Source organism: Megalops cyprinoides, chromosome 12, assembly GCF_013368585.1.
Source record: "Megalops cyprinoides isolate fMegCyp1 chromosome 12, fMegCyp1.pri, whole genome shotgun sequence".
In the NCBI taxonomy this organism is placed as follows: Eukaryota; Metazoa; Chordata; class Actinopteri; order Elopiformes; family Megalopidae; genus Megalops; species Megalops cyprinoides.
The window spans coordinates 30,528,566-30,596,883 of NC_050594.1; the positions used below are offsets into that span (position 1 = coordinate 30,528,566).

Here is a 68,318-nt window from a genome sequence, read left to right on the forward strand (position 1 = left end):
ATAGTGAGACTCGAGCATTAGACTCAACATAGCTGGCTGAAAGTGATGCCCTCCACTGGTGTGTCCTACATTTGTAACCTCTGTTTAAAGCAGGAGACAGGCAAGCCGTCATTCATGGGTCAAAGACTGTAGCATTTTTCTGCAGCAAAACCAGTGAGACCCAAATGTTTTGTGTTTGAGCCCTCTATAATACGAAGCTTAGTGTACAAAGTTATCATTCAAAAGACTCAATTTGAAGAAATCTTCATTACTATTGGGTGTGTTTGAAATATTTGCAACCCCCCCCCCCCCCCCCCAAATTGTCAGATACAGCATTTTACAGTGTCTTAACTCGCAAACACAAAGGCTTAATGTGGCCACTACTTGTCCGCTTCATAATGTCAAGTCCATGTGATAAAGTTAACGACACACTTTTATCAATCAGCATGCTTTTCAAATGTTTACATTAAGATGTGTGCTATGAAAAAAAATCTCTGCACTTTGCTGTGATTTGTGTTTCTGAAAAAGAAAAAAAAATGGGAAAAAAAGAGAGGGAAAAGAGCTGAAGCGGATGTCAGAGCTTGACTGCCGTGAGATAAAGGCAGATTTATGAAAGAGTTGTCACTGCCCGCAGGAAACTGCAGAATCGCATTTTCCACGAGCGTGCTAAAAACCCACCGCACTTGTCGCACATGAAAGGGAAAAAGTCTCGAGTGCCCTCCCGTGCTCTTCTTTGTTTCCGAGCATCGGGGCTGCGTTGGCAGCAGGACTGTCAGTGCTTTGTTGCCTGTGTGATGAGACGCCCGTGTCCGTGCGTTCTGCTGACCCCGGGCCTGCTGCTGCGGTGTCGGTTACGTGCTTGTGTACAGTCAGCGCAAGAAACCACAGAACGCACTTTTCCAGCGTGCCGTTTCTCGACAACGGTCACGAGGAGCGGCGGCCTGGCCCTTGTTTGTTTTTGGTTCAGTCATGGGACGTCTGCGTATGGGAATGATGCGTAATACCCCTGAGGTATTACGCATCGTGTTCTCCATGGGTTAAGCATGATACGGATTTAGGACTTTAATGGAGGTTTAAGGGGTCTAGGTTTCAGACTGCGATGGGAGTGTGCCCTGTTCCTTTTTGTTGTCTCCTGGATATTTTTTCCCAGCCTCTCGTATGCACCGTGTTTATACTAGTGTATCCCTCCATCCATCCAAACACCAGGAGAACAATGTGACTGCAGCCTCTGGGCTGCCACTCTTTTCCCCACCCGGAAGCAGTCAGGGAAGTGAAACCTGCTCCATATGTTCCATTCAACAGACAATAATCTGACTCAATGGAAACATGACGGCAGGGAAGCCCCCTGGAAAGAGATATCTCTGTGAAAACAGTGAATGACTGTTGCAGTACTCCCAGAACTTTTAGGGCTGAATTATGTCTCATTCATTCATAAAAGGCTCTTTGACAGATGATGGACACTACAGAGAGTCTGTCCCAGAGGTCCATGATTTCATGCCATAGATGATAGAGATATCTGATAGCTTATTATCTTCTATATCAGAGTGCTTGGTTTAGGTAAGACAGGAGAGATATTGGGCCAGACACAGAGCTAAGGAAGTGTTCACTGAAGCTTGTTCAGGAACGAGTCAGTAGATATGTATTTTCATGGAAATCAAAGTGTGAAGCTTGAGCTTGATCTGGGTATAGTGGCACTTTGCGTTAGCTTGGAGGGATTGCACTTGGCCACAGGCTAAGGCTGTTGACCCTCGGTTTGGGCATCATCAACAGGAAAAACAATGGGGGATATGGGGTGGAGGAAGGATGCCATGAACAGCTGATGCAGAGAGGTGGTAAATGGGATTTTCTGAGTCATGGATAGGACTGCTTTATATAGGATTGGTTAATTGCATAGGGATTGTCTGAAAGTTGCGCTCCCCTCACTTTTTTAGGCACCGTTGAGGCCTTTTGAGCCAAGCTTGTGTCATTGGATTTGCGTTTTAACTTTTCCCTTGCTAGGGCACATGCTTTTCTTTAGGGAAAGTGACTGCTGGACTGGCATGGTCTCTGATAGAAGGATAACACTCTGTCCTGAGGTGTCTGGGTGGTGAAAAACGGTCGATCGAGCTGTTACTAATGGAAACAGGGTGGTGGGAAATGACTTCTGCGATGATGTACAGACTGGTGTTTTGGGCAGTCCTTGAGAGCCCTGCTGCGTAAGGGGGATGATGTATGGGACCTGCAGGAGATCTGGCTCAGGGTTTGCTCAGTCACTGAGGTGAAAGCTTCAGCCTGTTATTCTTAGATGATCTCTGTCCCCACTCTGTGAGTGTGAGCAACACTCCATCATGCCCAGAACATGAGACATGATGAGAACTGCAGAGGACCTTCTGTACCTTCACCCAGCTGAATGGTTAAGCAACCCATGCTAGGTATCTTTATATTTCACAAGTTAAAAAAAAAAAACAAAGACTCCTTATGCTTTTATCAGTTGTATTTCCTCAATGGCAACAGTACTAATAATGACCATATTTGAATAGCTGTGTAAACTGCAGTCAGCTAATTAATCTTCTTACCAGTTAAACTTTCTCATACATTCCCTGTGATTTATTAGCTGGGGTGATGAATGACACAGATTCCATGAGTACCTACCCAGTACATTAAGGCCCCGTCCTCCAGTAATTTATTTATCTTACCGAGGAGAAGCTGCACTAGTTAAATCCTGCTTCCCTTTTCCTGACCTCTCTGTTCAGAGGTGGGATTTATTAGGTAAGTCAGGCATGTGTGTTTTATACCCAGAGAGGAAATGGTCTCAGCCCAGATAGACCTTGCAATAGTCATTGACTTCTCAGGGCGTGCAGCTTATATCAATTCTGCCTACAAAGGTGTTACTGCACATAGGAGGTCCAAGGCCAGTGACTGACTAAATTAATAACATTTTCAAAGATGTAACTGTCCAACAAGTTAAGCTCATGTGCTTTGAAACACTTTAAAGATGTTATCTTGGCTTTGAAGGGAAGATTAACGCTCTCTTTGTAAGTATGTATGTACCGTAAGCACGTCTTGTGTCCAGATTTACGGCCTTTTGTTTCCAGCTGCCATGTACTGTGCGTACGTGATACTGGTGGAAAGTGCAAGATGCCATCATGTGGGAATTACACCCAAAAATTAAAAAGTGGACGTGTTGTTTTTTTACCTCAAAAACCTCTGGCTTGACCCTCAGGAGTTAGAGTGGCATGATTAATACAAGTATGCCCCAACCCTGCCTTTCACATGGGAGTGCAGTTTTCCTGTGAGAGACTGCTGCTTCAGGCGTTAAGCCAAAATAGCTCCATTGCTTGAAATATTGACATGGGCAAATGTGTGTGTGTGTGTGCGTGCGTGCGTGCGTGCGTGTCTGTGTGTGTGTATGTATGTTTGTGTGTGTGTGTGTATGTCTGTGTGTGTGTATGTGCGTGCGTGCGTGCGTGTGTGTGTGTGTGTGTGTGTGTGAGAGAGAGTGAGAGAGAGAGAGAGAGAGAGAGAGAGAAGGAAAGAAAGAGAGAGAGACCTATAGAGAGAGGACCTCTGAGTGATGTCGGCAGCACACACACTTTTTCTGTAGGGTTTTATCCCTGAATGGTCATCCCTTCAACATTTTTCTGTGCAGATTTTCAAAATAAGGGATGCAGCTTGCTTCTGCGCAATATCCTGTTTATTGTTCCACTGGCAGCCACAAGATCAACTCAAGGTGAACTTATCAGTCACAGCGAAAAAGCAATTTTTCGTGCATTCAGTATTGCTGCAGTTTGAAGTTGCCCATAACTTAGTAAAGAGTCAACGGAATGTCAAGGCAATATTGCAGACTGCTTTTGAACACTCACATATGAGATAAATGTCTTTGAAATACTTGTAATGTAATGTAAATGAAATACTTATCATGTAAATGCAAGAGGACGTGACATTACACAATAATCTTCATCATTATTCATTTGCTGATCTTGTATTGTATTGTTGTCTTGCTAAAGGGTACAAAGAGACTACGCTACCTATAACTGTCTGATTGTGTTTAGTTCCTGAACTTCTACCCCTTGCTGCTGCCAGTCTCTCACTTACAGGACCATTGCAGAGGCACTCATGTTGAGTTTACGTGGTTCTTCTTCATGATTTATCCTCTTATAATTATTTATTTTTGTTATTTTACATGCATCTTTTAAAAGGGAGGATATTTTTAGGTTTCAGATGAATACCTAATCCAGCACAAAAGATTGGAGTAGGACTGAATATTATAAAAATATAAAAGTTTCAGAAGTGTCTGAGTACTTGCTGTCAGAAGGTTTACATTGTAAAAATGGACTTCCGTGACTGTTAAACACTACCGAACCATTGTGAAGTCTGATGAATCGCCATCCAGTTGGTATCTTACCACCATTGTCACAGTTTTTATGACTATGAGGTCTTTGTTGGTAATTCTGGGCACCAGCCAATATTTCAATTCAATTCACTCTTTTTCATTATGAATGTGACAGAGTTTTTCATTATGAATGTGACAATAAACAATTACCTAATGTAAAGGAAGGGGTAATGTAAATACCCCCCATAATTCTGCAGAGCATAACGCATGTGTTGCTTTTAAAAACGATTGCTGCACTTTATGTGTTTCAGCATTTGTTTTCATTTTGCAATGATCACATTAATTATAATCATTATTTTGTAGAAAGCAGTGAAATGACCAGCACTTAGATTATGCATGGCCCATAGCAATACGTGGGTCGTGTGTCAGGCCTGAGGCACAAGATTCAGTTTCGACAGGCTGAATTCGAAGTATTCTACAGACTCCAAACACTTCCGAGAAAGGGAGGCGCTGCTTATTAGCCTGAGGATTAACCGAAGCTGGAAAGATACATCCATGTCATCTGCAAGCATTGCTCAAACCCATTTATTATTCCAGCTATCCTTCCATCAGCCTTTTTATTTGTTTAGCATTTGCACTTGAAAGTAGCATCTGCTGAGGAGGGCACGTGAGAGACCCGTCTCTGTTTACTACAGGGGATTTAAGAATGCAGGAGGGCTAATATTTCACGTTTTGTCTGTGTCGCTTCCAGGCGGCGCGCACACTGCACATTGGTTTCCTCTCCCCTCTTGCTTGCGAACTTCAGTCCCTTTCCTGATGTCTGCAGCTTTGTTGGGGGGGGGTGGTTGGGGGGGGACGTGGAAAGCCTTGGACAGAGAACAGCAGAGGCATTTTTTTTTTTCCTGAGTTGTTTTGATTTTGAACAGGCGATACTAACAATAACACAGCTGTTATCAGACATTAAAAAAAAAGACACCAGAGTTACTCTGCGCCCATTTCGTCCTCGAGATAAAGTGAGGTGTCAAAACAGCCAGGGGGTTTGGATCCCGCGGCCAGCGGCCCTCATTGGCCAGAGTGCCGTTGTCGTTGCTATTTTTCACTCTCTGCCTCTTGAAGTGGGTCCTTCAGCACCTCGAACTGCTGCGGCTCAGAGTGCAGGCGCCCTGCTCTCCCCGTGCCCCTTCTGCCATGTACCCCAGCCCCCCCCCAACATTTGCATTTGAATGAATGCCACCTTTGTGGTGGTGCAGCACACAGCTTCCCATCCAAGGCATCTCACAAACACATGACGCCTTTGGCCCGAAGCTCGTGGCGCGGGCGAGAGGTGAGAGGAGATGCCAGCCGAAACAACTTGCCCCCCTCCCCAATGTAAGGTGACTGTTCGGGCGCACCAATGGCCCGGGGAAAGCGCATCCACTTCCATGAACGGGACGGCTGTGTTGATGTACCGCACCATATATTGCAGAGCGGTGTGGTGATGTCACCCGGTGGTTGCTGGAACAAACAGGCGTAAATGGGTGGCCTGTGAGCCTCGGGACAAACTTTGCATGATATGCTGGCGCTGATAAGGAACTGGGAGTTGTGCATTGCCGGCCCTCTCACGGTAATTACAAACACAGTGCGGAGAAGGGCTTACATAATTTTGCAAGGGTTCCGTTCCAGTTATACATAGCAGCACTCAGGGCTGTCTCTGGCCTTGTCAGCCTGACCCTACTATGGCTGGGGTTTGTAACTAGTGAAATAAGAAAAATAGAAAAGAAAAAAAAACTGATTTTGCAGGACTAACAGTGAGAGCATGCTGATAGGTGCTATTGATCTTGATCTGCCTGCAGCACAGTACTGTGTCAGGGCCCCTCCTCCACGCAGCTGTCTGTGTGCAGCTGATCCAGCAGGCCAGTCCAGCTCGCTGTTTCAGCTTCCCCCCCCTGTACAGTCTGTGCCACAGCGCAGTCCCACTCCAGCCTGCCCTCTGGACTCTGGGAAACTGACACGACCTGCATGATTTTCCTGTAGAAAGTGCCCGCTTGCATCACAGCGCATCACTGCTTACGCGCAGAGCGTGGCACCGGGGTCCGTTTGGGCTGTGTTTTTCGGAAGGCGGGAATGGGGCCTGCCAGCCAGCTGTGGCCTGCGGTGGCAGCGCTGATGCAAGCAGCACTCCGTAATGCGCACGCGGTGATGCTGCTGCCCTGGAGACGATGGCATGGCCACCTGGTGGTCAAAATGTCCCTCACCCTCACTTGGGGTCAGAGGTCTTAGACACATCAAATCATAACTGAATAAATTTGCACTGAGAGAAAAAAAAAAACAAAGAAAGAAAGTGTGGGCTAGCATAAGAACGAGAACACCTTGAATTACAAAAAGTGAGCTACAAAATTCACTTGACTGAGCTCAGGGCAGTGTGTTCTTCCTCAGAAGAGGGCGACATCCTTTTTTAGAACTGTGAGCTGAGAATGCCAGCAACCACTGACACGTCTTTTCATTAACCTCAGCTCCCCCAAGTCCACCACCCAAACCCCCTCCCCAAACTAATTTGCTTAGGAGCAATTTTATGTTTCCATAGAGACATCGCTCGTGGCAACAAGTGTCTGTTGGTTGCAGTAGCCCACCCCGCCCCCCCTTCTCTCCCGCCCTCCTCCACCCCCCCCCCTTCCTTGGCCTTACCCGAGCCTGGGAGCGGAATTCTGGGAACATTTTTCCATGTGAAACGCTGAGGTCCAGTCAAGGGGTGTGACGCCACTGCATTGTTCCAGCAGCAAAAAAAGGAACCGCTCGTGATGAGGCCAATTCCTGTTGGGTCCAAAAAAACAGCCACTTTCTCACACTGGCTTCCTTCCTCGCTGGACAGCAGAAAACAATCCCAGACTGGCCTGGCCGAGGCGGGGGAGAGAGGGAGAAGCTGGGGACGGGGAGAGAGAGCGAGGGGACGGAGGGGAAACAGTGCCCTTCTATCAGTCTATACAGACTGTTTATCGGCCCCCGAAAACAAACAAAACAAAACAAAAAAAAAAAAAAAAAACCAGCCGACGCAATCTAAGGCATGCACCTGATACCCCCTGCACAAAGGGAGCGGTGAATTAGCATTCTATCAGGAGGCCCAGGCCTTGCCGGTGCCTGTTTGCCCATTAGGGCCACGCGCCGCCTCGTTGGCGAGCAGCAAGACGCTCTTATCATCAAAGGCATGGGAGGCACGGTGGGGCGCGTCTTATTTCGCACAATTAAACGAAGCCTTCCTTGTCACCCACGAAAAGTGTCAGAGTGGGATGTTTGGACACGTCTGAGAGGGTGGGGCACCGCCAGACCCCCCTCCCTTCTTCAGAGAGCGACACTTGGATTTCCTCTGCTCCGCTCTACCAGTCTACTCTTTCCCCAGCTGCTAAAAACATGTTCCCTTTCAACTGTCAAACAAAAACACGTCCTTGGACCATCTATGCATGAAATTAGAGTTACCTCACACAATTTAGGCTGAAGCAGTACTGTTACGTGATTGTTTTGGGTGTTTTAAGTGGTATCGCACCACTGCTGGATGCTCTACTTATTTCAGTCAGTTGGAGCAGCACTGTATTGTGTATTGGACTGTACTTAGTCTGTACTTAGTCTGTTGGCTTAGACGTGGCAGTTTGTCCTTGTTGAGGTATATACAGCTTTGGCAGGTCAAACAGCATACTGTTAGGATTTTATTTTCATCGAGTCAAAGTCAAGGCAAATGATGTAATAATAAGGGGTTTGTACATCTGAGCTCCGAATTTGAGTGGAGTTTTATGAATTTGACTGTTCTTCAGGTCAGGGGTGTGATGAATGTCCACAGCCTGCATACGTGCGCATGACTGCGCAGGCTCATCTGACCTCCCCAGGGGGCAAAACACTCTGATTGTCCTATTGTTTTTCTACGTGATGCGTTTGTCACGTATGGACACTCTGACACACGCCTGCCCCCACCACAGCCCACCTGAAGGTTTCCTACCTTCCAAATATAGAGTTCACGTTGCTTCAGCTGTTTGCGGTCAAGGGGATGTTTCTTAGAAAGGCAAGACTTGAGAGTCCTGATTGACAGTTTTAGAGGTTAGGAGAGATTACCAAATTCTCAAAAGTGACAAAAAAAAAAGATTCAAACTTGTCATTAACACCAGCAACACCATCAATCCATTCGATTTTCAGATCGCGTCACTTGCTTCACACCCTTGTTTGGAGAAGGACGACGGCAGGATGGGCTACAAGTGCTGGGATTCACATCGCGGCCAAGGACTCTGTGCCTTTAATGCAGACAGAAGGGGGTTGTCTGGGAAGTGCTCATTTTAGAGAGAGAGAGAGAGAGAGAGAGAGGGGGAGAGAGACGGAGCTGGATCTGAGCGAATGTACGGAGCTCAGGAAGCACCTGCCTGCGTGGCCCGCCGCGCGTTTATCTGACCCCGCTCACATCAGGTGGTTTCCTTGTTTACGTTAGCCACGGCTCCCACTGGCCTGGCCTCCATTGGCCCGGAGCGGGCACTCCTTTTTCCACCTCGTTCATTGATCTTGAGAGAGTTTTTGCACTTCCCCGCTACTCTTTTCCCAGCACATCAGCTTCGGGGGGATCCGTTTGATCCCGCCCCCGACAACCCCCCCCCCCCCCCCCCCCCACCCGCTGCGCTTTCTTCTGCGGGCTGACGTGTGTCCGCGTGTCACTCGCAGCGCCTCATGGCTGTCAGCGCGGGCCTCCGCGGGCTCCCTCGGCCCTCTCCTCTCAAGGTAAACAGGGGGAGCCTTGAGGGAATCTTCCCTCTCCTTCCCTCTCCTTCCCTCTCCTTCCCCTTTCCCACGTCTGTGCTGGTGAAAACAACTTGGGCATTAATCACAGTGAGTGGGAAAATTGCCACCAAGTGTGAGAACTTGTGTACGAGTCCCCACGCTAAGCCCGCGTGTGGCATGCCGGACAAGGATGTTTTCTTACAATAAAGGAATGATGCAGTGAACCTGAGTCCCGCAGCAGCTACACCGAGTATCCAGAAGCTGCCACCAATGTGCCGATAGCTTAACCATTTTGTGTGTACGGTTACACCGGTGTGATTAGCCCTTTCGCGCATACGGTCAAACTGGTGTGATTAGAACACTAGATTGGAAAAAATCTCTCTGACATTAGCTTTGAGAAAACAGTGATGTAACGTTACAAAGTATAGCAAATGCGGCGGTGAAAGCTATGAGAAGCTTAATAACGCTAATGAAAACATAATGAACCATGTAATGTAACACGCGCACTACATAGCATTAAATAAGTCACGTGCGAAAGGGTTAAGGTCTGCTCAGGCAGGTTGACTGAATCCAGTGCTCTTGCTTATTTAAGGGCCTCGGATGTGGCAATGGAGAGAAATGGTGGCTTCAAGTGCATCCACATAGCAGCAGGAATTTCAATATGTGTGGCCTCTAGAACTAGACACCCTCCGACTGTGAATGGGTTGATACTAGTTACCTTGGCTTCCTTCATAAGATACAGAAGTTTTACTGAAGTTCCAATTGAAGATTCAGGAGGAGAATTTTCACAAAATCCTTATAGAATTAACCAGACTTAGACAAACTAGTTCCAACCACAAGGATAAACCATTCACTTTCTTCCTGTGTCAGCTGTTCACCCTCCTCACCCCTCTCTCCTTTTTCTTTTTCCTATTTATGATGTCTAAATGGGGGGGGGGGGGGGGGCAAAAACCTTGGCCCACAGCCAGGTGCGATCCTTCGTCGGACTCCAAGCAAAATAAAAGTACTGCTACACTCACTTCAGTTGCAACCTTAATGCTTTCATGCTTGTATTGAAACTCATATCTGTTGAACTTAAAAATGTATGTCATGGAAGACTTGCTGCGGTAACACCTAAGTTAGCTGGTGGCTGCTATTAGGAGCATCAGATCTGAGCTGCATTTTTCTTTAAACAGCAAGGACAATTTGCCTAAAATCATTCTCTGTAGCACCATTCAAAGGTACTGTAATTACATATGTGCCAAATGTAGCAATTCACTTACCTTTGTGCTGTCAGACATTATCCCTGGAGCAGGTTTAATTATGACTAATTACTGGAGGCGTTCCACATAAAGATTGCAGGTGCTCCATATGCAGGTGCTGCTTTTAATTGCTCACTTGAGGATAAAGAAGATTAGGATCCCGACATGGTCAACTGCATGTCACATTGAGGATGAACTGCACTGGGGGCCCAACAGGTCGTGAGCTCAGAGCCTCTGCACTGAAGATTTCATTAAAAGCACAATAGTCTTTACATACAAGGAAAATGGGACAACTGCCTGAAAATAGCAGGCCCTTGAGTTTAGTTTGGGTTGTATTTCTACCCAGTTTTGTATGACTGGCGAATAAATGGATTATGTTCACAGGGATCTCAAAGCACTTTGTAATGAGGTGCTGCATGGTAGCCATTTACTACACATCAGCTTAAATAGCAAAATGAGGGATTTATTTAGCAAATGAAACTGCGGGATAATTACATGCAAAGAGGGAGCTGGACTGGGAATTTTTTTCACTAGAGTTAATGTTGCTGAAATCGGTGCTAAATTCAACATCTTGGGTAAAAACCAGATGCACGTTTCTCGTTTTTCACACGTTTGAGCAAGATCTCAGTAAGATGCTGGTTTATGCGTAGACGCAGGTGCTGCTCTGACACAGCAGCAGTCCTCTGGAGTCCTCCCACATCTGAGCGCATCGATCCTCCCGGGGGGAGGGAGGTCTGCGGGGGGACGGGGTATCCTCGCCAGCCCCCCCCCCCGTGGCGCTCCCTGCCATCCCGACACGAATCCGCCCGGGCGGGCTGATCTGGCATGCGGACCCGTGCCTGTGCTCCTTATCTTCAGCTCTGGAGCGCAGGCCACTGCAAACACGCGTATTGTAACAAAGGACAAAGCGAAGACTTTTTGTCAACAGGCTTTCCTTGTGATGAAGCTCCAGGCCGCTCGTTGCGGGCTTTGTAAATACAGACCCCGCTGATTGGAAATGCGTTGCACGCACTGTCACAAACAGCCCAGCTCAGCTCCCCCCACATTTCCCTTCCCCCTTCCCCACGCTCCTCTCCAGCTTCCTCTATCTAGGGCGGTCAGTGCCCCTGCAGTGGCCCGGCTTTCCTCACTATCTTGTTATCTCAGCAAGTGTTTCCTGAAAGCCCCTCGCTCCTCTTTTCCAAACGTTTTAAAACTTGCCCCGTATTACGTCTGTGGGGTATTGTTCTCTGTCAGTTTGAGCGGCGCAAATTGGCTGGAAACGATTTGTCAGATATGAGAAGGGGAACAAAACAAAAGCAACAACAGAGCCCTTGAGTATCCCTGCCATTAAATCGCACCACTCAGATATGTTAATGGGACACTCTTTCTAATTGCTGCAATTTGGGCCGCTAAGAAAAACATTATGCCGAACCTAAAGATCGGGTAATTGGTTGGTATTTTCTCATTTTATGCCTCCCTGAGAATGTTTGACACCATTTGTTGCAGTAAATGCTATGTGCTCTAATGGTCTTTATAGAATATGCCTTTGCCCATTTGAATGTCCCCAGAGACACTTGGTTTAACTGCTACTCTGTGGTGCCTGTTATTCATACCCTATCATACACCATTCAGACAACCCAAATACTGAACGCTAATCACATCTATACATTGGTGTTATGAATTCATTCAGATTAAATGAGGTTGACGTGGTCAGTGTGTGCTGATCATGGGTAATTCAAGCAGTGTAATTGGCTCTGTGTCAGTCTTTAAGGTAATTTTCCCATTTTATTTTATTATTTGATCATTTTTGCAATGTACAAGGTGACACTGGAGCTAAAGATACAGCACTGCTACAATATGGAGGGGTATTGTGTCTCAGGTCATATCCTTCTTTTACTTACTACAAAATATTTATGAACGAAATCACACTAGATCGTTAGATAAACCCTCTATTATTTCAATTATTCACATCCTCAAGAATCTTTCTGAGACCAAAGGTTATAAACACTACATTACATATTTGTTCAGTAACTTGGATTGTAGGGGTCAATGGAAGGGCGCAAGTCCTGAAAAAGTACTTGTACATACAATGAAATCTGACAGTTTCAGTTCCGTTATGATGAACTGACACTGACCTAATGGTTTAGCATCTTGATAGATGTGGCTTTGAGTCTCAGACGTGACGCTGCTGTTGAACCCTTGAGCAAGGAACTTATTGTGGATTGCTTCATAAAATAAACAGCTGAATGAATGGACAATGTGTAATCTGTAAGCGATGGAAGTTGCTGTGGATAAGGTTGTCTGATAAGCAACTAGATGATGCCACAGAAAGCAGCACGCGCGAGTTATGCCATGAAGAGGGCTTCTCTGTGTGGTGTTACGCAGTCCGACTGATGCACATTCCTCCTTCTGCATGCCCCCTCACCCTAGACTCAGGGGTCTGATGTCACGGGCAATGTTCCCATGCATGGGGGGGGGGGGGGGGGGGGGGCTCTCCTGGGAAGACCAGAGTGACACAGAACAGAACGTGGTAAGAGAAAGTGGTTACTACATCTTCTGTACCGTAGAGCCCAAGGACTGATGACCAAAACATGCAATAAACCATGCCCAGGACAGGCAAACCTCATGAGAACCTGCAGGACCAGGGTTTCTGTTACCTCCAGAGCATTTCATGACCCAGAGGTTTCCAGAAAAGGTCCCAGTGTCCCACAGCCACTGGAGCAGCATGGTCGCCGCCTTCCCCTCGGTGCTCTAGATAAATCCATCATTATTTTTTTCCACCCATGTAATATTCATAGTCCACAGCTGGGTAATTCCAAAGGAAAACCCTTCACTGGCCCATTGGGAAACTCTTCTGAATTCTCATCTCAGATCTTTGTGACTGGGGGTGGAGGCCGGGAAACTGATTCTACTTTCATTATTGTCTTCCATATTGAATCACTGCTATAACAGCAATTATGAAACTTCACCAATTCCGATTACTGCTTGAGATGGATGCATGCCATTTGTCGGTGGGATTCATCTGGCGTTCCCTGGTGATGGTCTGAAATGGCCTGAAATGTGACATCAGGGCTCTCCTCTCCCCCTACGTATCAGCAGTCATTCACGACAAGGAAAGGACGAACTCAGTCTCCTGCAATTCAAGCCATTCGTCTACTGAAAAGCACAAGCTATACAAAGCCAGTATATTACTCAAAATTGTCAGTGGAGGGATTATCAAGGGGATAAAGGGGGTTTCTTCTACAGCGCTGCCCTAAGTGTGCATTATATAGTGGCCAGTCAGCATATTCCATTCTCCTAACCTTGCTGTGATGAGGAAAATTAACAATACGGTTGCTGCAAACTACAGAAGTGTCATAAGAAAGCTAGGTGTCCACTGAATTAGACATGAGCTTGTTCACACTCTGTAAACACTAGATGTTCACACTTTATGTGGGACAGATAGAGCAGACCATGGCTTCTTTTCACAAAGCATGGAAAATATCAGACGCCAGCATAGTTTTCAAAAGTTGGAAGGCCATTGATGCTCAGTTTTGAATTTGACAGTGAGCCAAAGCATCTTTAAGCATGGTCATTTTCCAAAATTGCTTTGATAGTTAAACATTCCAGAGACTTGGAAAAAACTGTAGCCCTGCCTGCTGATTGTCGGGAACATGCCAAGAGAAATGGCCCCGAATCAGAAAAAACAATGTTCAAAAAGAGGAAAAAAAGGGGCCTGTATCGTTGCAAACCGAGGAGGAAACCAAAAACACAGAATTAAGTTCCTTTCTGTCAAGAAAGTGAATTGTTTCTCGGCTGCAGTTGTTTATGTAAAGCTAGGCATGTGTTTGCTTTACATTATATCACAATGTTTCTGCTTAGGTGTGGCCAAGCGCTGGAATAATATATATGGTTTTCCCCAAAAGAATTTTGCATATTTTCAAAAGTGTACATTTATTTATCAAAGCATCGCTTGGTTGCGTGAGAATTGTGCCCAAACAAATGCACTCCTGCGTCGTATTCTAACCTCAAACCCATCTCTGGAACAATGGAACCATCCGTTTGTGTGCCTTTTTTCAGCCTGAATCAATAACGATCTGCCAAAATTTCCACGGCATTCTGGAAATAAAGAACAATTTCCCTGCCCAGGTCTACAGGTGCAGGGTGTTTTTTGAGGCTGTCATCTGATTGTTTCCCTGAGATGAATTATCACAACCTGGAAGCTGCTGAATGCTAAATCAGGCTGGCCTCCGCTGGACTTGGCCACGCTGCGGCTAATTCCACCCCTGCTGACCGTTTTGTTGTAGCGCGGCATATTGTATCAGGCCAGTCTCGCGGTGCCAATCACTCCCCTCCTGTGGGTGGCCAGCTGCTGCTGGGGTGCAGCTCTGTCCAAGCCAGCCCCTCCTTGGACACAGAGAGTTTGTCTTTCCTCCTCCCCCCGCCAGCACCTCTGCCATCATTCCCTGCACCTGCTTGCCATGGGGATGCAGGTGGGGGGCGTGATCAATTATATATAATTACTCGATTGGTCCAAATCTCTGATTTGCATGCAACTCGCCTGCCCAACGGGGCATCCTGAGTGGGAAGTTCTAGAATCACTGAAGCCTCTGTTAGGTTTACAATAAAATTGTCAGTTTTGTTAAGATTCTGAAACATCCAGCTCCTTTATGCCGCCTTTATATAAGCAGAACTGTTCTAGTTATTCTGTATAAATTCTGTATCTTGGGTTTGGGTTTGACAAAGCCAGTTTAATTGCACTCACACAGACGGGCAGTGTTGTAGACCAAAAGTGCCTGGGCTGGCTGTGTACATGCATGCTGCGGGTCTGGGCTGGATTAAACACCAGTATCTGTGGTCTGTGGGCCGAGTCCTGGGTGGAACGTAGGGCTTAGACTCTTCCCTCAGAGCCAGACAGAAAAGATGGACCTCTCTGTGTTCAACTGCAGCCGTCCCTCACTGCCTCCAGACCGCTGGTCATCCAGTGTGAAATTACAACTGGTCTGCTGTTCAGGATGAAACCAGCTTAACCAGCATTAAAAATAATTCTGTCATGATGGGACTCCTGCCACCCTGCCTCTGATGCTTGGAGGAATGGAGGTTGGTGAGGCAATAGTTTATAGTAAAGAAGCAAGTAATAAGCATTCATGAGATCTGGAAAGCTTCTCTTTAAAATTAAAATTACCCTACGAAGAATGGAAGCACCTACCGCCACAGAAGTCTGCAGTCACCTCTTTACTATGTACAAGGTCAGAGCACATGCTGTGCTGTATCTGGATCTGACCTCAGCAGTGGCCGCCCAAAGGCAAGAACATGGAGCTGAGCTGACAGATCCTCAGCCTGACCATCAACATGGCGCGCTGGAGTGTGCCAAAGCCCTACAGACAGCCCCCACCCCTCCAACAGTGGGTTCATTCCCCTCCGCCTGGGCCACGCGTCCAGCATGTGCCGTTACCATGACATCCTGCAATTTTCAGCTTTTTAGGCAAAATGGCTGGAATACAAGGTTTTTTTTTTTGGTGTTTGGTGCCCAACGATCTGGCTAGCTTCTCCATCCTCTTGGTGCAGGTGTGCCTGGAGAAAAAAAATAACGAATAGATTTAAATGAAGTGTGGATGGGGAGCCTGGCTGTGACTGCCGCTGGTCATACAGGTGTGGGGTAAGGACCACAGTAAAGCTGCAATCCTGGCCAGCACCTGGAGAGCATGTGCATGTTAACAGAGATTCACAGACAAAATTAAAGGTAAAACAAATGAAAATGAAAATGAAAGGGAAACTATTGTTTTTCCTTTTGTGAACAATCCCCCTTGGACATAACAGCAAACTAGCATATTAAAAGACTCTTTGATATGTGCATTTCCAGAAGATGCATTTTCTATTATTATCCTTTTTTTTTTTTAAGGAATAAGGAACATGGCAATTAAAAAGGATTTGGTGGGCAGTTTCCCCAGCACCTGCTTCTAGTACCTCATACACTATATCCACTTTATCCTACTCTGCTCTATCTGTGTAGAGTTCCTCCTGAAGTTGGGTTCGTCCACCACATGGGTGTTTCTCTGCTTTGCTCATTAGCATCTAATCGGAAATTACCTTTTAGAGCTAAAAAAAAACTACGCCCTTGTTGCCTCCCGAGGCCCCTCCAGCCTGACCGTGCATGTGCAGTGTGTGCATGACGTAAAGCGGTGTAAACCCGGCCATTTCCTCCTACTGAAAGGAACAGCAGAGAGAAGGAACTGGAACTATTTAAAAGCAAAATCACAAAGACAAATTTAGCGCCGGGGGAAGGAGAGATTCCTAAAGCTTGATTTCCGGCCCGTGGATGGTTCCAGGGTGTTATCTGAGAACACTTCCTATGTCTTTTATGGGAAGTGTGCCGTCACTGATTGCTGAGCAGGGCGCATGGCAGGGAGCGCCCTATCATTAGGGGTGTCGTTAGGGGAGCGATGCTGCAGAGCGCGGGGACATAGGAGCCGGGGTACACCGTGCGGATGTACCCCAGCTAGAGCAGACGGCCGAGCAGCTGCCAGGTCAACAGCACACACCAAAGCCTCATACAAGAAGCACCTGAATTAAACGCTGTCTGGAAAGACTGTGAACACAGATGTGATTTGTTTGGTTTTCATTGCTTGTTGTTTTCATCCTCATGTTGTTTCCTTCTCATGGTGTTAGGTAGAAAGGTTGAAGAGCAAGGAATTTGCTTTTTTTTAATTTAGAAAATCAAAATAATACAACTGCTGTAGATTTAAATGTGGATTATAGGTGGAATACAGACTGTAAAATTACAGACTGCAAATTTACAGTTAAATACCAAATAAATTGACCTTGCAGCTAAACTGAAGCAAAATTACAAGTAACCAACAGGAATTTATTTTTTTGGGCAGGTTTTGAAAGGATCAGAGCTGGTTGGAAGGTTTTGGCTAAGTGCGTCATCATCAAGGGCGTGAATATTTCAATATAAGCACAACACAGAGCGTAACAACTACCCTACGTGTAACCTTCAGGTAGCGCCTCATTTAAAAAGCAGTTGTATTTTGGGCCACTCCCACAGAGTATGATCTCATCTCATCCCTAACCCTCCTGGAAGTTCTGTCAGCATTCGTTTGCTGACATCACTCAGCTGAATCATTGACTGTAAACATTAACAGTAGTAAAGCACAACTTGCGTCCCACTCACTCCCCTGGTGTCCTTGTTGACCTTGAATCTTTCTCTGCAGAAAAGGTGTCTTCTTTCTTCCAAAGGCTGGAACATTTACCTGTTAACACTCATGAGGTTTCCAGATGAAGTGCTTTGTTTTTTCCATTGTTTTGCCCAGGTAGCATATGGGGACACTGTGACATCCAAGAAGGACTAGGGGTACTATTGAGACATTGGTTATTCTTTATTCTGCAGATGTCCGTATCTAGCTTGACTCAGAGAACAAGGTGTCATCCTATAATTGCATCATAGATTCAAGTGTTTCAATTTAAATAATAACTTTGCAATAAAGTTGCCTTCTTACATTAACAAGGTTAATGACGTAAGTCTCAATCCCACAGGGAATCAACAGATTATTCAGAGACTTCAATGTTTTTGCCCCTGTCCCTCAACCTATTTTGTTAAACAAACTTGTAGCCATATAGCTGGATAAAGGTTACATAATTCACCCTAGATACTGGCATCTGCTGAACCAATAAATAAATATTGTTCTAAGTGGAGTGCCAGTGCACAAAATGATGTTAGTTTCTGATTTCTGTCTTCGCGCTTCATAATGATGAAGGCATATGAGGTAAACCCACCACGTCTTTTTTATGTCAACAGACTTGGCCTGACAGATTTTTTTTCTCTGTGTCTGGCCACATAAGTTCATAATGCATGACTGTAGTGAGACTCTAACGGACACTCTACAGTGTTCCCTCTGTGCTGTGTGTGTAGAAGGTAACTAGTACATGTATGCAAGTACATCTTAACACAGAGGTCAGATGCTTACTCATAGAATAGGTGCGCTCATGTACTTATTTACTTATTATCTAATCAGCATAACACCAGTTTGAGATATGTCTAGGGAAAGGTGGGATCAGTTTTAATCTGATAAAAACTCTTCTGCAGGACTGAATTGTCCTTTTTTGAATTGCAGCTACAACTCATAATGACCGAAGAAAATAAAAAAAAGTTTTCAGACCTGGGATCTGAATTCAGACTACTGAAAGACCATTGAAATACTGCAAACTGTGCTATCAGCCCAGGCCACAATCTTGCATGTGTCCTACTGTATGTCTGGTTCTGATGACCATCAGTGTAGCTTTGTGACCGAGAAACCTAATTCTCTGCGAGTCAGAGAGTGAGCTGAGTTTGACTTATGGCAGTGTCACTGGCCTTCAATTATCTCCCACTCTCGCATACATTTTTTTCCTTGGGTCCAGATGAGGAATGGCGCTCTCCCAGAGCCTCAGATATTGATAAACCCTCTGAAACAAGCAGATGACCGTTTGCTTACTCTGAACCTCATTAATCTCACCACAAAACCTGCTGCTTTCCGCTGCTCCATGTTGTCAACCCCTCACAGCTACGCAAATAACGTCTCACTCTCAGTGCAATATTGCACGGCCGGTCACACTCATTTGATAACTCTTTCAATTAAAATCATACATCACTTTCACTGCTTTTCATGACTTGCCAGTTCAGTTTTCATGCTAGTATGTTTAACAGAATGTCCTGATAAGAAAAACCTATAGCGTAAAACTGGTTATTTTAATTTTAGATTAGATATGTGATTTTTTAAAATTTTCACCACAGAACTCAAGAGGATTTGAAGTTGACACTTGTGTTCTGTTTTTCTGTACACATTATTTATGCAGGTCTGTATAGCTTTGCACTTCCTCTGTTAGTTACCATTCACTGCATCTTGTGGAACTAGAGTTTTTCCCATTCCCAGTATCCTTGGACACACACACACACACACATACACATGTGTGGACATGGGTGTGCACACACACACATACACACGTGTGGACATGTGTGTGCACACACACACACAAACACACACACACGCACACACATTTAAAAGCCTATCACCAATCACAAAGAATGAAGAATTACCAGTAAGTGAGTCCTCTCAGAGCCAGAGACTGGAGGTAGAAGCATAATCACAGCTGGTGAGGTTACACTTATAAGAGACGGATCTGTGTCTGGGAGCTCTTTAACACACGGAGAAACTAAAGCACATTACCCAGCAACTACATCAATGTCTGCAGTCACTGCATTTGCCTTCTGTCCCAGATTCATTGCATATATATATATATATATATATATATATATATATATATATATATATATATATATATAATGTAAATAATATAATGTGCACTGCTAATGAAGAAGCATTTGGGTTTGTCATTGGGGCCATGCACAGGGGACACAATCCTTGCAGAAAAACCTGCTGAATTTGCATGGGGGCTGCCGTGCTGCTTTCATATCATATTTATCTCTATTTGTAACTCTGTTACCAAACAGCAAACAGCTGGAAAATTTGTACTATTTACCTCACACATGTAGTTTACAATACTGCGTATTGCTGTTTGTCGGTTGTTGAAGGTGACATGTGGGGAAGTTCATCTCGGAGCAATTAACATCTGAGCTGCTAAGCCAATCAGTGCTGTGTGACAGAGTTAGATCAGACAGGGTCCTCTTGGGACCAGCCATGTCCTCACTGAACAATGAGACCCCCTCTCAGAGTATTTTGGGCCGAGTGCCTAACACAGTCACAGCACTGTCAGCTGTGCGGGTCACAGCGACAATGTTAGCGTTCATTGATATCCTGGTATTTCATCAGGAAGTGGGCTCCTGCACGGTATTTGAATTTAGAGGACATGAACGCGGCCCATCTCCTTGTCTAAGTGCAGGTGGTTTCCTTTGCTTCAAGGTCGTGCTGTTTATTCCCAATGTATATCTCTGTCAATAATCTGCCAAGAGGAAATTCAAGAGCAGTTTGATGTTTCAACAGCAATGGTGTACACTCAATGCACTCAATCTGTTCGGAAAAATTTTGAAATTTTTTCCATTTCGGAAAATTTGACCACATTGCTCCGTAAAGTTTAGTACAGCGCCATTCATTTATGTAGCAGACGCTTATGGAAAGAAGGACTGTTTGTAGTCAGCCAATTTAAAAACACCAGCTCTGCCATGAATCAGAAGAGTGAAATATGTCAAATTGGCAGGAGACATACACTGAAAGGTCAGTCAGGCAATACAGCCGGGGAAATCTATTTAAATTTTCATTTTAAACCAACCTGTAAAGTTTCTCCAAACCATCACCATATGTGCCCTGTAGACCTCAGAGTCTGGCAGTATGATCACTCCATAACAACCTGGGACCAAGAATGTAAAGCTCGGCAGTGCTATTGGGATACAGTAGATACGAATTTTCATACAAATACTGGGGGAGTAGGGGTACTGATCTTTGGTTTGGAGTCTGAAGAAGGGATTGCACCTAGCCACTGGATGAGTTTGTACAACGTACATTAGGACATCATAAACAGGGAAAAGAAAACAGTGAGACAGAATACAAGAGAGATGGCATGAAAAGCGGACATGAAAAGGAAGAGACATTTTTATAATTGTGGATCGTACCAATTTGTTAATTGCGTAGGGACTGTCTGAAAATTCTCTTCTCAGATCTTCATTTGAAACTTTAATTACTGCTGGGCTCAAGGTGTGACTTCCGTCAGAAGTGATGGCACACCATTCTCTGATGTGAGAAGAGCTGCTCATAAATGGTCTGTATCATCTCTGCTGTCCCACACACATCTACAACACATGAGAAAGTATTGCACCTACCTAACACAGCATAACAATATCTTCATTTTTATTTGTGAGAAGTGTTCTTCTGTGAAAATTGAACCTGTTACATATTACACTTTGTCAGTTCTCATTATTCAGTAAGTACTTGATATAGATTAACACCATGTATTTTGATAATAGATAGTCAAGGGGTTACCTGAAGGAGAATTACAGATTTGCACCAGTTTTTAACAGGTAGCTATGGACTGCAATCTTTTAAATTAATGTAATGGGGTGCCTAAGTGTCTAGTGAGGATTTGTGTGTTTTTGTGTGTAATTTTGTGTGTATATAGGTCTGTGCACGGGTGTTTGTGTGCATGTTCTGGTGACATGGGTGTGTGTGTGTGTGTGTGTGTGTGTGTGTGGGTGTGGGTGCATGTGTATGTGTGTGTGTGGGTGTGGTTGCATGTGTGTGTGTGCTTGTGTCTCTGTGTGTTGGGGGAGCGGGGGGATTACGCCTCTCCCGGTCCCATGGAGTGTGGGCAGCTGTGTGGCTGTGCAGCCAGAAAGGAGTGAGAGCGGTGGCATTAGCCCGGCGTTCCCACAGTCTCATGTCATCCCACATCAAACACACTGCACTTTCACTGCACCCTCCAACTGATTAAAGTAATACCTGGAAGCCATTTTACATCCTGTTTTTTCTCTCTCTCTCACTCCCTGTTCATAATAATGGGAAATTGGCCCAGTAATGCAGCCACAGGGAATGAGAGAATCCGTGGAAAAATGGGAGGTCAGAGGTGAGGATAGGGTCTTGTTAGGGCTTTCAGTGCCCCCCTCCCCCCCTCACCCCCACCCACCATTCCAGCCCACAGCACAGGGACCTTTTTTATACTCCATTATAACAATCTGATGGAGGCACTGACTCACTATTAAAGCCAGTGATCTGTGGCTAATGGGGCCACTTACGTTGTAAAACCTGCACACTTGCCTTGGTTTGTACCGCATGGTGTATTTTGCAAATGTTAATGTATGGAAACTGCGGGCTCAAACACCCAAATATGGCACTAAAAAGGGAAATGTCAGTCCAGTGCAGGGTGATTACAGCTTCGAGGTAAACAGGACAACAGCTGATCTCTCCATGATCAATCCAAAGCCACCCTGTTTGACAGTGCAGTGCTGCGATCCACAACCCCCTTGTTCTGACCTCTTTAACTGCTCTGAAGTGAATGAACAATTATTTTAGCTGTACTGCCAAACTAAATGGGTACGTGGCCCCTCCAACCCATCACCTTCAAGTTCATGTTCGTATTAGTACTGATGTTGACAGATTTAGGTAAGCTTCCTCTGAACTCACACCAGAGAGACTAAAGATATCATTTGATAACACAGTGATGAATCTGGTTATGTGGCGGTCAGTTGTGAAACATCTTGTGATGCCTTGTGACATTTGAATTCGATCCATTTTCAATCAATTGGAAATACATGTTACATGCACATTATGATTATTGACATCTACTGTGTAAGTTTGATTTTTTTGATTTTTCAGTCAAACCAAAAGGTATTGCTGCCTTTCCATTACTGTGGTCAGTCCTTCATTAAAACACAAAAAGGTAAGAGTTCTAGCTCTGCTTTTGCCAGAGAATCCTAGCCAACATCAGTACCTGAGAGGTAAACCCCTGACTGCACCTTAGTGCCAATGACCGAAACATGAACCAAAGGCTGAGTTCAATGACTGGGCCTGCTTTATATTACTGAAAGAGTGGTTCCATTTAGAAATGAATGCACAGTTGCATCACTCACTTCAGGTCTAAGATCTACATTCCATTTGCATGGCATCCCACAATGCATTTCACCAGTTCTGCATGTGTTCTATTTATAAAGGTGAAAAGAATGAGTAGTGAAAAAACTGAGAAGGTGAAAAAGTGCTAATGAATTTTCATTACAGCGTTTCTAAAGGGGAAAAGGCAGCAGATGTCAGCACAAGTATTTTTTTTTTTACTGATTTTTAATTTATTTATCTTAAATCTAATTAGGACCTTCAGAATCAGATGGGGCTGTGGTATCGTGGTATAGTCTGTAATCCAGTTTCACCTAATAGCAAAAGAAATTAATCCACTTAATACTCAGGGTCTCAGCCAAAGCACTTTCAGAGATCAAGCTCATTTTGGTAATAACCTAAACTCCTCTCCGAGCATATATACTATGTGGTTCCTAGCATTACAGTTTGTTAAATACTCCTTTGCAACGACCCGTGAAGATGCTAACATATACTGTTAACATGACTTCCACACAGAGGGAACAAAAAAAACACACAGCGGGAGAAAAAATGTTATTATATGTAGCAGACACAATGGATTCACTTACACTGCAGATTCAGCAAGGCAGTCATAAAGGAAATGGAAACAGACCAACTGAGAGTCACACCACCTGCACGTAGTCAGATATGTTACTGCTTTAGAGTGGCTCGTCATTTTACTGTGGAACTAGCTGGAAAATTAAGACTTGTTCAGGGGCTGAAAATTGAGTTGTGATGACAGGTGCACAACACAGAGTGCCAGCCATTTTTACACTTGGAAAAAACTTGCATTCACATTGACACACACACACACACACACACACAGACACACACACACACACGCACACACCCATGGCACCAGAACATGCACACAAACACACACACAAATGCAATAACAGACAGATGAACTGCCACACACACACACACACACACACACACAGGGAGGAGTGCCTTTGTTTTGTAGGTACACCTCTCGCTTAGCAACAACAGCCCAGGTGGTAGAAAGCAGGAGCCTGTTTAGTGAGCCCCACCTTGCACCAGTTTGTGCCATATTGCACAAAGAATGCATGGGGGTTAGGACCGGGCAGCGGAGGTGAGGGGGGTAAAGGGGTTATAGTTCAGTAGATTGTAGGCACTGATTGTACAGATTTGGGGAAATGCTTCACTTGGGGAAGCGGTCTTGAATAAACAAATCTATCAACACAATTAGATGAGGCCATTCATATATGCAAGTTCTAATAGGAGGTTAAGTACCCTATAACATCTGCCCTCTCACAATTAGAACAATGCACAGAAATCCCTATGTCTGTCTAGTCTACAGTAGTGTGTCAACATTACTGCGGAGTAAAGAATAGGAGAATGTTCTATGATTGCTAAAGCCTAGATCACTCTGTTCTGTCATCGGGCACACACCCAATCAAGGCACCTGACATAGGCCTCATTCTCTGTTTGTAACTTGGGAAACTGGGCAAGGTCATCCCTGGGGCAGCTTGGGTTGTCTTTAATTGCCCAACATTTTTTGTCAATGTGGTTCACATTCCTTGATTGAAAGGCAGTTATTTCCTCATAGCAATACATGAAATTATTCACTCTTTATGTGACTTTCCCATAACTATGTTGTGTTAAACTCACAGGGGGACCAGTACAGTGTGGCATAGCTTTCTTAACATTATTCCCATGGTCTTTAATGACAGACTCGGTCATGTCACAATGCGGTAAGCGGAATATCCCTGCCATCATAACGGTCAGAATGTTCCAGAGTCTGATTATTCTTAGAGACACTCACAGACATTGTAGGCCATCAACAGAAATCCAAGGACACAACGTAAACTCTGACATCAATCCATACAGCAATTTTCAATCCTGTTGAGTTTGCACTGCTGTCAATGCCCTCTTGTGGCTGTCAGCTGGTGGAGCGTGTGTACCGTTTTCTGCAATATTCATGCTGTTTCCTGCTCGCTTTGTGTTGAGATGTGGGCACCGCCTCTCCAACCTGTCCCTAAGATGCAACTGAGCGCAACATTTTAAATCCCTTGCACTGACCTGGCTGCAATTTTTCACCATCCTTCAAAGCTACTTGTGTGTCACTAGGAATCAGTAGAACAAAGATGGTAATGTAGTCCTGCAAGATTAGTAGATTGTACCACGTATTGTTTTATATAGACTCATTGTTAAATATGGCCCTATTGTAAAATGGAGCTTCCCAATATAGGAAAGCAAGATATAGTGAATTCTGTGATGACTGCCTGGTATGGGAAAAAATTGTGGGAGGCAGGATTTTTGGCTAGCGTCATTGCAGTAATCACCAGGGCTTATTGTTGATAGAGTATCCTCAGACTGTGCGTGGATTTATTCCATAATCTTGTGACGTTATGGTCTGTGCTGGGAAGGGGGTGGTAATATCATCATGGTAATTGAATTAGAGAAGAGAGAACATTTGCACATTAGGGATGAAATCTGTGAAAGACACGTCATGGCATCGTCGCACACACACACACACACACACACACACACACACACATGCATGCACACACACAAACACACACACACAAACCACTAAAGTCTTTGAAATATTGGATATTTAGATAGAAATTGTAATTGACATCTTAACAAATATCTAAGTGAAAATGGCACAGCAAATTTCCACAAAACCAAAAAATCATAGAGCACAGTTTTTGGGAAATTATGAAACATATACATTTCAAAATGTAAAATAATGATTGCATTGATCCTTTTCCTGTTAGATTAGAATGGTCCTCCAACAGTTACTTGTATCCTTCTACTATGACTTCTGGTTGTGTGGCTCAGAATAATATCGAAGAGACTGCTTGTAAGCTCCAGCTTGCATGCACTCTGCAGTTCTTTTTCTGTATTCTGTTAGCGAATAGGGGTTCATTAATTGCCCTCAATTTGTCATACTGTCAAAGGGCAGTATTGTGGGGGGGTAGGTGGGGTGGGGTGGGGGGCGTAATTCGTTTCAGATGTGAGTCAATTGAGCCCAGGCTCATTACTACAGCTGTATTACAGTAGTCCGCTGCGCATGTGTAACACGCCTGTGGGTTTTTTGGTACATGTTGCCTGGCTGAGCCATTGCAGTTGTTTAATTGAAAGTAAATGGAAGCCTCAACGAGAATGAGCATTTCAGCACTGCCATTCGCCGATAATGAGAGTTTCCATCCAGACGTGGTTTCAGCGTTATTGGAGGCCCAGACGTAAGATAAAGGTTTGCACCAGCTAGAACAAATAAACAACCGGCTGATTATTTCAGTCGCGCACGCCTTTCCCAAATTGTGATAAATTAACGGGGCTGTTTGAAGTGATGATAAGATACCCTATCAGTCTCAGTTAAGTCATGTTTTCTTAGCGGGCTCAAATGTGCTCTCAGGCAATTTAATTCCCTTCAACATATGTGCAATTTATTACAATATAGCAGCGTGGCCGGGTTGCTTCCAACACAGCAATCAAGGAAAATGAAAAGGAAATTTAGGACAAATCAGGCTATATTTATCCAGTGTTTCCAAAACTCAAAACAGTTTTTCAAGTCATCGTTCTCAATGTATATTTTTTGTCCTTTGGTAGTTACTAATTTATTTGTACTTGACTTTATTCTGTAATTCAATTTACTATCGCATGTATTATACAGAGCAGGCCTGCACATAACAGAAGTTTTGAAACCTTGGGAAACCTCTCATTATAACTGACTCAGAATCCCTTCCTTGTTTATGAGTAAGAATGGACAACATTCCTAGTGTAGGCCAATCAAGTTAAAGTGAAGTGTGTGTATGCTGCGATTCTGGCTGACTGAAAATGCTGCCCTTAAGTGTTTGCATACAGCCTCCCCTCAACACCACACAAGGTTCTTTGAGTCAGATTCACATCAAAGGCATTCAGTAATGATGGTGTTGTTATTGCAAAGATGTTTTCTTATTGTCAGTGATATTATGCAAATAAAGATCATATCCCTGGTATGGCAAGATGTTAAATTTCATCTTTATTTCATGCTTGTTGCAGGATTGATTAGATTAGCTTTGATTTCGTCCAGCCCTATTTGGCCTTGAATGAACCTAATTCCACTGCTGGTGGGCACTTGTTTTAAGCGTAGTTTTCGGTTTTCTCCCTAACTGAGTTTTTATTTTCAGATTGCCATTCAGATGGATGATTGTGTTGTTTGATGATTAGACACAGGCTTAGAATGCACGCTAGTGAAAACATCCAGCGCTTTAGTGAAACTCATTAGCGGGTGTCACTCGCATTTCTGGTCTCCCAGGGCATCTGAGAGGAGGGTTTGAAAGCCGCTGTTCCGTTTGCCATTAGCGAGGACTCTGTATCTCTCCCGCCCCGGCTGTTATTGTGGCCATGGCCCTCGCCTCCAGTGTACCGCGATGATTGAGTGGCCGGGAGTTCACTTTGATACCGATTGGCTCAAATAACATACCAGTCTGCCTGTAAGCTCTGCCTTTAAGTAGAGAGCGTCCCCATCACCCAGAGAGTCCAGCTTTGATTCCAGAAAGAACAGGAAGTAGTTTAGTAAAGGAAACCAGTCTGGGAGAGCGCCAGGTTGCTTTCCCGTAGAAGTTACTGCAAGTTTTTGGAACAAACAGCCCTTGAAGACCCTCACTGTTTGAGATCAGCCTGAGGTCTCCCCTGGCCAGCTGTGCCATTTTAATGGATGTAATAGATGAAGACAACATGAGAACTGCATTATTGCTGCATAAGGGTCAGGCTCTCTGTTCCCCTTGACTGCAGTCTTATTGACTAATGTTAACAATGAATCATTCTTATTTGGAAACCACACATTGCCTTTAATGTAGGGAAGGCTGAGGTTCTGTGTTATATTATTCACTAGCTGAGCAGGCGCCTTACCCTGGGCAACTTGCACAGCTTTCATTTAACATATGACCCATTTATAGATGAGACACGCTTGGGAAAGGGGGAGTTGCCCCTTCTGAATATGCTACATGGTAAACGTTGAGGTAATCACAATTACAAATATCTCACACCTTTCTCACAAATACCAAATATTCACCAGAAAGAAAAGCTGAAACATTTGCCTATGATCTTGAAAGCTACCATGGCAGTCTGTAAATGGTTACCTTATATTTTGGTTACTTTATATGTCAAGCAGACCAAATGCTTTGCATATGGCTGATATTAAGCAAACTCCCTGGTTTAGGGTGGAGGATGGAGTAGAAGATTTACTATTACTGCAGTTTGCCAAGGTAAGGGCCCATGGGACATTCATATTGCAAAAAGACATGCTTCCTATTAAATGTATTTGGATGATCACCCAGTAAAAAGAAACTGGTTATTTATAGCATGAAATATTTTGCTTACTTACATCTCCTCCTTATTTTTGTTTTAATGTCTTTAAAAATAATAGCATGAATCGGGCCCTTTCATTTTTAAGATGGACAATAGACTTAAATTTTGAGATGTAACCAACAGTGCGACACCTCCCCTATGAATATGCTGCATAAAGTTGCCTGTAATTCCATCCAGATAGCCAGTGTTGACCCTCTTTAGGCTACGCAGCAGTGTGATATATTCCTCAGGACATGTAATAAGATTATAGGTTATACTGTATGATAGGTTATTACTATATTATGGATTGTAGATTTGAATCATAAGTGGGGCACTTCTGTTGTACCCTTGTGCAAGGTTGTTAGCCTAAATTGCCTCAGCAGATATCTAACCCTGTGAACCGATGCTAACGTAAGCCATGCAAAACTCCCTGGAGAAGGTCATCTGATGAGAAAATAGCTCTTGCCTTGGATCAAAAGCGATGCAGTGATGGCAGCACCGGGTCTGAGTTTTCTTTAACAGAATCCTAAAGTGATGGAGATGAATTGGGTCAAAGCTACCTCCCCGTGGTCAGGACAGAATGCGGCAGGAGGAGCAGGTGGCGGTGTGCTTGGGGGCACTGACTGTTTGCACTGCCGCTCTGTGCCAGACATTAACCTCTCCACTCCCCTACTCAATCAATATGACAACACTGCGCCGCACAGTTCCACCTCCCTCAGCTGCACCGAGATCTGCGGCCGTTTGTTTAGGAAAAAATCAGTCAAATGAAGACCTCCGGTGTGTACATCTCCAAGTCTGGATTCAAATTTGGCAGTACATCATTTCATTTCCTTTTTGCAACATTCAATAAATCTTTGGGGTTACTCTCAGGTCATAATATTTTTGGAATTATTACACTCTCAATTCATACTTATAACATCAATAACTATTATGGTAGTTACTACTACTACATCTATTATTGGTCCTAGACATAATAGTGCTAGACATAACAGTAAAAATAACTTTAACTGGCTTCATATTACTAAAGTAGGAAAACAAATTTCTAATGTTTTGAGGTCTTCCATAATCAGAGTATTTGAAATAGTCACCATAATCTTAGGTTTTGGCTTCTCTTCCTCCCATCCTGACTCCATGTGGTACAACAGGGCAGATCAACGTCACCATCACAATAAGTTCACAACACAAGACATATAAAGAGCAGGCATGCGGGTTCCACCCAGCAGTGGTCCTTCAGCCGGCCGGCCCCCATCCCCACTGCTATCACATCGGCTCCCCAGCTGTTTCTACACTCACCCACCAGCCCCACATGCAGGGAAGAACTGACATTTAGCCACTGTGATTAGACTGTGGCTCAGAATAATGATTCTATCACAGGCAAGCAACACCCTGAGGCAGACCCATGAAGTTCATGGTGTACTGTGGTAGGCCACACAGAAACAGACAGTAAAACAGAATTTGGCTGGCTTGATCTACCTAAATTCCTCTTTGAGGTTAATTTGAAGTTCCAAAATGACAAAACATAGGCACCATGAACCAATGAAACTGATCCTCTTCCTTGTGTGTGCACATTTTGAAGATTTTAATCTTATATACATGGTAATACATTGTTTAGTTGTCTTTTACCAAAGGTAATTGCATCATGACACCAACCTGGCTGGCTGAGACAAGGTCACGGGAGGGCTGCTTATGGTGAGTGAAACAACAAACTCCATCAAGGCAATCAGGAAAAGTTTTAAACAATGCAATCAACAATAAGCTGAACTAGTAGCACACCTAGAGAAGAGCAGGTGATATGAATTGGAGAAAGAAATAATGGCATGGCTATAGACAAACTAAACAGCATTCGGATAAAAGAAATAAAATTTCGTAGAAGCCGTTTCCTCTTCCCGGTGAATGCTGGGACAGATTGAGATGGACGCAGAACAGCACACCTTACACTGTCACATTACACTTGTACTAACATCAATTAACAACATGAAAGCGCACTAGCAGCCGTCAGGGGAGCTATCAGTCACCGTGGGCCAACGGCCAGTGACATGACATCATCGTGACATGTGAACCCGGAGCGAGCCTGTGTCGATGGGAGAAAGGCATGCGGTTTCTGAAATCTGATTTTGCCATGGAAGGAGCTCGCCCATAACCCTCACACATCATCTCGGGGGCAGATGTCAAATTACGGCAGGGTCAGAGCAATTTGCTCTCAATTGTATGGAATAAACACTACGGGCAGTTGGACAGGCAGTGAATTCTGTGCAACTTTTTAATGCTGGATAATATTCTCGGCCATGGCAATGCCACTGTGAAGTGGTGATGAGGATTAAGTTGCTGTGAAGTTGTACTCAACTGTGCGGAGAGAGCGAGGCTGCTGCAGATGATGTCCGATAGCCTCCCACCAGCAGTGAAGTGTGGAACGTGCCTGCGAGGTAACCCGATGCCACAGGGGCTTTCGGGAAACTCAACCAGGCCCAACCAACAACAGCCATTAATTATTTAAGGTACTTTGGCTGAAAACATGACAATCTTCCAAATCCATCAGCTGTGAAGAGCGCCGTTTCTTGTAACTGAACCACAATGAGGAGATTTTTGAAGGCAGCTGGGGATTGACTGCTCTGTAATAGGAGACTTGCATTGTGTTTGCGGTGTGTCTTAAATGGAGAACAACTCCCAATTGTGTTACAACACCACAATTGGCTCACCTTTGCCATAATTGTCTGCAGTATACAACTATGCTTACTTGTGTACATATATTTTTTATATATCTTCATATAATAATATTATGCAAAATAAATATATAAAAATATATGTATACACATATTATATAAAATATAATATACTTTTATATAATTTTTTCTAGAATGTTGCATTTATGCAGGATAACCAGGAGTTATGTTGCAGCAAGAGATATGAGTCCTCCCTGGCTACAAACTGCTGTTAATCTGATATAGACAAGAAATAGTAGGAGCTCTCCAATGCTGTCCATATGGATGGCTTTAGTCTGGCACCACTGACTCCAAACATGCGCAGTAATTAGCTGTAACACACTTTACCCCATTACACCCAACAACCATGTCCCACAGCATTTATAAAACCATTAACACCCTCCCCATTCAACAACAAAACATGGGAGGGAAAAAAAAACTTTGCCTGCAAATCCTCAAATCCCTCTTGTCCGACTGAGGTCTTTTTCTTCTTCCAACTTCATTTCGGAAGGAAAGCAGTGACCATCTGCTCTGCCTAAACAGACCCCCCGAAAAATCCACTTTTAACCCAGGCGAAGGCACCAATTTCATTACCGGCGGCCGGCAAATTATTCCTCCCAGAATTACCTCCCTCTCTCCTCTGCTCAAGGGGTCCAGTTTTTTTATCACAAGAACAGCCAAGTTTTCTTGAGTGATTGCTCAGAAAGCAGCGTGAAAGCAATGATTTCTGCGGTGGTCGCGAGCGGCACAGCCAGGGAGCCCCTTCGCACTTAATCTCCTGCCGGTAGAGAATTACTTGGATCAGCAGAGCAAAATGCTGGGCAGTTGACAGCCACTGCCACCCAGGCCAGCCCTGGAACAGTCAAAGGGCCAGCTGCCCAACACTGCACGCTGCCAGCTCCCTGACCAGGAAATGGGATGGTAAGTCAGTTTGGCTTTTAGACACTGTGGCAACGCTCAGTCTGTGCTCTCAGTCATTCTCTGTTTGCTTCAGTTTGTGTCTCAGTGGGGTAACACTCTTTTCCTTGATTGTGTTACAGTACTCTGTATTGTGCAGTGGTTAAGGACCTGGGGTCTTAACCATAAAGTCAAATGTCAGATCCCTATGCAGGCCTCTGCCTGAATTGTATCTTATGGGTCTTGAAACATTTTGGCAAATATTCATATATATGGGTAGCTTCTAAAAGCTGTAGATATCCATGCTGTAGATATCCCATGCTGTAGATATCCCATGGCAGCTAGAATTGCCATGATCCCTTCTGTGTGAATCAAAATATTTTTTACATGATTGGCACATTCTTCAGCACCACACTTGGAGAGTGTTTAAAATTCCACAGCCTTAATTGTATTGTGTATTTGCAACATATTATTGCTTTCTGCTTTTTTCTGTAACATGTAATTTAGACAACAAAAACCCCATGAAATCACATCAGTCAAACATGAAAGCAAAAATCGTCAGTCAGACCATTAAGCGGGTTTTTTAAGACTTCCCGGTGGCTGTCTCTCCTCGGCCCGCTCCTCAACGCCAGGGATGCAACGGATTGGCGCACACCAGAAAGCGCCGTGCCCCACCCCGGGCAGCCGCACAAACAACCGCCGGCCATGTTTGAAGGCGCTGGAACTTTATTGGCTTGGGGTTGGGTGAACAAACAAGCATTAATCTGCACTTTTTATGAATATTCAGGCACAGCTGTCTGTGAAGGGGAGATAGCAGCCGGTACACCAGAGCCTGCTGATACCTCTGTGCCATCCCTGGACAGGAGCCGCTGCATCTGGGCCTGCTGTGAGCCAGCCACTGCCCCCCCCCCATCCCCCACACCCCTGCCACCCTGCCACCATCTCAATCAGCCATGCCAGGGACTGCAGGTCAGCTGACTTGACGGGGTGCACATCTGCAGGGCCGATAAAGCACCAATCACACGTTGTGGAGACGCAGGTGTATTCAGCTGTCCAACTGTCCAAAGCTGTGAGCACACCGCAGCACAGCGGCTTCACAGCACAAGATCGTCACACCTTGAAAATATGATCTGTGAAACACCGCCCTCTGCTAAATGGCAATTTGTACAGTCACTGACCCATCTGACATGCAGACTGCAGGCATTGGTTTTAGCAGACCTTGGTTACTGCTTTTTTATTTATTTGCTTGGCAGACGAAGAAATGTACACATCTTACATATTGTTCATTTTTACAGCTGGATAGTTACTGAAGCATTCAGGATAGGCACAGGTTAAGGGAAGGGTACAGTGGCCCACCAGGGAATCAGCACTATAAATGTCCTGCTGAAGATCCCAAGGATCGATGCGCTGTCCGTGCTATGGCTATGTGCAAGTAAAATTACTTGAGTTCATCAAAGTAGTGTGCCGATTCAACTTCCTCTAGTTCCACCAGTGAATCAAACTTAGAACCCTGAAACGCATGCAAATGTGAAACTCTCCACACAGCTTTTCTGGGGTTATTTGTCTATATGAATGGAAAAAAAGAAATCTTTTTGTTGACCATTAGATTTTCTGGATTGTTACATTATCTCCATGTTATCACCCACCCATGACTTGCCTGTCATGTCGAGGAGTATTGGAGCTGAAGCCAACAGTACAGGTATACTGTTCAGCTAATATATTAAAAAGCTGAGCCCTTATCATCGAAACAGTTCCATTATCAGATAAGGTTGCTAGATAGAGGCACCAATACATTGTTATTAGTTGCTGCATGGAAAAATATACAGGTTATTCTGGACATGGTGAAACCATCTGGTGTAATAAAATCTATTCAGCTGTGAGTTTTTCACACACTGGGAGAGCTTCATTTACAAGAAGTAATTTAAACCATAAATCATAAAAAATATTAGTTGTCAATGAAACAGTAAGTAACCAAATGTTCAGTGACAGGAATATAAACAGCCTTATCCTAGCTGTTAAACACTAATCCTCAGAGTGAAAGGGGGGCATGCTCTCCGAGGATCTGGGGGGTCATATAAGGACAGTGGAATATACCATTTTTGTGAAGAAATCATCCAAGTCAGGGTGAAGGAATACTACATGTACAGCATCATTTTAGTGTAAATCCATGCTCGAAGGATGACGCCAGAGAGGAGTCTGTTAGGCAGAAGCTTTAGGACACATCCTCCAGTGCCTGGGGGAAGGGAGATAAATGCTCCTTTGGGAATTCTCATTCTTCACTTTGATGAAAGGAAACAAATGGTTTAAACAAGGTGCTTCTGTGGAATTATGAAACGCATGGTCTAATGCCATTATCAGGGTGTGAATCACTGTGCTGTCAGCCTCTGTTGCTATTGTCCTGCTTTATATTATTCTGATGTTAGTCTTGTGGATTGTCAAGAGACTGAAATAAATGTACTTATCGACAATTCAACGAAACAGCGGCGACATAAAAACAGAGGAGAACAAGAAGTAAAGGCCGCTGAACGGCACGGAGGCGTCCCTGTTTTTTGTGTCAGCGATGCCCCTCAGACAGGCTGTGGGGTGGCTGTGCCGCCTTGGCAGCAGGCCCGCCAGGCTGTCACCACGCCAGGCCTGGTGCATGGCTGCCAGGCCCAAACAGCAGGCGCTAATTCACCCATCTGCAAGGAGCCGCACACCCCCCAGCCCCCCCACCCCCACCTCACCCCCCCCTCACCCCCGCTCAGCAGCTCCCCCACACGCACCCAACACTGGCCCTCTAATTACACAAACTCAATCTGCAGGGCCCTCGCCAGAACCTAATCTACCGTTTTTTAATCAAACAAATTTGTAACAGTGGGCGGTGCCAGCACCCGGGCGACCAATTACAAGGCATTCTGGTGAATAAACACCTTTTTCTTGACATTAGCACCGCTGTCTCCCAACCTTCCCCACCAAAGCTGTACTGCTGATACTGTACTCGCAACCTGAGGGAGCCAGGTGAAGGGAGAAGCTGTCTGCCATGGTCCTGTCGAGGTCAGAGAAGTGAATGTGTGAATGATAGTTTATACAGTGCAAGGACATTTTAATGTTAATATTATTTTCATTATTATTGTCTGTTTGTCAGACGTGTGCAATGCGTGTTTCACTATATGCATTTTAATATACCAATAATGCGCAATAAAAATGAGCTTCTGAGTAAGTATTGTGTTACATATTTTAAGTCAAAGGTGTTGTATTATTATTTTTTTTATCACAAGTTGAATTTATATCACGGCCTAAATGCTCATTGTAGAGCTTGGTCCAATCGACATTCTCATTATTTTTTCTGGTCCACAGCCAAGTAATCATTTTTATGTGGTATTTATTTCATGTGCTTTAATCACTTCACCATGGCAATGAAATCCAAGAGGGTAAACAGGGTGTTTAAAAAGTTACAAGCCTCACTCCACAACCTTGACAGCCTTGCCGAATGATATTACCAAACCTAACCTGACCCTGTTTGAGTCTACAAAATTCCCTCTCGTCCCTGAAAGCAGACCTCTTGTGGTGACTCGACTGGAACATGCATTATTTGTTTTCTTGATGCCGTCCAAATTGTGGAGGGCCCTCGTGGTGCCACTCAAACAGCCAGCCGCTCCAAGGGACAGGCCTAGCACCAGCACTTTTCCGCCACTTTGTGTGCTAATTAGCCCCTACAATTAAGGAGAGGAAGGAGGGTGATGATTGCGCCATCCCTCCGAGATGCTCTCGGCATTCCATTAACGCGGCCCGACGCTGTTCCGCTGCCTCCATAAAGAGCCCCCGGTGGGTCTGTCCGTCCCGCGGGGGTCCGTATGAGGTTCCGACCCGAGCCACTCAGCAAGTCCCACTCCCTCCTGGACTCGCATCAGCACCCTTGTTGCCGGCTTGTTACATCCCCTGTGGAGTCCGTGTCCGCCGTTTCCGCGTGGCCAACCGCCGTGCGGCGTCAGCGGGTCGGCTAATGAGACAGAAGCAGAAATATCGCAGGTGGAGCGTGCACTCTTTTGCCATCCCGTGCATTTCACTTTGTCAGATGAGCATAAGATCTGAGAACGCTGAGGTCTGTTACGAATAAACAAACACGCACAAACAAACATTCTTCTCAAGCACACACGCGTCAGCACCTTCTAAACTCGCTAATAATGACAACACACCTCTGAACTCCCCCTCTTCATACAAAGCTTCAGTGTTTTGAAGACTGCCCTGGCTTACTGGCCACTGCAGCTATTCAGAAAACAGAGCCAACCACTTGAAGTAGAAAATGGGTCAACTAACAGACAGGTCTTTAGGTCACCTGAAAAACATACCATAATGAATTGTTTTTTTTATCATTTACTCACACACAGTCTTAGCAGAACATTTTACAGATTTCTCATGGCTTTTCAGCTGACTTTGGGCAGATTCAGGTTAAGTAAATTATGTTAAAAGACATTACTAAGAAGATAGGATGTGATCTATCAGTAAAGTGCCTAAGAATGGAACAGAGTTGGTTCTCAAAATAAACGCCTTGCACAACACGAGTCAGAACACAAGAGGCTATGAAAGCCATTTTGAGATCGTCTGCTAAGGATATTCTGAATATGAAGATTAATGGTGGCAGATAGCACGACAAGCCCGCTCATGCTTTGCGCACGCTCACGGCCGCGTCCTGGCACATATCCACTTTCCCTTTGTTCTTCCTTTCCTTGCGAGGTGGTCTGCGGGGAGGTGGTGACACCTGATATGCAGAGCCTGCTTCATCATTAAGCAGGCCATGTGCTGCCTGTTTGAGGGCCTCAAGACACAGGTCCGCTCCCACGCTCGTGACGCACGATGTATTTTCATCGACCGAGAGCAAAGCCGTGGCTAGAGACCACGCTGCGGGGCCAGAGATAGCCTTGAGCTGGCCTGACAGCTCGCAGGGAGCTCCCAGAGAGGTGTCTCCACAGGAAAGCTTACACGAGCGATTGAAACGATCCCCTCAGTCCAGCCATTGTGGTTTCTTCCCTTATTTGTGTTTTGCACGCAGTTCCTGTCCTTTCATTAGAGGCACTATTCAACAGGGAGATATCTGAGCACAGCATTGAGTGGATAATGGGTATCAGCAATCAGTGATTAAGCAAGGGTAGAGCGCCATGTTCTCTTAGGTCTCCAGCTGAACATTAAACCTGGACAATAGCTCTGGATCAGTGGGTAACACCGTGTGGGTAAAACTTCTCTCTCACGCAGCTCTTTGTGTGAAGATGCGCCTTCGCATTCTTTATTTAGCTCTCCTGTTTATGTCTGTCAGAAGATGATCCCCATGGGTGTGAGGAGTGTAGAACCGTAATGATGGACACCCAGGCCTCCGAAGCAGAGCTCAGTTTGACTGTGGTAGGCGAGGCTGACGCTCACAAAACGATCAAAGGGCTGTGGCCGGCGGTCTGAGCCTGCCACAAAACCGTTTCTTTTAGCCTCACGCTGAGCCGTACCCCTTCGCCTCTGCTTCCTACCCATGTGCCGTTTTTCTTTTTGGAAGGGCACCACTTGTCCTCCAGCGCTGGGAGTGGAGAGTCTTGGTGCACTGCCACGGTTTCCATTAGCGAGGGCCTGCTGGTCTGTGCTCTCCAGCCTTTGTTCCTGCACGAGGCAGGCTGGCCTCTCCCATCCTCTCCAGCCCCACACTAAGCATACGTGGATGGCTCGCCCACTTTAATGTGCTCATGACATCTACAGAAGCAAGTGGGTTTGCTCTTGTCTTCGATTGCTTTTAGAGGACCAAGGGGAAACTGTTCACTTTTTCTCCTCCCTACCCTTTTTTCACCCTTTCAGCCTTACAATATGCAGCTGTCATTTAAGTGTCATTTAAGTACAGCTCATTGCTTATAGATTCTAAAACAGACTCTATTATAAATACTATGACTGTTAAATATGATCCTAATGTGATCCTAAATGTGCGCTCTGTGATAATTCCCTTGTTAGTGTTTACAGACAGTGACCTGGGTCAAAGTGTTGCTGTATTTACCTGTGAAGGCTTAAGAATTGAGCCCTGAGCAGACCACACAGATATGGAAGACAATCCTGGTTTGAGGTCTTTTTGAAGGTTTAGAATGGGAGAACCAAGCAAAGCCCAGATGAGCATCTTTGTCTGCCTACTATGGAGAGTGATGTGACCCACAGGCTTGTGAAAAGTGCTCAGTTGGTTCCCTGAGTGAAGGAACGTGGGTCCTTCCCTCTGCTTGTCCTGTATTTTGCTGGAAAGCTGTGCCATGTAGTCCTGAAGATGCTACTTTCCTTATTTGGATGACACACCTGATACATTAAGGTACCTTTATATCATGTACTTTTGCAGATTATAAGGAGGTATTTCCATATGTATGGATTTTGATATCCACACTCATAACCAGGGCTTGGGCAGAAACGCCCTTTAAAATGGGACGCTACATGCTGGCTGCACAGACTGCTGCTGGGTTATTTCTGCACCGGTGTGGCAGAGAGTGATTTATCCCCTGTCCACACAGAGCGAGTGCTCCACAGGCCTACCCCTCTCCCTGCTGCCCTCTCTGCGTCTGTTAGCTCACCTGTTATTCAATATGTGCTCACCAATCTCTGATCTAGGCAGCTGCTCGCAATATGGCAACTTACTGCTGGTGCCTGTTGGTCCAAAGGTGTCAGTGTGCCCCATAAGGTTTAAAAATGATTGTGGGAGCAGAAACAGGCGTGCTTTGCTCATATGTCAGGTAATGTGTCATGTCATGACAGGACAGAATTTAATTTCCGATAACTGGGTTACTTTGGTCACCCTTCCAGATACACCAGCCTCTGTTTTGGTAACTGTTTTAGGGGAATCCTTGCACATTTTTTTGTTTCTGCTTATCACATGGCCAAAATTACAACAGTCCACAATGTAAACACTGTAATAACCCAAAATGAGTCACTTCTGTCTTCATTTTTTTCCACGAGCTGTTGAATAGATTTGCAGAAAGATTCAGAGATTCAGCTTTGGGATGACTCTGTGCTGTTCACCTGAGGCAGGTCAACAGAGGTGAACACGGCACGATGGTCTCACCAAATTATCATTCATGTGGAAAACAGATTGCAGCCTTTAAAATTGTCCTTTATTCTGGGAAGTGATCAAAGCTTTCCGCTTCCTTGCTGCGAAAAAAATAACAAACCTTTGTTTGATGCACAGAGCACATCAACATGTTCCATCGTAATGTAAACACACAGACCCGTGAAAGAAGCTATAAAAAGTATATAATAGCAGAAATGTACAGGGAACGTCTGGTAAGTTAGTCTCCCGTGTTTTGTCTAGATTTATGAGGGACAATTGCATAGAAAGTAAAAACGGAGATAATTCTATGTTCAGGCTGTTCTAAAAACCATCATGGATGGTAATGTGGCACAGAGAATCTGGGCTTGGGGCCACAAAGTTGCAGATTCACTTCCGAAGTAGGGCACTACCACTGTAATCTAAGCAAGGTACCTAACCTGAATTGATTCAGTACTGCACCTATCCTAGCTGTGCAAATGGATAATATGTAGAAACAAACATATGCAAGCCATCGTCACATGCAAATAATTTCACGTAAAGTCTGCCATCTTGTCACAGCTTGAGAAACCTTGCTGTTGAGTGAGAAAGACAGATTCATCCAAACCTTGGCAAAGACACCGGGAACATTAACGCACGGCCTTTTGTTCTGGAACAGGGATTGCACATATAGAACACATCACATTGTCATGGCCAATAATAATGGAACTATCGCTCCCCTCGATTCTCATTTCCTGTTACACGGATGCTCATTATGTCTCTGGACAGCGGAGTGCACGTGTGTGGTCGTCCCGGTGGTGCCGTGATCATTGCATAATTTTGGCCCTGTCCTTCATCCACCGAGGCCCCCGGTGGTGGGGCGGAGCGGGGTGGGGCCGTCCGGCGCTGCGGTGCTGTCCCACCCGGGCCGCAGATGCCAGGCGAGCTGGGGGGCCCCCCGCACCATCCAACCTGTTAGGCTGCTGTTTAATATGCAAATGGAGGAGATGTTATCATTTGTGCTCATTACTTCGAGTGCCTTGCACCATCTGTCGCCATCGGCATCGCAAATATTCATCCCCAAGATTAATAATTTATTAGGAATTCTGTCCGCATTCGGTGAGGTGTGTGTGTGTGCGCGCACATGTGTGTGTGTGTGTGGGTGTGCATGTGTTGGGGGGGGGGGGGGGGGTAATAGTAAAATCAAACACAATTTTCAGCACACTGCACAGGATTCGAATCACAATAATGCAGAGTCACAATAATATGGACCATTAGTGAAAGCAGCAGTAATGTAACATTCAGTTCTGCAGGCAAAGAATGACACGGCTCAGGCACAGGAAGTGTCATTGTCACCCAGTGCTGGCTCCTCCCTTGGGTCTGGAGCCCCATTGTTCAGTGCATGAATACATGCAGAAAATCTCCATCACTCACTCTCTCAAAGCCACAAGTCCCTGTAACATGACAAAGGGGACATTTGTCACAGCAGCGAGAACAAGCCAGCACAATGCCGACTTTGGAAGTGGGGGTCATATTCAAAGTGCATGCATGTTGATGGACATGATTTTGCATTTCCTCTCATTATTGAGGTTGGCCATGGCGAACAGGGCTTTCACACCAGCAGGTGATTTTTGACGGGTTAAGAAAGGATGCATTCCATTAAAGATGGTGATGTATTCCACACCCCCCTGCTGTCACCATGCACCATTCTGCCTGCTATATTTGGTTTGATATTTGTCACATCACTAGTTTTTTTTGGTAGTTGACATCAGTACTCATGGACCAGTCCATGGATTTGCCTTGAATTCACTTGCATTATGGAAGTCTGGTATCACCATATAAAGTGAAAATAAACAACCTACTATAAAAGGCATGAATTGGCTAGAATAAACTGTGTCTTGCATCAACTTTGTGACAAAATATGGAGGCCAGGTTTTGGCATTGCAAATATATTACCATTAAAATCAACATTGTATACATTTTCGTAATAGTATAACACAATTTTACAAAAGCTAATTTTGCTACATTGGATTGCATAATTTTGAATCAAAAAATGCTCACTTTATTTGCACAAAAATCCATTCTGGTGAACTAATGTGTAGGAGATCTGATTATATTATTATTGTTGTTGTTGTTCACATATAGCAACAACAATAATGACAGTTGTATAAGACCCGAGGACAGGACTAAATTGACTAAAACACTGGATTTATTTTTTCCTGCCATCTTTAAATTTGTCATAAAAATTAATAAAATCAAATAAACCAGTCTTTAACAGAAACTATCATCTCAAATGGTATGATTTGGTTTTGGTGACAGGAAAACCACACTAGCTCAGTTTTAAGCACTCATTCAGTAACATTGTTCTATAAAGAAACAAGTATAGCCATATATGCAGCTTTAATTCTGTTCAAACAGCTGACATGCTATGATTATCCTTTGAAACTCCCAACAGGCAAAGCTAGACAGACCTCTCTAAAACCAAGACCACACATTAAAAATCACAAAGGAATGTGCTGATTGCGTAAATTTTTCAACCATAGTTATGGGGGAGATCCGAATTGTCAGCTTATGAGGTTCTTAAATAAGGGTAGTATCAAAACCAGACACCCACATCTTATCATGGAAACAGATAATGGTGGACTCCCCCAATGAATGTCACCTCCATAAATCATTTCTGCTTTGACAATGGGATGTTTTCCAGAGCTCTTCCATTTGGAAAAGGAAACCATTTGAAATAGCCCAGCACCGTCTGTTGCAAAATCTGATGCCTGCATGTTTCATAAATCCTCTGGAATTACACTAAAGTTGGCTGCATCTGCATGGTGTGACATAAGGGCTCTGACCAGGGAAATCTGTGCCAGCTTTGCCATGGGTTTCGCCTCCCTCTGTCAGCTTGGACCAGCGCGTGCGGTGCAGTCTGGGTTAAGCCACCGCTTCAAATACTGATGCAAATGTGTCAGTGTTTCATGCCGGTCCAGATATCGCAGCAAAGACCGGACAGCTAAGCGGTCCCGCAGGGGCCCTGAGCAACAGACGGGCCAGCAGGCTGAATCAATGCATAGATGTGGCTGAAGGGGACTGTTTCTGGCAGGTCCCATTTTTCTGCACAAAGCGCATCTACAGGTGTTAGCCACAGATAGGATACCACGTTCTGTAATCTCTCTTCTAAAGAGGGTCTACCTGAAATCTGTGAGAGAGCCTGTGCATCTGAGGATAAAAACAGCACTTAGCCTTGATCTGGTCTGCACAAGAGGAAATCTTTCTGTTGAGCCACTTTGAAGAGCCGCATCAGAAATCATATCTAGGCAAGGAGAAGCAATTTTTTTTCTGGTTTTCATTTTTCATTCTAACCTGAATGTGGACATTGTGATTGCAGTCCTTATGCGTACATGTTGTCAAATCACTTGTGATTCAATGTCTTAATCAATGTCAACCAATGCATGTTTTTAAGGAATGATACAAATTACATGTTGACCAGCACAGCAAGTTCTTCATTCCTAACATTCCTCCAGGTATGAATTTTCCAAGACTGGTTGAACAATAAATCCTTGCAGTGACCGAAATAAATTTTAAGAGCAAAAACACAGGAATGCAAAGGATCCTTCTATGTGAATGTCTTCAAGCTGGAGGACCTCAAGTTCATACATACATACATACGTAACATTTGTCCTATGGCCCCATCTTTCAAGCTGATTTCCATCAAGGAGAAAATGCCACAATAGCAACAGGAATATGACTGGACAGGCTAAGGACAGGCGGCCGATTTGGTGCCACAAGGAAATGCAAAGAGCAGGTAGATTAGATATGAGAAAGGAAGAGGGAAACTGATGCACAGCATTATAAAATGGCCCACCTCATGACTCAAGATGGCATGTGATGGTTGCATTGCTCTGGACCGCTGCAGGTTGTTGCTGGTAAGTGCAAGCAAAAGCTGTTTCCTCTTAAACAACATGAAAGGTGTTTGAAATTTAAGAATTTCAGCTAGCTACACTGCCAGAAAATACAAATTCAGAAATGGAACACTTAACTAATTCAATTCATGCTATCCCAGAAAGATATGTTTTGAAGATTAGTAAAATACATTGTCCTCAGGTTTGCTGACAGTGTGTAGCCTCAGTTGAAAATTGCATACTGCCCCCTCAAAAGAAAATGAATGAAAGACATATAAGTAATCAATGAATTCAATGAAATCAATGAAAAGAGAAATCCTATGAGATTTTAAATGTGATTTTAAATGCAGTGTGAAATGAACTGAATGATGAAATGAATTTAAATGAAGTGTGTAATGAATGGGTGGAGAAAACTACTTACTGCACTACTCCTTGAATAATAACACAGGTCACAATAAGTAGGTATTTACACTTTTGAATATAATGAAGATTACGTTTTCTGTATGGGTACACTGATCTACATTATTTAATTGAATGCATTTGTACTTTAATTACAGTACAAATAGTCAACTGGACTAGATTAGTGGATAGCGGGTCATTGGTATATTGGTTTTGTGCAAATGATTATACTAGTTTACATGATCTTACGTCTTAAAGATACACATCCATCTAGAACCATCCCTCAAGGACTGGAGGTCTCTGCTGATATAATATCTGATTAGATCCCAGGAATGTCAGCCAGCCAGTAGTATATCCTTTCAGTCTTGTGTCTTGATTGCTGGCCTTGTGATATACAGAGCCAAAGTACCACCCTCCTGTCAGGGCTACTTTCAGGGAGGGGAGGTGCATCTGTGGTGTGAAGTTTGGCAGCAGTACGCCTGCATTTCTCACCTTTCTTCTCCCCACCTCCCTCTCTCTCTTTCCATTTTGTCCTTCCCATCCTTCTTGTTCCCTTCCCTCTCTCTTTTACTCCATCACCCCCCTCTCTTGGGATGGATGGATTCCGTGCTCTTCTCCAGGCTCTGTTATGGGACACTTCCCGACCAGGACAGCACACATCCCCCCAGGACGAGCTTTATGCTCCCCTCCTTCCACTCCCCACCCAAATTACACCATGTCCTGCCAGCAGGTCCCCTGCTGTCCCTCCCCTGTGTGGACCTGAGCAGAGAGACCCGTCCCCAGCAGCCTGGGGGGCAGGGGGCTGTTTATTCAGGTACATCCTCCTCCGCATCGGCAGCACTCGCCTCATTAAACTGCTCACCCCCTGACCTGGGATCAGTTCTTTGGCTCAGACACAGGGAAAACAGAGCAAGTGCCTGCCGTGAATGAGCTCAGCAGGTGAATCGCTGCTCTCTGCAATGTTTTTGCCTGGAGAAAGTGCTACAGCATAGCAGGTCTGAAATATCCACAGGCAAATCACCTGTGCTTGAAGAGCATTGATATTTCAGAATATCCATATGCAGAAAAAAGCTGTGTCTAGCATACCTGCGTGTTTTAGCAAAGTTTTGGGTAATGATGACATGAAATACTTTAAATAGGGATGAAGAAAACAAACAGGCCAGTCAAACAGATGTTCCTGGCCACATCTTTGGAGAGGAAGTCACGAGAGAACCTGCACACAGCCATTAACTACGCATGATGTGTACTTCCCATGTCTGTTTTTGTTTTTGCGTCACACTAAACAGTGACTCCTCTCTCCTTCCTTGTTATTTATGTTTCCCTGGAATCCTGGTGACCCTGCTATGTAGCCCGGGAGGCGTTGTTCAGTGTAAAATGAGGAGAGCGCACAGTTACCTCACCACGCATTTATTCTGTGTGTGAGCTGGAGGAGATGGGGAGAAAATCACTCACACTCATTTCCACCTATTATGCCTCCGAGTTTGCCTCTTCCTTTAGATGGCTACTATTGTAAAGCGTTTATGAGCTTGATTGAATGATTTCCTTTTTTCCCAGTCCTTTTTCATGCGGAAGAGCTGCGCGGCAAAGCTTGTCCATTGACTACAACCGAAGTAAATCCCATTTCTGTCTCTTTCACAGTTACATCTGAAGCAGCACCACCCCCATCAACATTAAAGACACCATCTTTCAGTTTTGACCTGGTGCTAACTTGTCCCCATTACTATAAAAGCATTTTCCTTTTATCTTATTACTGTTCAGCAGTTCCCAGCCGCCAGTGGCCCTGCAGTGCAACTGCGGATTGGATTTTTGATTCCTGCTAAATGACCAGACGATGTTGAAACCTGTTCTGGTTCTGCCATCATATCAATGCAATGGGCACATTTTAACTCCCCCCACTCTTGAGTGGCTTAAACTATTAACCTAAATTAGCGGTCAATAATCAAGGGATGACAAGCCTCTCATTTCACTGAGAGCCTTCTGCCCATTCATCGGGGGCAGCCATCCCTCCTCCACCTGACCACTGGCTCCCATGTTGCCGACCAGCATACCTTTACTGGGGCACGCTGAAATATTGATGGCCGTGTTTTGTGTTCATTTTTGCACTACCTGAGCTGGGGGCCTATCCTGGCCGGTAAGGCTTGTTCTCATGTTAAATATTAATTCCCCACTGAATATGACAAGCGCTGTACTGTGGTAGCTAATCTCATTACCCTGGAGAGATCAAGGAGGCTGGACGGGGTCCTTGCAATAGCAGGGCTGTAATTAATAGGTTATGAAAGCAGATGGAAGATGCGGGATATCAGGGTCATTATACAGTCCCCCTGTTTTTCCCCAGCCCCCAACCCTCGGTATCCCCAAAATGCTGCTGGAGGGAAATAGGGCAGGGAGCTATGTATATATGAACTGCAGCAGCACACGTGGTTCATAGAATATTAAACCTGACAAAATGGGAGCTGATTCCTTTGAAGAGGAGCTTCCTGTAACCAGTCCTTTAATCCCCGCAAGCTCCACCTAAACAAACCCCCACAGTCCGCTCCTATGGCTGTAATCTCATCCCCAAATTTAAACCTATCCTTTTAACCTTTTAACTCTCTCTATAGTGCTATCTGTTGAGAGGATCTCTATAGCCCCAGCCTTGTAACCCTCACCCAAGCATGAAGCCTCACACTGTAACCCAAAACCCCAGCCCCGTGAGCTGTGCATTGTCGCTGGACCTGCAATCTCACCTTTCAATGTCAATACACACCCCCCCCCCCCCCCAAAAAAAAAAAAATTATAATGCTTACTCCTTATCTAATCCATATCTAATAAGTGTAACCCTCTTAATATCCCCGATGCTGGGTATAATATGTGATATTGAGTATTTCCATAAGAATCCAATGAGTACACTACATGACAAAACAATGAACAATATTTGAACCATTCATATTCATGTATTACAAATAATAAAGAGAACTACACAATTTTTTACAGTATTACATGGCAATTTACAGCCTAAGCCCATTATTTTCAATAATCAGATAGTATGTTTGACTACAATGAGCATACCAATGGCTATACTATTTTTCATATTTACATTAATTTTGGTCAATCTATCAAGATAGAGGATCAAGTAAACATACAGCACTAATGTATATTCATCGCAAAACGTGGCTGAAGGCAGCTGATCCTACCTGAGAATCCTTTAAAAACCTCAGAGTCAAAAGTGAACATTGACTGATATTGATCTTGTTGAAAAAAGTGAACTCTTGACTGCTTTGAATTGAGCAGGCAAACAAGCAAACATTTTTGGCAGATTTATGGCAGATGATATCCTTTCACATTTCCTACTGAGTTTCTACAAGTATAGTATCATTGGTTACGTGACCTATTTTAAAACTACTATAGAGCTACACATAAAAAGTTATAACATTGTATTCCAAAGATGACATGAAATCATTTTCCCAGTGATGTTAAGAGTCAGTCTAATATTGAAACCAAATCCAACTAGCATGGGATTTTGGGGGAAAATCATGACATTAAGAGTGTTGTGATATTCACCAAGGTACTGTAAACTGCGTTCATATATTTTCATTATAAAAGTAGAATACTTACCAAATACCCGATTACTATTACTATGGCTATGAACTCCAATGTCCATTTAGCCATTGAGATGGCTGACAGAGATGGGGTAGATTCCCCTTCATGCAGGTAATTCCTTTGACTCTCCTTTGACTGTTAACTTCTCATGGTCAGTGAATTTGTTGATGTTCTTGTAAAGCTCCTTTCTGGTTCATTTCAGCCCAAATAAAAGCTCTTGTTCACTGTATTATGTGAGTTGCTATAAGAATATAAGAACATAACGATGAGAACAGGCCATTCGGCACAACTAAGTTCACCATTTCATCATCCAAAACTGCATCAAGTCTGGACTTGAACACAGCAAGGGTCTCTGCCTCAACTACATGACCTGGCAACCAATTCCATGTATTGATAACTCTTTGTGTAAAATAATACTTCCTTGTATCAGTGCGGAACTTACTCTTAACTAGTTTCGTTTTATGTCCCCTTGTTCTACAGACTGAACTCACCCTAAAAAATGTATTGTAGTTAACCAAATTGAAAAACCTCTATTAAATCACCCCTAAGCCTCATCTTGCTAAGTCTAAATAGGGTAAGTAACTTATGGCTTTCCTCATAGCTGTTATATTTCATGCTAGGAACTAATTTAGTTGCCCCTCTTTGCAATTTTTTCAAGAACTTCAATATCTTATAGTGCAGTGCCCAGAACTGCACACAGTATTCCAAGTGAGGTCTGACTAAAGCATTGTATAATTTCAATATAAACTCCTTAGATTATTAATTAATATAAACTCCTTAGATTTACAAAGATTTACAATACTTTTGAGCTTGGGTCAAATATTACTCCCAAGTCTTTTTCAAATTGAACACATTCTAGTCGTCCCCCCCCCCTCCTCCATGAAGTAGTCTTGTCTAAGGTTCTTATTTCCCACATGCAAGACTTTACATTTAGTTAAACTGAATGCCGTCTGCCAGGTATCAGCCCACTTTTGGATGCTGTTTAGGTCTTCTTGTATTACGTTAGTATGATTCTATACTGTTGGCTAGACCCCCTAGTTTTGTATCATCTGCAATTTTTACTATTTTACTACTAACCTCTGCATCAAGATCATTTATGTATATAAGGAATAACAAAGGCCCCAACACCGATCCCTGCGGGACTCCACTTCGTACAGGACCCTGCTCTGATACAATTCCTCCCACAGTTACAGTCTGCTTTCTACTAGACAACCAACTTCGAACCCACTCAGTGATAGCTCCTGTAATTCCTGCAGATTTCATTTTCAATATGTGCCTCTCATGCGGTTCTTAGTCAAATGCCTTTTGATAACATGACTTCAATTGAAAAAATACAATTTCACTTGTCATTACTAATACAGAGGTAAATGTAAGGTGTATACATGTATGTCTTTAATTTTGTGTATGTATGTAGCCTGCTGTAAAAATCCTCCTTGAGCTTACAGAGATTGCTTCATCAATAGCGGTAACTGGAAGAAGCTCCTCAGTTTAGCAATTTTTCTTAGAAATGCTTGGAAGCATTCCCTGCATTATCTTTTCAAAGGATAACACCCCACACATTGATGCAAGAATTGCCACAGGGTTGTCTGGTGTTGCAACAAGTGTTGGCTGTTGTGTTGTGGAAAGCAGAAAAAAAAAATCAAATCAAAATATGGAAGCTGCTATCCCTTTTCCACAAAAGTGTAAATCCAGGATTTGTTCTCTTTTGTGTAGTTATATGTCTATTATATGTTGTTATAGTAGTGACTATAATGTATATCCATCTACAGCATATGCCCTTTTTACAAACTCTGAAGAAACGGCATGAGGTACATTACAGGACTAGATATGGTTGTTAAGTTGTATGTTTTTATATGTAGGGCCAAATGAAGGTTTTAATATTTTCAGTTTTCTGTTTTTCTAGTTTCTTAATTTCCATTTTCTGAGTTTTACATCACATTTTCTGTTTTCATTATAAAAGTGCCCAAAATTTCTTTTTAATAAATTACAGTAAGAATATATATCATTTTCATTTTATTTTTTTTATTAAAGTGCTTAAACTGAGAAAAGAACAATTCATATTAACAATGGAATCACAATCTGATCTAAATGAAATACCATTTTATTGTATTGTAATGCATTGTATCCATTCATCCCTGTAGTCTTAAACATCTATATTTAGATCATTTTATGCAGAATTTGCAGAACAGTACCCCCCATTTGCATTTTGTTACTAGCTAGTTTGCTACATAACTGTGCATATAAATTTAACATCTCAAGTTGAGGACCCGTGTTTCACTTCTGTAACTGGTATTTACATGTTTATGGCATTTTGTAGACAGAATCACCAGTGATTTATCAAATTCCACGATAAAACCCAGATTCATTAAATCTGTTTTTTTTTTCTACATAGCAGAATACATTTTTCCTTATATGCATTAAAGTGCTAAAAATGGCCGTGTAGTTATATGTCTTCATATTTTACAGGGCTAGAAATGGTTGGGCCTGCTCAGTAGAACTACCTGATAGTAGAGACATATACAGCACAAACATATGAGTCACTCAAACAGGAATGAGATGGATAAAATCATCAGATAGACTAACATGGCTATTTTTCACACTACAAGTCCCACAGTGCACTGCAGTAAAGTAAGAGGCAATTAGAGGATAGCTTCACTGATGTCCAAAAAGCAGCTCATTGTTGCCTAGCAAGTAACAGGGTGCCTGAGAGCTGAAGGATGAGGAACAGCAACAAACCCACACCTACTACAGTGGAACAAAGCCAATTTTGCCGATGAGCCATTCAGCCAAACTGCCATGTAACTTTATGCATCTTCTTATATGGAAAAGATGATTGCTAACTTTTACAGCATAAAGAGGAAAAAAAAATTATTATATTGTTATTATACTGTTATTGCCAAACCAGGACTGGAAGAACAAGAAATCTGTTTAAGAAACAAAGCAATACAAGACAAAACTCTAATGGAACAGAAGGAAGACAACCATGAAACTGACAACAGAACTGGTACAGAACCGTACAAAGGTCACAGCAGAAATCACAACTCAACAGATGTGTTGCAATACAAAAACAATAGTGAAAGCCTAATATATGCACAGATAAAAAGTTTTTGTTTTCTTATGCTTCAGAGTATAAGAATGAGAAAAATATGACTCACACAGCAATGTGTACATGTGGTATGTATGTATGCATGTGTATGTGTGTGACCACGTTTATGCATAAACCTGTGTTTATGTTTTTACATGGCTGTTGATTTACATAGATATTGCATTACTATGGAAACGTTTGCAGGTAAATCTTCGCATCCCTGTCTATTTCACACACTTTCTTCCTCTAAATGGTACCTGGCACTTACACACCTATTCACCCTAAACATACAGGGAGAAGGAAAAAAGGCATGATGACTGTTGACCCCTAGTGGTCGGAGGAGGAACTGTAACGCGTCCTCACTGCACGCAGAGAACCAACAATCAAACTGACGATGTTATTGCAGCATGAAGGGAGGCGAATAATGAATTGTACAGCCGGTGATGTCGACGTTTAATCTGCCTTGCTAAACCACAAGAGAGTGGACAACAAAGACGCGGGTGGATGTGCGCTCTCCTCCTGTCGTCCCCTCCCGCGCGACACGATTTCCTGTCAAACACCCAGCAGCGGGGTTGTAAACAGCCCGCCGAGGCTGCCGGATTACCGGGCGCGGAGGAGGGAGCCAAACACCCCGCGGCCTCATCAAAGACCCGGCGGCGCAATCATCCCTGATTGACTCTTTGTGTGTCCCAAACACGAGGGGGGGACGGCATCATCAGGTGCTTTGCCGTTCGCGGGCTGCGAGATAAGAGGGGCAAGTGCTCTTGAAGACGCGGTGGACAGCGTGTGGAGATTACCTGTCCTCCGCCATCAGCGAGCTCCCCTGATTATTGGGGAAATGGTGCGCGGCCGGGGCTTTAGTCGGCTGAAGAGCGCACAGGCCCGCGCGATACAATCAGCAGAGCCAGCGCTGGCTTTTTTTTTCGCCCACTCCTCCTCGCGCTCAATCAGTCTAACAACTCAGTAGCCCGGGAGAAGGTGAAACACATGCCCAGGCCAGCTCAAGTGTGAATATTGATGATGGTCTTGGCATAAATATGCTGAAGAGGGAAAACCAGTGAACTGGATGGCAATTGACACTACTAATAAGGGAGGGGAGGGAGGGGGGGGGACATGTAAATCATCCCTTCTCTTTAATTAATAATTCATAATGTTCCATTAATTATGAACCAATCTGTAACCTAACACGCATCAAGTATGCTCCTGGTTGCTTAGGAACGGTGACCCATTTTAAATGCCACCCTGCACACTCCATTGTTGCTGGTAACCGTATCCATCCCCCCCGCCCCCCACCCCCCTCACCGCTGCCAAGGGTGTGAGGCTCCTGGTATTGTCGTAGAAAGTAAATAAACTGGGACCATATAATAGCATTTGTTTTGGGTTTGATCACAAAGGGTAAACAAGCTCGGCTGATTAATAATGCAGCCGCACTCGTGTGGAGAATCCACTGCGGTTTGATGAATTCCGCTACCAGCGCACCATGCATATTCTGACAGACACCGAGAAATTTGGGTGTACGTTTGTTGAAACCAATACCCCAGTCTTTTTTTGTTGAAGCCAACACCCCAGACGTTTTGCTGTTTCATAGCCCGTTACAGTCTTACTGCCATGAGGGAGCACTTTTAAACTGACATCAACAGTGAAAAGCTGAAAAGAAGTGTTTGCTCGGTGAGAATTATCATTTGTGTGTGTCCCCAGTCTTGGGATATCCGGGATTGGGCATCTCCTTTTAATGACGTGCCCTTGTTTCTTTGGTGGTCGTCCTGATCTGCTTTTTGACGGTCAGGCACGTAGGCCTCTGAATCGACTCTGAGGAGAATCACAGTCATCAAGCTAAAATAACACTGATGTCCTCCGTCCAGGAAACAACACAGACATCATCAAAAAGTAAACACAGCCCACAGTTTTAGAATCTGTTTATGACATAGCGCTACCTTTCCGACACACTTTAAAAATAACCTTTAAATTTAAAAAAAAGTAGGTATCTGGAGCGCTTCCTGCAGCAGTATAAAAGGGTCAGCTACCTTCCCACAGAAGGACACACACGACGTGAGTTTATAGGGCTGGAGGAGGTAGGAAGCCCTGACTACCGTGTGACCAGCCTTCAGTTCCTTCCTCGCCAGCCTGAGAAACAGGAAGTGGAACTCATTATGCATTATTGTGACTGACAGGAAATGCAAGGTCTTCAAGAAGAGAGCCACTCAGAATCAGTCAACAGGGGTCCCGCTGAGCCACCATGCTCCTGCAGCCTCTTCCTCCTCTGTGTAGCGTTGATACAGGGGATTGGACGTGGCAGCAGATAAGACAGAAAAAGACAACAGCATTGATTCATGTCTCCCTGGTCGCCCCATTCCTCTGTTCGTGTGTGTGGAAAAATACTGACTAGCAAAAGCAGTCCTTCACGGCTAGCGGGGTTGGTGGTGACACATCTGCGACTCGCGGGTGCGAGGAAACTGGGAGTGTGACACGCAGTGGACCACGATGTGCAGTGTATACCGGGTCTCGCTCTGCTGAGAGAGCTGGCTCACTGGGCCCTGGAGAACATCCCTTTTTATGTCTGTCCCTCCTGTCTCTATCCACTGTGCTTGCGTTGCCCGAGAGTTTCCATTATCAGACCCGACTCCTGTGTTTCTGCTACAACAGTTCAATCATGCAAGGATGTCTTATGATGTTTACGGGGTGGGCAGATTCATGTTATTGAGACCATCTTGTGAGGATATGATATGTTTATGGGGTGGGGAGAAGCTTATCAAAAAAGCTGGCATCACAAATGAGAAATGAGGCCTCGTAACTCCTCGCTGGTCCACTTATGGGAAGTGAGGAGGTGCCAGCTGCTATGAGCAAGCCTGCTTTGTGCAAAGCTCCCTCTCAGTTCATTAAAACCCCACTTTATCTGTTTCATGCTTTCAATTAATGCCCTTGGCAGGGGCCCAAACCTCTATATGAAGATAACCATGGTGATAAGACATGATGAATGCGCTACCCATTTCTCCCCTAGACCTAACCATGTGTTTTTCCGTTCGCTCCGATCCCAAAAAGCCTGAGTGGTACGTCCAACAGTGCCCGGTCTGTGCTTCTGGTACTCTGTTGTGTTAACTTAATTCAGGAAAACGATAGAGGAAATTGATAACACCAAGACCTGCTTCCTCTGTGTTGAGCGTGGTGAGCGTTGAGCTGCGGGACCATCGTAACCTGGAAGATGCGAGATAACCAGGTCCTGCAGACTGGCATCATTAGCAGTCGCGTCGAAGGCGACACCGACGTCGTAAAGCCCATGTGTAATAGTTTTCCAGTCATTTGTCAACATGACAGCCTCCCCTTTCCAGAGGCGGACATGTTATCTTTAAATTAGCGCTGAAAATCCATCAGTCTTGTTCTTTCAACTTCAATTACCTCACCTAGCAACCAACAAGCTCCAAGTAAATTAGTCATACATATTCTGACTCAAAGAGTCTGTAATGGGTTTGTCGGGTACTTTGAAAAGCCTTCTGTGATAACATCAGCGGTAGCAGATCTGTGAGAACAACATCATGGTGCTAACATTTTTATTAAATAGTCATAAGCTCGGCTGGTATAAAAATCTCTAACTTAGGCTCTTAACCACTTAATTGCTGCAAGTCCATCTCAGCTTGACGACATCACCCTCTTATATTTCCTGAAATGCATACAGTGAATTTAGAACTGTTTTAAGAGGGGTCTGGCGTGCTTTGATCAGAATGGAGGTCCTGTGTGTTTTCTTATTCCTGGGTTTTAGTACTGCTGGACTGAGAGCTTACCAGTAATATATGCTGAGGATCTCATTACCAAGTTAAATTACAGCACTTTACACAGGTCCCAAAAGCACAATTATCCACACATATCATATGGAATAGAAAAGAGGGACTGAAAACATGAAATGAGATGTGAAAATTATTGTAATTTATAAATGTTTGGAAGGGATACTCAAAAGCATTGTGAATAAATGGAATGAAACCTGCATTAACAAGGTAAAAAGGGACCAATATAAGCAGATGTGCATTCATGGCAAATTAATTTTTCTAGCTGCTGTAACTACCTCATTATGTGATTTGCTGCATGTAGTTGCCTTTACACAAACAATAATTTTCAAGTAACCTCTTTAACAAACTTGAATAAAAGAATGTGAAAATCCCAAATACACTCTTTTGCTAATTACTTGGCATTGGTCCATGAACCACAACAAAATAATGGCAGGTTAAATATTTATGCTCTACTGCCACCTGGTGGACAATCTGAACACACACTTCACAAAACAGATGCCGCTTTCCTCTATTTGTAGTGGGCTGAACACAAGAAACGAATCATCAAAAAATCTGTATTTTTAAATGATCACAGTAAATCTGGCAGTATATCACTGACAGGTCAAGGAAACACTGGGGGTCTCTGGAGCAACAGGCCCCTCCCGAAGGAGATGATATTTTTGGGCAAGGTTCCTGTGGGTGTTGCCCCCGCTTCAAGGGCTGCCCCTGCCCCCCTGCTCCAGACCACTGGGACCTCTGGGAAAGGCGGGGCTGGGCCTGGAGGTGCCTCTGCCATCCTCCCCACTGGCTGGGGCTTGCCAGCTCCAGGAAGCTCTCTGGAGATATGCGACGGTATCTGGAGACACAGGCCTCTTCCTGCAGAGGGGCGGGCGGCAAGAGCGGGCGTGCCCTCTGTCTGCAGCCCTCGCCCCCTCCCAGTCACCTTCTCCACATCCAGCTCCAGAATCTGCACCGGTCTGCATTCTGCCGCCACAGCCGCGGGGTCCGCTCGTGAGGCCGTCTGCTCGGGGGTCTGGGTCACCCCCGGGCTTCCTGTTAGGCGATCGCTACCACTTTCCGAGTGGCTGATGTTGCCATCGCCGTGGCCCTCTCCGGGCTCGGGCAGCCCGATCGGCGTTCCCGGGTGATCTGGTGGGGTCTGGGGGGCGCCGTCCTCGCTCGGCCCCTCGGCAGGTGGCGCAGGCCTGGGGCTGAAGCGCACCAGCAGCCCATCCTCGGTCACGGGGTACGTCTCCCTGGCCCACTGCCGCCGCTCCCGCCTCATCCTCTCCAGCTCCCGCAGCTCGGAGGGAAGCTCCAGACCGCTGCTCTGCACAGAGGGTTCAGAGTAGCAGTGCGTGCTATTGCTTGCAGAACTCAAATTCAACAAAAGTTACCACCATAGCCTCACTGAAATAATCACAGCGCAGCATGTAAATTGGGAGGAATTGCCAAGGTTAAAATAAGTCTGTACCATGCTGACTTTCTACTGATACTTTATTCATTGGACATATGTGAAACAATGACAACAAAGGAAAGCAATAATGGGCTAAATTCTGAAATGATGGAAAATTTTCAACCTTGTCTGTCGCTGTGATGGATTTATGCACACAGGTGCAAGCCATGCTTCCAGAAATGCAGTGGAAGTCAGGGGTCATCATGTTCCTCCGAGCATGACAACCCCTCAAACGGGGATTCATCCCCTTTACAACAACCGCCATCATGCTGAGTTACCCATGGCTCATTTGGTTTGAGGAAAACATGGCAGTTTGAATTTGAGATATTTAAATGATATGTGAATGTCTTTCTTTCAGGTTGCAGGTGTGCAGAGTGCAGAGGCATGTCTCACCGTGCCGATGGGTTGCATGCGGACAGGCTCCTCCTGGCTCTGGCCCAGGTAGGAGTCCACCCGACCGGTGTAGTCAGACATGAGAGTGTCCAGCAGCACCAGCCGCAGGGGCTGCAGGTAGATCACTGACAGGGCCATCACCTTCAGCAGGGAGGCCGGGCAGGGACGCACGTACCACACCTTACTGTCCTCCTGCGGGCACGGTCACACCAACATGTGGTAATGCAAACATCAATACACACATGTACACACACACGCGTGCACACACACGCAAACACACACACACACACACACACACAAATACATACACACACACACACACACACACACACACATGCGTACACACGCACACATACACACACACACACGTACACACAAAAATATAAACATTCACACATGTACACACACGCACATGCATGTGAATACACAATAATGCAAAAATACAGATATGTACACACACAAAATGCAAATATTCACACATGCAGACACCCAAAAACACAAACATACACACACACATATGACAGCCCCATTGCATCCCTACCTCGGTGAGCTGGTCCTTGACCTTCAGAGAGGCCAGGCACGAGGGGGCCATCTTCAGGTGGAGGCCCACCACCTCATGCAGGGTGCTGACTCGATCTGGGAGAAAGCCTCCCGTCTCCACGTAAAAGTGCATGACGTCTGCTACCTGGGGCGGGGAGGGGTGGACACAGGCACAGAGCCTGCTCAGGGAGCCTGAATTCAGCTAGTTTGCAACAGCAGGGTTCCCCCATCCCTCCCTATTGGTACCTGAGTATCAAAGACGTTAGCGAGCTTCACCCCGTACTGAGTCCACAAACATCCGGCTAGGCCACGACAATCATGGGCAACCTGCAAGAGAAAGCAAAATAAAAGATACCAGTCAATTTCCCCCATACTTCCCTGTACTTACAGCTGAGAGAAACAAAATGTGATAAAGAATTCCAGCTTGTATTACTCACCTTTAATACTTGGTTACTTTCCAGAATCATTGACAACCCATTCTTAAAGGCCTTGGCTCCCAGCAACAGGATGTCAAACAAGTACACCCTGGCCTTAGTGGCAATCTGTACAGCAACACATGCCATGAGCTTTCTTTTACTATCATTATTTACGTGTTTAGCAGACATCCTTATACAGCATTGCTGACATACTTTACATTGAGACAATTCAGGTGGAGTACCTTATTCACATGTACACTATGCCACGCCACTCTGCAATTTATATTTTTTATAAGAATTTAAGTCCTAGTCAAGAGATACTTTACGTGACTCCACATTTTCAAAAACCACGTTACTAATTTTTCAAGCTCCAAGAAGTTTCAGAGTGACAAAACAATTTCTAAAGGGCAAAGGTAGCACAAAGGGGAAAGTCAACACAAAATACAACTAGCCTTATAGTATAGGATGGCTCCCAAAGCTAAGCTCAAATGCAACAATTAAATTACAGTATATGTCACTGCCTCACTGTGTCCATACCAGAATCATGGAGCTTAAGTGACTTGGAGGTGAATCCATAGGTAGGTGCCTAAGCACATGGACTTAGTAGGTACCATAGCATAAGAGCATAATACCCTAGCAGAGAAGAAACATCCAAGCAACACAACAGAAAGCTGGATGACCGAGCAGCATGGAGAAAGTCACAAGGTGAAATTGTAGGTGGAGGGGGTATGTGTGGAGAGCACCACTGCCTATGAATTGCCCACTTAGTGTGGACAGCCAGTCATATTCACCTGCAGCCAGCACAGCCTTTCATGCTGGAAGACTCCAACTCCATCGGCCCCTATTCCAACCACCTGCTGCTTGCGGATCTGCATCACCTGAGAAGACAGGGGACACCGCATAACCCCTACAGAGAGGTGCAGCCTGGGTACAAAGACCCCACTTCTATTCATGTGAGAAGAAAAGCCAGCGATGTTGGAACCCAGAAGCATTCTGTGAAGTTTATGGGAGGGAGCAAAACCCTCAGGCCCAAGGTGGGTGACTTCATGTCTCCAAGTCTGAGTGAATTCAGGAGTTGTGCACAGTCCTGGGAACCAGATTGTGGGTGCGCCCTTTGTTTATTTGGTATTACTTCCTATTTGATTCTGTTCTACACACTGGAAGCTTTATGGCTTCCTTTTTCCCAGGACAGCTTAATAGCGCACATGAGAGGGAGTGAACTTGACCGGTCTGATCCACTCTGGTACACGGTCAATCACTGACACCCACGTGGCTGAAATGTACAGGCAACTCACAGCAGGACCAAACTTCTCATGAAACTCGTCGATGACCACAAAGTCTATGTACTCGCTGTCATCGCTGTCATCATCTGGGGGGAAAAAATTATATATATTTCTTAGAAACAGAACTACTCAACTTTCTAAAGTGTCACTATGGTGTGGTGAATGGTTTCACTAAAGGCAGTGTCACTTTCAAAAGGTAGTTTTTTCTGACTCAATGACAAATTGTTTGATTTTAAGCAGATTTAAGTGTTACTTGACTGGCTTCAGACAGAATATTTACAGGGATAGTGCAGTGAGGGGGCGGCCTCTTCCTAATAATGCTGAAGTTCTATTGTGCTGAGAACGTTCGAGCATGTTACAGCAACTGCTCTAGAATCTACAGCAGGCTTACCCAGCTTTATGCTCTTCCTGTAGGGCTGAAACTCCGCCATGGTCAACTGACCTTCAGTGCTATGGTCACAGTCCGCATTGCTTCTGCAACAAAAATGAGCATTTACAACAGGTCACGCAATTATTTTGCGTTATTAAAAACAACAAAACAGCAGTAGTGACCTGCTTCAGACAAGGTTCACAAAAAAACTAAAGAATTTTATCATCATACTCTACTACAGCTACACAATGAAGCTACACTGGTGAAATAGTAGCAATAAGCTGTTTAACTATGTAGTATTCAGATGGTATTTTTTAATTCTCTTTCAGTTTACTTACTTCTGTTATGTACATACTCTTCTACTGTGTACAGCAACAGCCCCAACTATATGGATTTATCGAGTTATGCATTTGCTTTTATTTATTTATTTATTTTTTGACACTGTCACTCTTCCTCAAAATTGTGCTCCAGGTTAGTAAATTTGTCAGCTGTATGTTCTAGAAGTAGGCAGACAACCAGCAAATTCAAAAGAAAATCCTTCTTATTTCAGAAAGCTCTTGGTAGTTTTAAAAATTCACAGGGCTTATATTCAACCTATTGGGATGTCAAGTTATAGGTTGTCAGGGCACACCTCTTACCTATGTAACATCCTATTTATTGCATATTATGGTTTGTGATTCCAAAGGTAAACTGACAGTCTGATAGTCCTTGCCACTGATAGTCCCTGACAAGGACTATCAGTGGGTTTCTATCAGAATTGCCATGGGTTTATGACTTATACAGTACATACCCTTGCTCACTTTTTGTGGCATTTGGGGATTCCACTGAAACAGAAACATATGAAATGAGTACAAATTACATTTTACTAAGCATTTTACTAAGCTGTGGACCTGGTAGAACAAACAATTACAACAAGCTACCTTTTCTGTTTAGTTTTTTACATAGCTTCTCATTTTTTAGACACACATATGTAAGATATGTAACATGAATGCACTAGGGCACACTACCCACTTTAATATGACACTGATTCTTACCACACATCTTGTGTTCAACAAACATGACAATGTTTTAGGACACCTAGGTAGGGCCAAAAATATAAACAACGTAATAACATGCAGTCTAAATTTTGCCATCATTTGAACAGCCGCAGAATCTTAGACGGCCACGACAGAGTCGCCCCTATTTCATTCGGAAGGGCGCGTTAGAGAAACATGGCAAACGATTTGAAACCAGCTGTGTAGCTAAACTAGTCTTGTGTAACTGTTACATAATACACTTCATATTTAAGACTCAAATATGTTTATTATTTTTGCATAACTATGGACCTTAGTTTGTTTTAATTCTATTTACCCTATTCCAGTTTCTTGCAGCTAGCTCGCTACATAGTTTTGCTGTGTAATGATGCCAAATAGCAAGGCACCTTACCATTCAGGATTTCATAACCAAAGAACAGTTTCCTTCCCTGTAATTTCCTTCCATTTTTGACATCAATAACTGAAGAAGAAACAACAAACAAGCGTTACTTGGCAATTCAAGATAACTACATCTGCAAATACCTTTCAAAAGAACAGTAGATGGTGAGGCAGATCGTAAGATAAATAGGCAGTTAATTATGCTAGCTAACTTAGTTAAATAATCAGAAAACAAGGTATGGTTTGCTCAAAGACATAGTTATTCTTATCTCACCTTTTGGAATTCACACTAGACACCGAAACCGTAACAGTCTTGCTAACTGGCTGACTAATGCCAAAATGACTGAATAAATTGGCTCACCGTCCTCCAAAAGCAGTGTTTTTTGGAGGTTGATGTGTTGAACAGTGCCAACGTAAACCGCATTCTTGAGGGTTATTTGTATACGCTTGTTCTTGAAACTTTCTAAGAACTGGTGATCGTCCATTTTTTCTTTAAGTTATAAAATGTTCAATTGACAGTTGTGACAGTGATTATTTTAATATTTCCATCCGACAAGTCGTGGAAGTTTCTGCACGAACTGAGAGCAAGTTGGAAACACCTGTGTCACAACACGTGTCCTTAACAGACCTGTCTCCGACAGACATTTGCTCTGGCTGCGATTAGCGCCCTCAACAGGTATGATCTGATTGGCTGTTTGGACATTCTTATGCATAAAAATCGAAGTGTCAGCGACAGTTTGTGTTCGCATTGTGTGTGAGAGAGAAAAAAAATCAAACTCGTCCTTGTTAACAGTTCTTGTCCAGGTTCATCTGCTACCCATACTACAACGTAACGGATGCAAAAAAAAAAAAAAAACAGAACTGACGAGATGTCCTTTGCACGAAATATCTCATATAAATGGAAATAGGCTCTCCCCCCCGCGCCATCCCGTTGGGATCATTTTTTTTTTAAATACATGAACATAAAAATGCGCAAAATACAACTACACGTGTGGTGTGTGGTTGTAGGATATTTATTATACCCCCCAAAAAATCACCATGCAACCCTTAGACAACAAACGTTTCTGCAACAGTACACAGTAAAGGCATGTGTATTGGCTAGTACATCCAGCTGGCGTCACAAAAAAGTCAAACCCTGCTGCCAGATAATCCAATGCACTTTTGCAAATGAATTAAAAATATCACACTTTCAAGACAAAACTTCTCATCAGAAATCAAGTCATGAAAAAACAATAATATGGCCATAGTGTTAAACCTGTAAATTTTACTCAAGTAGCCTACAGACCTCTGGGAAGCAGGCAGTCACATAACTCCCTACACAGGCAAGAAGAGCTAAATGACTTTAAAAGAAATCCAAGCCAAACAAGTCCACCTGCAGCGCATATCATCTGAGTAACGTCAGGATAGGACCATGCAAATCAGGTTAACACAGAACAGGAAATACAATGTTTATTTTCACAAACTGTAGTTGCATCCTCTTTTGAGTTCTGATTCACTACAAGCAGCTGGGCCTACCCTATCTCCAAGCACAGTTACTCTACCAATTATAACGGGTAAGAAAACATTTTTTCAAGTTTTCTTTTGAGTATACAGTATATACTTACTATTTACCTCTGTTTTCCTAGGGAGAGTGATGTATTCATATTTTTTCAAGAGCTATTGTTAGAATTTATCAGGAGTCGTAGTCAAATTCCATTAACACTTGAATTTACTATTGTGCCCTGTGGATGTTTTATCTAATTATCTAGCTGTGTTCCCACTTGCCTACGATGGTATTATAATTAACTGCATGCCATTGCATGTTACAACTAGCACTACATTTTAAGAGGAGGAATTCTGAGATTACAGTCAACACTTTCATCTGTTTTTACAGATGTGGTATGTATCAACTATTCTTAAGAATCATGTTTCATCCTCATGCCAGGAAATTGCAACAGAAAAACAAACCCCATTTTGGTAATACTAAGCGGTGGAAATTGAAGTTGTAAAAGCAGAGGGAGGGTAACGGGAACTGCTGGAGCTGTAGGGAACTATTGAGTTTCATAGCCTCTCGAGCATAAGGTTTGAAACCCAGTTGTGTTGTCGTCATTCATTTTGGTGACAGGCTGTTCTTTTAAGAAATACATATTTGGAGAGAGACCATGACTTGATTGGAAAGGTAAGTTATTTTTTAAAGATATCTCAACCTAGTTTCATAAATATTGCTTGGAATGTTGATGTTTTGAAACAGAACCTTTGATTACTGTGGAATGTATCCTCCAAATGGGAAAACAGGGCAATTGGGCATGTGTTGCTAGTGAAGTCAGCTGTTTCTTTAACAAGTATGTCACTTTTTCACCAAATTCCTACCATACTGTTGAATTATTTATGCTGCATAAGTGCACTTAAAAGGAATCTGACATGCAATAGACTACAGTGATCTAGTAGGTTTTTGCTTCGTTTGGAATTAAGCAATGAAGAAATGCAGATGTTACAAGTGAAATGTTTCAGAGTTCTGGTATTATGTTAATATACACTGAACAGTATGAAGCACATTAGCAAGGTTTTAAAAAAAAAGGCATGACACCAAGTGAGCCAGACAGTTCTTACTTCCTCTTTGATTTTCTAGGGGGGCTTCAACAGTCATGTAATCTGCAAAAAAACTGCAAATATCAGAATTGTGTCTATAATATGTTGTTGTTAAACCATCTAGTTTTAATTTAAATTGTGCTGCATTCTTTAGATTTGAACAAGGACTGCAATTTAATTTATGGCCACAGAGTGGCAGACAAGAAACAACAGTGCCAGAACTGTAGATCTTACAGTTTCATTTCATGTATGTGTCCAATGTATTGAGCAAACACACTGATTGTAACAGTTTGTTGAAATGAGTCTACACAATAGTAAAAAAAAAAAAAAAAAAAATCAAAGTATCTTAAACTATACAAAGACTGCTGTCGTATATTAAATTGCAGACCAAATATTTGTTTTACTAATAAATGTTCAATCTTCATTGCCTCCATAGTAAATAGTTAGGGAAGGCAGCATACAAGAGAGGACAAGTCTCCACAAAGCAGTAGTCTTCTCTTTCCTACACCTGCCTATAAATGTACGTGTTGTGTCTTTACTTCCTTACAATATGTTATGTAAATACAGGTAGATACCTAACAATCGGCTGCTGCTTACCTGAGCTGATATGCGTAAAATTCTGTCCATGACTCACCCCAACATTTAAATTGTTGATAATTTTGCTACATACAAAGGTGAATGGAAGATGTGTGAGCTTCTTTAGGAGCTCATTGTATCTATACCATATATTATGCAATATATATCACGTATTAGCAGAACCTATGGAATTATTTTTTGACTGAATGCTCAACTTGCCACAACCAGAGCCTTTGACAGAGAAAATTGTATGAGGCCTTTGTGTGTATATGCTGTTATGTGTTACCTTGTTAGAAACAAAGTTTTTAGTGAAATGAGCAAATTTGATGGACATATTGGATTTCACTGGTCAAGATCATATACCAGAGGTGGGATTATTTTGATATGCTTTGGCAAAACTGGGACTGCAATGAGATGAACTGGCTATGGCAAGCTAGACAATACACAATCTTCATTTTCTGTCAAAATGCTGCTAACTATCTGGTTACTATAAAGTGAGGAGGGGTGTATAGCTATCACACCCAATATCTGTAGTTGCTTTATCAATCAAGAAATAAACATGCCCGTGTGCCTCTGCTAATACGTTATATATGTTGCAGTCTCAAAGTAGCAAGCTCTGGTTCTTGTAGCACAAGTGAGCCATCCAAGAGCTAACCCTTAGTCTATGTTGATACTGCCTCCAGAACACTTTGGGATACAAAACCCATCCTGTTGTGTCTTCCAGATCCACCTTAAGATACATTTAAAAGGTTCTTGCTTCACAGTATGATGCGTTGGGCTACCTCATTCTTTTCAGTGGTAGGGCCAAGACATTAGTGCAGGAAATCTGGGGGACAGAACATGGTTGGAATGAGTACATCCACCAGTGGACCCTTCTGGAAAGGTGGCAGGCATGGGAAAGTGAGCTACCCAACCTTACCAAAGTTAAGCTTCCCTGGTGCCACAATCCCCTATGTGCCAATACACCAGCAGGTACAATAGACATTCACATATGGCTGTGTAGCCTACATACATGCCACTGATATCTAGGGCCACACCCACATTGCCTTCATCATGGCAAGGTCTCATGTGTCTCAAGTGGCAGCTGGCTATGCCATGCCTGGAGCTGAATGCAGCACTTAGTGGTGCTCAGCTTGCTAAAGATCATCAGAAATGAAGAGAAATGATCTTGCTGGTTGAAGACAACACTGTGACCTACAACTGTTTTGCACTGGTTGAAACCTGAATCTTATGGTTTTGAAGTGTTTGTTAGTGCAGAACTCCAAGATCTCACTAATGTGGAGAAGTGGAGATATGTTAATTTTGCAAGTAAACCGGAAGATGGCATTACTACAGGCATGATGCTGGTAGAGTTAGCTCAAACTCATGGATGAAACCAGGCCCCCAGATATCTCCAACAGTCAGCAGAGCAAGAAAAAAAGGTGCATAATTCATAAATGTCTAACAACTCACCGTGTATACCTAGATTTACTGGAGAACATGGACTCCAATGCCTTCCTAAGGTGTCTACAACATTTCACATCTTGCTGCAGTAAATCATTTGAGCTGCTGTCCAACCAAGGAATGACGGAAACTTTGTGGGGTGAGCAAGCCCTAGAGGAGGCTTTCACAGCCATGGACTTCCCCCTCAGCTGCAGCTTGCTGAGCACCTGATGGCCTTTCACCTTAACCCATCAAATTTTGGTGGTATGTAGGTGGTATGTAGGAAAAAGAAATCAGGTCAGTGAAAACAACAGGTCATATTAGAGTACATAACTCAAAGATTCTCAGCTATGTGTCAAGCAAAGCTAGCAAAAATGTCAACAAGCTAGATAATCCTCAGATCCTCAGATCCAAAAATGGCAGCCATAATTTGAAGATGAATCATGAATATTTATTGTCCAATCATGTTGTAGGCTGATCAGCCATAAAAAAAAATAATAATACTGGTGAGCTGCTGCTCATGAGACAAAATAAAACATTTATGTTCATTCTACGAATTAGGGAAGTACTTCTGCAGCATTTACCAGGAGGGATTACAAGGACAATATCAAGAGAAGTACATGAAGTACTGAAAGAACACTTTGTATATTTAGAGCAAAACACCATTCTCCCCATCTGGCAAAGTAGTTAGATCCTGCCTTGCTCAATGGAAATAGTGAGGCTTTTCTTGGTTTAGATGTGAGAGAAACAAATAATGTTGGCTGTTATATACTGTTGGAAAATACGGTGGCTAACATTAAAAAACAAAAAATGGTTTCAAAATTCAACTCCCTGGAAATGTTCAGTGGTAATTTAATGCAGCCAGCTAGCTATAAGACTAAATAGATAGCTGGCTATCTTATGGATAGGGATACTAGCAAGCCACTAGGCCATTCAGCCAACCAACAAAGCCACATTATTAATAAAGGCAAGGCAATAAATCGGATGCACAAATAATGTCAAGAAGCATTTGAATGAGTGTGTACATTTTGACTGTTTATTTCATATACGGCTGCTGCAAACAGCTAGTTTATTTTTTGTGTTGCACTACCTTTAAAATGCTGGTGCAGGTTAACATGTTACTGCAAAAACTTTCTAAAGTCAATACTGTCCAAGAAATAAAGAAAAACTATTCAGTGTCCACATTCCTATTCAATTCCAAGTGAATATTTTAATGTATTCTCTATTACCAGCTTGAGAACTGAACCATTTGTTCTATTTCACTTCAGTCAATATTCCACACCCATGATATCAAATGTAAAGAAAATGAGTAATAAGGTGGAAGGCAGCGGGCCCCACCCCTGACCAACGCCTTCTCAGAAGGCAAGAGAAGAAAAGTGTATCCAGACTCAGCCTGCTCTTTCCCAACTGCCGTAGAATGCAATCCTGCACCCACATGCATGGTAAGTTATTAGAAAATTTCTTACACGGTGTCTTTGTATCACTTAACTTTAACTATTTATAAGTAAAACCTCAATACAGAGTAAAACAGTACATCTGCAATAGGTGCAATCTATGACTTTGAATGAGAACTATTCTAATAACAACCTTAAACTGAGCCAGGCAACTCGCTGGCTATATAGCGACCCCACTGAAAAACCGTCAACTCCATCATTGTCATCAGAAATCCCTACTAGTGATCCCTGTGATCCCTACTCAAGGTTGACTCTGTCAGACTACATTCAGATAAGCACTAGAGAATGCAGGGGATAGATGGCATGTTGCATGATAGTCCATTTCTTTCAAAGCTACCTGACTTTCTAGGATAAAAAGCTTTTGCAGAAAGATTCCTGACATATGCAGAGCTCCACCTGTTAATGTCTAAGTCCCTGCAATTACCCCTGAACAGCAACAAAATGTGCTGGCTCAAGAACTATGGATTTGGATGCCAAATCAATCTTCATGCCTGAGACCATTGTGACTGTCAGATAGCATATGTTGACGGTTGTGTACCCTTATGTCTTAACTAGAACATGGCAAGAACATGAAAGGATTCGTGGAACTCATGTAAAATGGTTTACTTCCCTGCCTTCGCTCAGAACGTATTTTTAAAAATGATTTCAACTTTTTTTTTTTTATCCTGCACTTGTGGTAATGAACTACCACAAGTGGGCTTGGAGAGCTTGAAGCTTATAGAATGTTGCCTTTTTAGGAACTGCTTACACAGAACGAAAGAAGAAGAAAGAAGATATGCTATTTATAAAGTATAGGGGAAGCAATGACAACAGCAATAGTAATTACTTACCTTTGGATGACACTACATTATAGCCAAGCTAATTCTTCCTGTATTAACTTTGCAAACTCAGTCAGATCAGTGTAAGGCACTGTGCTGTCTGTCAGGAGACAATGGCTAGCCCCAGAGACAGAATGTCTGCCCTGAATGACAACAGCACAGAAAAAAGTGGCACTGGCAACTCTGTGAAGACTTGGGATGCAAAGAAAGCTATAAAGGGAAGCTGAAGCCCAGAGGACTATCAGAGCACTTACACCAAACATCCAAAACTAGTCATCAATGGACAACCACAGAAAAGTAGAATAAGAAGAAGAATAGAAGAAAATAAATGTCCTCCACTGGACCCTGGATTGTTTCCTTCTATACTGGACGACCCTGTGAGATGGACTACACATAGTGAGAAAGCATATCTCCATAAAAGTAGAGAAGGTGTTTGGAGAATGAGCAACTGTTAATTAATGTATGACACCACAGTGATGTTGTCTCCCTGGACCACCTCTTGCTTCTTCTGAATCACCTCAGAGCTTGATTGACTGTTTCCAGCTCAAGCTGTTATGATAGCTTGTCCACATTAGAATCCACTGCCCTAGGAGGCACAATGTTCCCACATGGTACCCAATCCAACAGGAGAGTTTTTGGATATATGGTCAACTTTGAGGATCCTAGCCCCTAAAGGACTCCAGCCTAGATGCCAGGGTCATAGCCTTGAAGGACCTGTGAGACGAACACACCTGCTTTTGTTGGGGTGGGGTCCTTTGCTAACATAGAGAGAGGCTCCCATCAGCAAGGCCTGGCCCTCTATGAATTGTCATAGATGTGATCTTGTCTCCCAAAGGATGAAGAGAAGGTGGCCAGCAAGCTAGCTTTGTTATTATATATTTATTTAGTTATTTACAAAAAACTACAAAACTTACAAAACTACAGACTGCAGAATAACCCCAAGTAAGGTGGACTACTGGCTGACTAGTAATAGGGATAAGATTTGTATCTAGCAAGCCTAAAATGTGTTTCAGATAATGTGTCAAAGCAAGCACTCTGAATGAGTGCTCTGTTCAGCCTTTGCATGCCGCTCAGTGCCCTATTTTGGGAGTTTCTGAGGATTATATCATGCCTCTAAACAACACCAGAATCATATGCAGTTCAGCAATGTTCAAGGTATGCAATGACCTCATTGTTTTCCTTAGAATAGTTATGTGTGTAACAATACAATGAACAATACATTCAGAATGTTCATGCAACACACTTTTTAAATTTTAATTACTATACTATTATGGACGTGTCCTACACTTATATTTAACAGACCTTTTATTAGTGTATGCACTTCAGCAAATACTGTGGTCATTTGAAATTTTCAGGGGACAGGAACATTTAGTATCCAACAAAAACTCCCTTTTTTGGAAATATTGAGAAAGGTCATGACTGTGGGTTGACAAGGTGGGTTTACAGTTGCGTATATGATCTACAATCATGACCAGATATCCTTGAATGAAGAAATATATTTCATTCTCCTCCTTTCATCTCATAGACAAACTTGCCACTGATCTTGCAGGTGATGCAATCTAAATGACTATATTTTCCCCAATTCCTACTGTCTGAGAATGTCGATCCATGAGCTTTCATGCAAAATACAAGTAATAACTAGATATCGCAGTCACAAGTACATACACTTAGCAGGAAACATTTTACACCACAGTTTTCAATCTGGATTATTTTCTACTTTTTTTATCATTTAAAAGTATGTGGAAACCTTAAATGGAGAATATATGGAACACCATGATTTGGTCAGGCGCTGATATTGTGTGCTAAATAGATCACAAAATGTCGGAAATACTCCCTGAAATGGACAACCTTTTCAAGCCTTGCCTGAGTGTGGGCGGGACAAATCAGTTGTAGTTATCAGCTCTCACCCCTCCCTGTTCAGTGTTGTTTTCTGATGTGTGTCTCCAAGCTGCGTTTTCTGAACAGATGCTGAATTATGCATGCTCTTTAAAATCTGCCACTCTCACCTCACTCCTACTTTCCAATCTGTAAAAGACAAAGGGACAGCGTTGAGTCACTCCTTAATTTCAGCGATCAGGCCTCTCTCAGCACAGAATTTAAATGCAGTGAAAAAACTTTTTTCCCTTTGCGTTCCCAAATACCTCAATGTGGGATAGCTATGCATCTGTGCACAAGAAATAAACCTGACTCAAACCTGACATTAAGAAGCCGAAGA

The 68,318-nt window shown here is 43.6% G+C and overlaps 1 protein-coding gene across 1 annotated transcript; it reads right to left on the reverse strand.

Annotated features, from left to right (window-relative positions):
* Positions 1-10,900: 10,900 nt before the first annotated feature.
* On the reverse strand, positions 10,901-59,750 carry exd1 (exonuclease 3'-5' domain containing 1). Its single transcript, XM_036541493.1, has 14 exons — positions 59,627-59,750; positions 59,279-59,347; positions 58,644-58,677; positions 57,875-57,957; positions 57,496-57,569; positions 56,992-57,078; positions 56,222-56,326; positions 56,031-56,111; positions 55,786-55,929; positions 55,245-55,436; positions 54,141-54,725; positions 51,662-51,820; positions 50,435-50,502; positions 10,901-11,135 (listed from the first exon to the last, which is right to left on the reverse strand). Exons 1-14 carry the CDS (start codon positions 59,748-59,750, stop codon positions 10,901-10,903), a joined length of 2,040 nt encoding a protein of 679 aa, XP_036397386.1.
* Positions 59,751-68,318: the final 8,568 nt, after the last annotated feature.

Coding starts and splice junctions, on each gene's coding strand:
- exd1 (XM_036541493.1), bottom strand. CDS start 59,750: ATGGACGATCACCAGTTCTTAGAAAGTTTCAAGAACAAGCGTATACAA. Junction 57,958..58,643: donor GCCACAAAAAGTGAGCAAGG/GTATGTACTGTA, acceptor TTTTTGTTGCAG/AAGCAATGCGGACTGTGACC. Junction 57,079..57,495: donor ATGAGAAGTTTGGTCCTGCT/GTGAGTTGCCTG, acceptor CTGTCTTCTCAG/GTGATGCAGATCCGCAAGCA.